Below are 71,585 nucleotides of genomic sequence, written 5' to 3'. Positions count from 1 at the left end.
CTTTGACTCTATGAAAAATCCTTGGTATTTAAAGTATTGATTCGCTTACAAGTGAATTGAAGATGGTGTGTTTGAAATAATATTGGTGGCGGCTTGCACACACATTACATGTGCCTCAGATATTGTCAAGGCAAACTGTTCCTGCAGGTGGTTTTTCTTGTGCATGGTGTTGTGAATAATAATAGCAATAGCAATTCTTTTATTTATTGATATAACACCACAAATCAGCAACAGATGGAGTAGTACGCTTGTCTTACCTTCTAAGTCCCCGACTGCAGAATCCGGGACCGGCAGCCGTGTGACACCGGAAGTTGCGTCGACGCAACTTCCGGTGTCGCTCTGCCCTTCTATGGGCACCAAAAATGGCCGCCGGCAGCTTCGAAAGTCGCTTCCACGCATGTCCAGAAGTTCGTCGACGCAACTTTCGGTGTCGCTCTGCCCATCTATGGGCACCAAAAATGGCCGCCGCCGACACTGAAGTCGCGTCTACGCACTTCCGGACATGCGTAGACGCGACTTTCGAAGCCGGCAGCGACATTTTTGGTTCCCAGAGAAGGGCAAATCAGAAAGAAAAAAATTGGCCGCCGGCAGGAGAAAATAATGGAGAAAAACGGGAGACGAAGTGATACGGGGGACCACCGGGAAAAGGTAAGTAAAAACGGGGGTTTCCTGTGGAAAATGGAGTACTTGGCAGCTATGACGCTTGTTCAAAGGCCAGAGGTTAAATATGACTACTTTGTCTTATGTTTTTTCTTTTTATTTCTTCTCTCACACAGATCACTTGGCTGAAGGAGGTATTTAAATTTGCTCTTACACTCCGGCCCATTGGCACGCAGAATAAATTGCACGTGTCTGCAGCAAAATATCTCTATATGCTTCTTCCCTTTCTGCTCATTTGACTTATTTCTCTTATAAGCCCCATCCCGTCCCCAATAAGCATGGGATCCCTTTGCCTGGCAGCGCTGTGGCCCATAAATTGCAACAAAGTCTTCTCTCTGTGATGCCAAGTTTGCATATAACCTAAACAAGCTATAGCTTAGGACCCCACTTTTGTGGGGCCTCCCAAAAAAACTGAAGGGAAAAAAAACTGGATGTACATTTCCAAAATATAACATAAAAACAAATTACATAAAACCTACATACAGCAACAGTGTTTTATGTTGTGTAGGCTCCATATTAGGTCCATAAATTACCATATAGTGTAACATATATTCAACACAAAAGACAGTGACAATTTGTTGTTGACAAAGGACAGCAGGACATATAAAGGGCCCCATTACCTTCAGTAGACTATGACCTCATGAAACTTAAATCCGGCCCTGTGCATGAGCTTCTGCTGTAGAGGGGAAGGGAGAACCTTTGTAAGGTTGCTTCCCCTGGAGCTCACAACCATTTTGCTTTGAGAACTTCCCTCTCGCCCACCCTTGGGTTAGAGCCTTTACTGAGCAATTCTGGCTTCTTGGTTGACAAGGCCAGAAATGATTTTTTTTCTCTAAAACAGAGAAACTTGGTGGTTGTTGTTGTTGTGTGGCAATGTCCCTCCTTCCCAGTGAGAATAAGTCACAAGACACACGTGATAAATTTAAATGGGCGAAAAGGACACAACTTTATTGGTTACAGATGTTGAGCAGTATTGGCTTACGCATTGGACCCTAACCGTCTATGTCCAGCTCCAACCCCTGTTTTGGACTTCCGGGAAGAGTTATCCACCAGTAAGGAGCCCCAGTGATGTACCTCAACCAAAACTCCTTTAATGGAATACTCCCCCATTTGCAGGGTTGGTGATGGTGCTACCTACCCTCCTCAGCTCTAATGCAATTTCCAATGCCTAACCACCAGAACCAAAAGTTGTGATGAATTGCTACGAGGTAGATGAAAAAAAAACCCTTGGCTAGTCCAAGTGGAAAAAAGTCCTACCAGGCCCCCTGGCCAACCAAGGCAACCAACCAAAGTCCATAGCAAGGTCAAAGCTAGCCTAAAGGGTGGGTGGGTGAACTGATGCAGCTGGAGCACGGGGAGAAAGAGACCGGGTTCCCACCCTTCTGCTGCTTAAATGAAGCTGGACATGCCCCCCCCCGGCTGGAATTTTCGACCCCGAAATGATGTGGGCGGGAACCCCCCAATCACGTAGGGGCTGAGCTCTGCACACATGTACGGGTTGTGACGCCCACAACTCCACCTCCAACGAAGGCACGGAAGTGGTTTTGTGTGGCAATGTCCCTCCCTCCCAGTGAGAATAAGACACAAGACACCAGTGATAAATTTAAATGGGTGAAAAGGACACAACTTTATTGATAACGGATGTTGAGCGGTATTGCCTTAGACAATGGACCCTAACCGTCTATGTCCGACACCAACCCGTGTGTTGGACATCGGGGAAGAGTTAACCACCAGTAAAGAGCTCCAGTGATGTACCTCAACCAAAACTCCTCCTGTGATCACCATTAGGGGCGTGCCTTACGGCCCTGACCTCCTCATGCTTTGGACCAAGCCCTGCCCTCAGATTCCTTTAACGGAATATTCCTCCATTTGCAGGACAGGTGATGGAGCTACCTACCCTCCTCAGCTCTAATGCAATTTCCAGTGCCTAACCGCCAATTGAGCCTCAAGGGCTCGCCACCAATACCCTCACACCTGCAACCAATGTCTTATCCTTATTTAATTATGTCATCCAACCAAATATAATTTCCCACAGCTGAAAGATGTAAAATGCTTCACTGCATTTTAAATTGGGGTGATGAATAACCTGACCATTCAGCGTTACCACCCTGCGTGCCACAACAGAGTCCAAGAATCTCCTTGCTTTGCTTAAGGTGCTGGGCAACGCCCATCACACCACGAGTGCCTCTGAAGCAAAGAAGACCACAAAAGCATCAGTCCCGGATAAGCAGCCAACAGTTCGTCAAAGTCCTCAAAAATTTTCCACTTCAATTCAATGGCTTTACAGTAAAACAAGCCATTTTCCCTGAGCTGCATGACCAACGTGTCAGGGGACCCCAGTGAAGCAGCCCTGGCCTGTATGGCTGGCAAGAGCTCATCCCAATGCATTCCCCTCCTTGCAATCCAGGGCACTCTGACATTTCCTGGGAGGCTGAGACCACACCCGAGGCCCGATTTGATCACCTGTGCCCAAGCCCAATGGACAATGCTGTGGCCGACTATCCAGACATGTCGGTGATGGTAACCTGGAAGAAAGGAGGACAGCCAGGGGTCAGCCAGAACACAATCAAAACTATTGTGAGGCCTGCACGTACCCCTTTGTAGGCGTTAGACTTCCACCGCCCAAGGTGTTGGATCCTTTCAGCCGACAACCCAAGGTGCATGGGGGTGGTGGCAGCACCGATTTTGAATGAGTGGGCAGAAAAATCGCTGGGTTTGAAGCCACATAAGGCAATAGCCTTACGCATTACATGCATGAATTGGTGGCGTGTGAGCCTGGAACCATCCTGTTGAATTTGCAGTGGGCCCGAGCCAGCTGGCCTCAGGTAGAGGAATCACTTAGTGTCCTTTCCTGGGCAAGGACCCCTACGACCAGTTGCCAAAAGGCAAATAGTGGTGCCTTTCCATTTTGGTCTGTCCTTGGAGTGGTGAACATGCACCAGAACTTGAGAACTGGACAATGTTACATCCTGAAGCATAATACCCAGGGTATTTGTCACGGTGGCCGGATTGGGCTACTTCAGAGTAACGACTCCACACAGCTCTGCATTTTATCTTTTATTGGTGCTGAGTATTTACAGTGCTGATGGCAGTGCTATTTACAAAGACACATCTGTTCAGCTTGAATCAGAACCTCCAAGTGGCTTTTGGCGCGTCTTGCGCCAGCATAACAACTTGGGGAGACCCATCCTCTTCTCTCGACGCTTTCTGCGCAGTTCCGGAGTTGGGGGGACTGGTCTCCCCCCTTCCTTCCCCCTTCCTGTCCCACCTGGGACGATGGCTCTCCTACCCTGCCAGAGCCATGTACACCACTTCATGTTTCCCCACTTGAGCTGGAGCTCTCCCTCTTTTCAGCCTCGCTCGGGGCTGGGCTGGAACTCAGGAGGGGAGGGGCTTCGCGATATCCCTTGCCCCTCACATCCACCCCCCTCCCAGACCCCCCTTATCCCCTCCCGAGAGGCTGCACGGGTGTCGGTGGTGACTGAAAGCCTAAAAACTCCGTGCTGTCCGAGCCGGTTGGTGTGAACACCTCCCCCCAGTCCCGTTGGCCCCCTCCTTCCTCCTGGGAAGAGGGAAAGCCCAAAAAGTCTGTGGCCTCAGAGCTGGTGGGGGTGAAAATCTGCTGCCAGTCCACCTCTTCTCCTGACTGAATGGACCTCGGAGATGCCCATATCTCCTCCTCCGTGTCCTCAAACTCTGCTTCCCATCTCCATGGTGAACTGCTTCCCCCCTCCTGTGCTTCCTCCTCCTCCCACTCCCTTTCCATGTGCCAGGGCTTGGGCCTGTGTGGGAAAAGGGCGTGGAATTCTTCCACTAAGAATTCCTCCTGTACCTGGGTGGCTGGGACCCACTCATTTTGGGATGGCGGGGCATCCTCCCATGCCATGAGGTACTCCAGGCCCCCCACCCCTCTCCTTGAATCCAGGATGGCCGTGGCCTCATTGAGTTGCTCCCTGCCTCCCCTCTCCCCCCCTCCCTCGGGGGTCTGTTCGCTGTCTCGGAGCCTGCTGCTTTCACTGTATGGCGACAGCAGCGATCTATGAAACACTGGATGCACCCTCATGTCCTCTGGCAGTGCCAATCTGAAGGCCACCGGGTTGACCTGTTGCGTGACCGTGAAGGGGCCCAGCCATCTAGGTGCCAGCTTTTTGCACCTCCCTCTGGTGGGAAGGCCCTCCGAGGACAACCAAACCTTGTCCCCCACCCTGATGACCTCCCCTTGTCGCCTGTGGCGATCTGCCCCCTTCTTGTACGCTTCCTTGGCTCTCTCCAAGTGTTCTCTGAGCTGCTGGTGCACCGTCTCCAGTTCCTCTGCCCAATCCTCAGCCTGTGGGCCCTCCTCCTCCTCCTCCCCCTCCCTCTCTGGGAAAGATCTGAGGTCGCACCCGTAATTGGCCTTAAAGGGCGACACCCCTGTGGAGACGTGCACTGCATTATTGTAGGCAAATTCTGCCAGTGGCAGGCGATCCACCCAGTCCGTTTGTCTCTGGCTGACGTAGCATCTCAGGTACTGCTGCAGAATGGCGTTGACCCTCTCCGCCCTTCCATTGGTCTGCGGGTGCCGAGCCGTCGACAAGCTGACCTCCACCTGCAGGAGGTTCATGAGCCGCCGCCAGAACCTGGAAACAAATTGGCGGCCTCGATCCGAAATAACCCTTAAAGGCAATCCATGCAGTCTGAATATGTGGTCAACAAACAGTTTGGCTGTCTCTTCTGCCGAGACTGCCCTGGCACACGGTATAAAATGGCACATTTTGGACATGAGGTCCACCACCACCAGCACTGCGGTCTTGCCCCTGGACGAAGGCAGGTCTGTGATGAAGTCCATGGACACTACTTCCCACGGCCTGTGCAGTGTGGCTAAGGGCTCCAGCAACCCTGCTGGTGGTGCTCTGACCACCTTTGCTCGCTGGCAGGTGTCACAGCCCCTTACATAGTCCCGAACATCTTCCCGCACCCCTGGCCACCAGAAGTGTCTCATGACTAGGTGAGTGGTTTTGTCCCTTCCAAAATGACCCGCAGTTGGGTTGTCGTGCATCTGCTTGAGGACCTTACCTCTGAGCTGGGTGGTGGGCAGGTACAGTGCACCCTTGTAGAAAAGCAGCCCCCTGCGTTCTGCAAAGTCCTTTGCCTGCTCCCTCCCCCCTCGCAGCTCTCTGAAGATGCGGGTGGCGAACTCATCTGCTGCCGTCAGTGCTGTGAGTTCTGCCTCGCTCACCACTGCTGCTCCGCAGGACCATGCCGATGGGGGGAAAATGTGTCGGGGTGCTGGTGGCAACTCCTCCTCCATGTACTCTGGCTTGCGGGAGAGGGCATCCACCCAGACATTCTGCTCCCCCGGTATGTAGTGGATGGAGAAGTTGAAGTGCGAGAAGAACTCTGCCCACCTTATCTGTCGCTGGTTGAGCACCCTGGCCGTTCTCCAGAACTCCAGGTTCTTGTGGTCCGTGCACACCTGGATGGGGTGCTTGGCGCCCACCAGGAAGTGTCTCCAGTGCTGGAACGCAGAGTGGATCGCGAGAAGTTCCTTATCAAACACCGTGTAGTTGCGCTCTGGCTGGGTCAGCTTTCTGGAGAAGAAGGCACAGGGTCTCCACTCTCTGTTGGCATCCAGTTGCAACAAAATGGCGCCCACAGCTCTATCTGAAGCATCTGTTTCCACGCGAAGGGGCGCATCCTGTACCACGTGGAACAGGTTCTGGTCGGAGGCGAACACCCTCTTGAGGCTTTCGAACGCTGCTTGCGCCTCTGGTGTCCACCTGAACTTCTGCTTGCCTCTCAGTGATGGGAGCCGTAACACGAGAGAAGTTCTTGATGAATTTCCTGTAGAAGTTGGCGAAGCCTAGTAGGCGTTGGGCATCTTTGCGCGTCCTGGGGCTGTGCCAGTCCAGGATGGCCTGCACCTTGTCCTTGTCCATCGCTAGCCCCTTGTCTGACAGCTTGTAGCCCAGGAAGTCCACCTCTTTGGTGTGAAACTTGCACTTCTCCAGCTTCACATACAGGTGGTTCTCCTTCAGGCGCTGCAACACCTCCCTGACATCCTTCACATGCTGCACTGGGTCATTGGAATAGATAAGGATGTCATCTAGGAAAACCAAGCAGTTCTTGAAGAGGAGGGACCCCAGGACGTGGTGCATGAAGGCCTGGAAGCATGCTGAGCCCCCTTGCAAACCGAAGGGCATCACCAGATATTCAAAAGAGCCCAGCGGCGTGAACATCGTGGTCTTCCACTCATCGCCTTCCCGGATCCTGATCAAGTTGTACGCCCCCCCTCAGGTCGAGCTTGGTGATGATCTTGCCCCTGCGTGCCGCTGTCAGGAGATTGTCCACTCTGGGCATTGGGAAAGCCACTGGCTCTGTCATGGAATTCAGGCGTCTAAAATCCACCACAAGACGGCGCTGTTGCGTGTCTTTCTTGTCCACCCAGAAGACCGGGCTGCCCCCTGCTGTCTTGCTTTCTCTGATGAACCCCCGCTTGAGGTTCTTGTCGATGAATGCACGCAGATCCTCCAGTTCCTGATCTGAAATGGCGTACAGCTTGGGTGGGGGTAGCGTTGCCCCTGGCACCAGGTTGATCTGGCAGTCAAAAGACCTGTGTGGGGGCAGGTGGTCGGACTCCGCTTCGCTGAAGAGCTCCTGCAGGTCCCAGTATGGTTTGGGTATCGCCTCACCACCCTTGACGTGCATGGTGGCCACCGTGGCTATCGGAGGCCCCTCCCCTGGTTGGCGCTGCATGCAATGTTCCAGACAAAAGTCCGATCCAAACGTGATGCATCTCTGGTGCCAACTGATGGAGGGGTCGTGGCGTGCCAGCCAGCTCATGCCCAAGACGATGGGGGGGTCTGAGATGGTGGTGACGTTGAATGCCAGTGTCTCTGAGTGCCTTCCCACCGTCATTCTCATGGGGGGGGTCTGGTGGGTGATGGCCCCTCCCAGCAACTCCCTGCCGGCTATGGTGGAGACATGCAGGGGAAAATCCAGCTGCAGAAGTTGGATCTGGTGCGCTTCTGCAAAGTTTCTCGAGAAGAAGTTGGCCGAGGCACCACTGTCGATTAACGCGAGTACCGTCAGGGGATAGCCATTAGGGAGCGTTAGCGTCACTTCTAGAACCACCCCTGCTCTGGGGGTGGGTGGGCTGGCGCTGCTCCTCGCTGTGCGGGTGGGCGGGTTGGGGCCGGTTTGTGCTAACTGTGCCTGGCTGCTGCCCCTTGTCTCCTGCAGCCAGGCTGTCTCGTTTCCCTGCTGTGGTGCTGCGTCAGTGGGGGAGGGCACAACCGTTCCCGCCTTTCCTTGCCACTCCCTGCGATGTGGGCAGTCTCTGACGCGATGCTGAGGGGAGTTGCAGAGAAAGCAGTTCCCGCCTCTTCCCTCCTTGCGTCTTGGCGCCGCTGGGGTTTGAAAAGCCCGCGCGCGCGCTCCTCCAATCTCCATCGGTTCCGGCTCTGGGGCTGGCATGGGCTGGGCATGGGGTGGGCCCTGGGGCGGGGCTGGAGGGTGGGATCTGTCTTGGGAGCGTGGGAACCAAGGTCTATTGGCGCGCGCTGTTTGTTTGTCGTTCCATCTGGATTCCTGCCTCACCCCCACCGCCAGCGCCGCTTTGCTCAGCTCATCCATAGTCTTAGGTTTAGGACCTCTCGCTAGTTCATCCTTCACGTCTGAGTGCAGCCCCAGATAGAAAGCTGACCGCACAGGATCGCTGTGCAGATCCCACCCCAATTTGTGCACCAGCATGGTGAATCTCGCCCAGTAGTCCCGAACTGTCGATTTTCCTTGTGTTAAGTTATGAAGCTCTTCTTTTGTGGTTTCCATTTCAGAGTCACTCGCATACATGAATTTAAAGCTTCTAAGAATAGTTTTGCGTTCTTCATGCAATCATTTTTTTGCGCGATGAGCGGTCTGACCCATTCTCTGGCGGCCCCCGTCAAATGCTCTATGATAAAGGAGACTCTGTGCGCGTCATCTGGGAATTCTGCTGCATGCAGTTCCAGCGCATAATTTATTTCTGTCTCAAAGCCTAGGTACTCTCTCGGGTCGCCGCTAAACTTGGTGACTAGGGACTGTCCCCTCCTCACTTGGACTAGCTGGGGTTGGGGCACCCCCCCGCCTCTCGCAGCTTTTTCCTCATCCAGCTTTTTTCTGTAACTCCACCACCATCACCCTTAGTTGCTTCTCAGTTTCATCTTTCGCTCTCACCTGCTCTGCCAGCTTGTTCAGCTCCTCCCGCGTTCCTCACGCTTCCTCCTGAGCGGCAAGTAATTGCTGGTGTGCCTGCGCTTTCAGGTTCTGCAATTTCCGTAATTCCAGTGCCGCGGCTTCGGCCTCCAGCCTCCACTGCTCAGCGTCTTGCGCGCTCATCGCGGCCGCTCCAAAGTAGCCAGAAAGACTTGGAGGTTGCTGTCACGGTGGCCGGATTGGGCTACTTCAGAGTAACGACTCCACACAGCTCTGCATTTTATCTTTTATTGGTGCTGAGTATTTACAGTGCTGATGGCAGTGCTATTTACAAAGACACATCTGTTCAGCTTGAATCAGAACCTCCAAGTGGCTTTTGGCGCGTCTTGCGCCAGCATAACAACTTGGGGAGACCCATCCTCTTCCCTCGACGCTTTCTGCGCAGTTCCGGAGTTGGGGGGACTGGTCTCCCCCCCTTCCTTCCCCCGTCCTGTCCCACCTGGGACGATGGCTCTCCTACCCTGCCAGAGCCATGTACACCACTTCCTGTTTCCCCACTTGAGCTGGAGCTCTCCCTCTTTTCAGCCTCGCTCGGGGCTGGGCTGGAACTCAGGAGGGGAGGGGCTTCGCGATATCCCTTGCCCCTCACAGTATTATTTCAGGATGGTCTTCACATATCACCTCACTAACCCTGAGCGCCCCAAGGTAGGCTATAGAATAGGCTGCGGAAAAGATTTGCGCCTCAAATTTGGTCTAACAAATGCTCCTCAGCTGTCTATGGATATGACATAACAAATCAAATGTTATGGGCCTCCTATGATCACTGGTTGGCGGCTGTAGCCTGTGCCAGCCCTCCAGAGTTCTATGCACTAAGAAATCTGCACAGGGGTTGATGGAATAAACCGCTTTGCAGAAAAAGGAAATAGCTGCAATATGCATATTGAGTGTCTTAGCAGCGCAACCCAACTCTCTTAAATGTACTAAATATTGTAAAAACCTTGTGCTTAGTGGGAGGCACCTCTGAGGGAGGCACGGAACATGTGGGACTAAATTGTGTAAAGTCCGCCCACACTCGTTTATAAGAGCCAAGCGTGGAGGGGGCCACCGACGCCAATACTCCCTTTAGGACTTCTCGCTCCCAAGGCTCCATAGGTGTTCCGGTGCTAACAAGCGGAAGCGGTCCATCTGGAAACGAGATAAAGCATCCACAATATCATTATTAATCCCTGGTACAAATTTTGCTGAGAAAGGGATGTTTAACTCCAAGCAAAGCAGCACAAAAGAGCGGAGCAGGGCAGACACCCTCGGGGAGTATGAAGATTGCCTTGATAGAACAGTGACCACCACTTGGTTGTCCATCCGGAAGCAGACCCGATGGTTCCTTAAGTCTTCGGCCCACAAGTGTACCACCACTACTATTCGGAAGAATTCTAAGGAAGTTAAATGGCGTGTGATGGCTGTGTCCTGCCAGCTGAGAGGCCAATATTGAGCACACCATTTTCCTCTGAAGTATACACCAAAACCTAAGGAACCTGCAGCGTCAGACTGGACCTAGGAGTCAGCCTGCAACTTAAGTTCATCCTGCCAGAGGGAAACCCCATTAAAACCGTCTAGGAACCTCAGCCAAACCTCCAGGTCCGCCTTGACACCTTTTGGCAAGCACGCCCTGTGATGCGGAAGCCACAGGCCTATAGTGAGTTTTGCTAGTCGTGTGCAGAATGGGCACCCTGGTGATATAACTTGACATGCAAAGTTGAGATGATGCAGCAGTGATTGAATCTGTCTAAGTTTGGCCTTTTTGAGTGGAAGAAGCTGATGGATTAATTCTTTGAGAGCCGTTAACTTTTATTTTTATATGCCTTTTGTCTTTGTCCATGGAGTATTCTTGGCAGGGATACTGGAGTGGCTTGCCAGTTCCTTCTCCAGGTGGATCACGTTTAGTCAAAACTCTCCACTATGACCTGTCCATCTTGGGTGGCCCTGCATGGCATAGCTCATAGCTTCTCTGAGTTATTCAAGCCCCTTCGCCACGACAAGGCATTGATCCCAGTAGTGATGTATGGAAGTGAGAGCTGGACCATGAAGAAGGCTGATCGTCGAAGAATTGATGCTTTTGAATTGTGGTGCTGGAGGAGACTCTTGAGAGTCCCATGGACTGCAAGAAGATCAAACCTATCCATTCTTAAGGAAATCAGCCCTGAGTGCTCCCTGGAAGGACAGATCGTGAAGCTGAGGCTCCAATACTTGGTCGGCTCCCGAATGATGCAGGTGGGAATCCCCCAATTGTGTAGGGGCTGAGCTCTCAGCCCCTGCGCGCGTGTTCGGGTCGTGACACCCACAACTCCACCTCCAACGCAGGCGCAAAAATGGTATTGTTGTTGTTCTTTTGCATTTCCCTCAGTGAAATTATGGCTTTCCTTTGTTAGGCGGAAGAACATTGTTTGTGTGAGAGCGGAAATGGTGTTGGGTAGGATCAACATAGTATGGGGGGGGGGAACCCATAAGGGCTCTGAAGGGTTGATTGACCACAGGAAACCCAAGCGAGGGTTTGGTATCTGCTTGCTTGAAGTCTGCACCCTGGTCTCCCAGTGAGACCTCGCTTGCTTGGCTTGCACCACAGCAAACCTCAACACTGGCCGACTCCCATTGTTCTGGTTTGGAGGGGTTCAAACCCAGCAGAAACATTCCATCAACATGGAGCTTGTGCAATGATATACTGAAAATGGAACTCAATGCCATGCCAACCCTTGCCCTGCCTGCTGCTTTCAAGAAATGTTTAGCCTGATTTTAATCCCATCACCGTTGTACGGTCTGGTTATTTTGCTGCTCTCATGGGTCACATCATGCTCTTGTCTGGGCAACTAACTATCTCTATGAGATAGGCAACTAACTATCTCTATGAGATCTCTATTTTTCTTTTTTTTTAATTGAGAACATTATAAGGTATAAGAAAAGATTGGATGGAGAATGGGCTCACCTGTTACTTAAATGATGCTGTGAAGCATATCAGCTGCATCAACTCAATCCATTCGCAATCAAAATATATGCAATGCTTGCAAACAGAACATGACGACAGAGACCCTTCTTGGAAGTAAGGAGGAAATCTTTTCTGAACAATAGTTATTCCCCTCCACACACACACCAAAAGTTATTACTGGTGACAGGGGCATACCCAGGATCAAAACTGGGGGGGGGGTAAGCCATGATCGTTCAGGTTGTGACATTTTAGCACGGAAAAGGCGAATGAAACCAAAATTTTAAGAAAATTATATATAATTATAGCAGTGCTTTATTACGGTAGTTATTACAATTATTTGCTTGAATTTTTTTTAATTTTTATTCTAGTTACATGTCTTATACTAATATCATTTTTCTTGGGTTTGAAGAAAACTTGTTCAAAACTTTCGTTTCAATCCTTGAAGATTTTCCTTGAAGAATTTCCGATGGACGCTCATCAAACACAACCCAGTCAGTCTGTCTTCTCCCATTGTACTTGTGAGCCAGGTTTTACCCTTTAAAATTAAATTTTCTACAGAAATTACTTAACTTATGTTTTTGGAACCAGTTTCTTATATCCATTTAGGCAGCCTCGATGTCTTCTAAATGTAAATAAGAAGGTAAACTAATAGTGGGTGGCTCAGTTTAGCAGCGGGCGGCTCAGTTTAGTGACACAGAACTCACTAGACCCCTCTAGAAGATTCCCTCTTCTCTCTGCTTGAGCCCTGCTAGAGACCTCTCCGTCCCTTGAATCCCAATGGCTGGCTGACATAGATTCCTCTACCTGTCACTAGGTGGCTCTAGATACCTCTCAGTTTTTACACCATTTCAGTGTGGTAAACAACTGATTATTCACCATCACCCTACCTAATTTTGTTTCGTTTCATCACTTTATAACCCTTTAATTATTTTTTTGCTTCGGGGGGGGGGCAGCTGCTCCCCGCCCCTCGCTGGGTACGCCCATGACTGGTGAAAGGATGGTGGAACCACCAAGGAGTCAACGCCCAAGAGTCCAAGATCAGGACAAGAGACTCAACCCTACATGGCAGCTACGACATAGCCCCAAGAAATGCTCACTCATGGGATACCTCAAGGTAAATTGACTAACGAAATTAATTGACCTTGACCTTCAACATGAAAGGTTGATGAAAAAAACCACCTGTGCCCCAAGGCCCTTCCGATTCCTACCCACAGTCTCATAGGCCCTTGCTATATGTTGCACACTGTGTCTGGCAGTGTTCATTTGTTCCTACACAAATCAGAAGGAGATTGTTTCTATGTTATCTCTGGGGTAGAATTAGAGAAACGTTCCCAGAGTTCTGGCAATGCTGATTTGAGAGTGCACTTTATGTTGAAGTATATGAAATCGAGAAGAGAGATTTTTAAAAATAGAATGGGGAAAAATTATTGATTTTTTGAAGATGCACTGCAAAGAAATGAAAACATTAGCAGGCCTTCTATATACATGTGCAGTAAGTGATAATTAATTGGAGGATAAGGGCAAATTAGTAAATAGATTTAAATTGGTTATGCAGTATTGAAAAGATATAAAAAAGTAACTGCAGAAAGGAGGGGAGAAGGTTTGTAAAGGTTTTTTGTTTCTTGTTTAAAATGTTTGTAAAAAGTGAAAATGAAAAATAAAAATGAGAGAGAGAGAGAGAGAGAGAGAGAGAGAGAGAGAGAGAGAGAGAGAGAGAGAGAGAGAGAGACTGCACTGTATATTTTGTACTATGCATTATCGCTGATGCAGTCCATTTGGGAGCAGCTGGGCCACAGGGGTTGCCAGAAAGAGTTTTATAAAGCACCATTTGACTGCCTTGGGACTCTTCTCTGGATATGTTCTGCAAGACAGAAGATATGGATTATTCCTTGGGGATTACTCCTGGAGCATTTCTCATGAATGAGTATAGCCACAAGGCAGTGAAGGTAGAAGATAAAAGTTTTTCTTCTCCTAGATGGGCTCCCATCTCAGGTTAATGAGCCGCACTTGCCCCTCATTTCCTCAAAATAATAATAATAATAATAATAATAATAATAATAATAATAATAATTTATACCCCGCCCATGTGGTTGGGTTTCGCCAACCACTCTGGGTGGCTCCCAACAGAATTAGTGATAATTGGGGAAAGTGTGTGTGGGACGGACGGACGGACAATAAAACACCCGACATTAAAAACTCCTCTAAACAGGGCTGCCTTTAGAGGTCTTCTAAAAATCAGATAGTTGTTTATTTCCTTGACATCTGATGGGAGGGCGTTCCACAGGGCAGGTGCCACATTAAGAACCCAACAATATTAGCCAATAAGTTTGGACTCTGGAGTCAAAATCCAAATGGTGATAATTGGAAAAATACTGTGTGTGGGTTCGCCCCCACCCCACTCTATGGTGGGTGGTTATGTTTCACCAGTGAAGAATGGCTTGAAAGAGGTTGTGATGGTTATTATTTAAACTGGATACTAATCAGGAAATGACTCAGAGCAGGTACTGTGCTGGGTTACTTAAGCATGACTGCTGAGAAAGTAAAATGATATCATCTTGGGGGAAAGGGGCAAAGATCAGTGATGCAGGACAAACTATGCACATCCAAGGTCACGGGTTCTAATCATAACAACTCTAAACAGGGTTGAGAAAGATGCCTGTCTCAAGACCCGGAAGGCCATTGCCAGACACTAAACGCCACACATTTTTCCCCCTCCAAAGGATCCTGGGAACTATGGTCTACTAAGCATGCTGAGAACTGCAGCTATGTGAGAGGTAAACTACAGTTCCCAGAATCCGTTGACACATGGGAAAATTTGCTTTAAATGTATGGCATGTATGTAACTTCAGCGTAGAATAGAAAATACTGAGCCGATTGTTCAACTCAGTACAGTGGAACCTCGGTTTATGAACAGCTCAGTTTACTAATTTTCGGTTTATGAACGCCGCGGACCCATCTGGAATGGATTAATTCACTTTCCATTACTTTCAATGGGAAAGTACGCTTCAGTTTATGAACGCTTCAGTTTACGAACAGACTTCCAGAACCAATTACACCCATGCTTCGGGTTAAGTACGCTTCAGGTTGAGTACTCCGTGGACCCGTCTGGAACGGATTAATCCACTTTCCATTACTTTCAATGGGAAAGTTCGCTTCAGTTTATGAACGATTCAGTTTATGAACAGACTTCTGGAACCAATTGTGTTCATAAACCGAGGTACCACTGTATTAAGCATCTCGCTTTATAACTCATTTGTACTTCTATTTCAGCAAAACCAACATTTTGCTTATTCTGATGAGTGATGACCAAGATTCCAGCCCCGATGGGAGCACTGTCTCGTCTCCCTCTGAAAACATATGGGATATTTTCAATATTCCTGCCAGACAGTCATAAACTTTGCTAAGTTTCTTTTATTTAAGAGAGGAGAGTTAGGTACAAATGAGTGAGGGAGAAACAAACTTCTTGCGTGTTTCTCCTATTTTCTTTTAAATAATAATACTAATAATGATGATGCAAGAATATAAATCCTTACTTCAAGAGAGAGGAATCTGTGTTCTGTAAACTAAATTCTGAGCCAGACTCAACAGAGTGACAAGAGGAGATGTCCTGTTTCCTTCGTATGTCCCCAGGTACTGAGCAGGTGGCAAAAGCCAAGTTTGTTTGGCAACTGTTCTGAAGTTATACAAATGTTTGCATAGAAATACAAAGAAAAAGAGAAAAACAGTGCATACTTTCGTGAAAATAGCATTGAAATGCATTTTAGTAGGGGAAATTGCTTGCAAAAATATGTACAAAATGGGTATGTTTGAAGAAATTCACCCTAAATTGCTGATGAATTTTCAGGAGGAGATTTTCAGATTGCTGCAGAAATGGCCAGAGCTGAATTTAAGATTAGAAAAATGAGAAAGTGAGAGATATCATATTGGTTCTCGGACACTATTGCCCAGAAACCTATGTCCCCACTGTGGAAGGACGTGAGGATCCAGAATTGGCCTCCACAGTCACTTATGGACTCACTGTTAAAACCATGTTTATGGAAGACAGTCTTCCTTGGCTATGGTAAAGGTAAAGGACCCCTGACAGTTAAGTCCAGTCGCAAATGACTCCGGGGTTGCAGCACTCATCTCGCTTTACTGGCCGAGGGAGCCGACGTTTGTTCACAGACAGTTTTTCCGGGACAAGTGGCCAGCATGACTAAGCCGCTTCTGGCAAAACCAGAGCAACACACGGAAATGCCGTTTGCCTTCCCATCGCAGTGGTACCTATTTATCTACTTGCACTTTGACGTGCTTTCGAACTGCTAGGTGGGCAGGAGCTGGGACCAAGCAACGGGAGCTCACCCCGTCACAGGGATTCGAACCGCCAACCTTCCGATCGGCAAGCCCTAGGCTCAGTGGTTTAGACCACAGCACCACCCATGTCCCTACTCAGCTATGAGTGATTACCAAGGAAGGAGGAGGAGGAGGAGGAGGAGGAGGAGGAGACCACCAGAATTACGCTTTCCATTTTTAAGTTCGGAATAGAGTAGTTGCTTTGGAAGACGATCATCAGGCATACGCACAACATGACCAGTCCAACGAAGTTGATGTTGAAGAATCATTGGTTCAACACTGGTGATCTTTGCTTCTTCCAGTACACTGATACTAGTTTGCCTGTCTTCCCAAGTGATGTGTAAAATTTTTCGGAGACACCGTTGATGGAATCTTTCGAGCATATACACTATGCTGGTCACCAGACAACAGTTTTGCTTGAACTCACAAACTCAGCATTGGATTTTAATTAATTATTGCAATTGTAGGAAATATCAGAATATTGCAGCTCTCTGGTTGTGTGAAAAATGATAAAGATATAAAGATATAATAAGACACTGAGATACAGAACTTGATTTTTCTGATAGATTGGTGGTGCTGTGTCAAAATGCAACAAGCTCTTCCCGAATAACTCACTCAATTTTTCCCATCTAAAAAAATGAAAATACTAGTTGCATTGGACCTGCTCATCTTTTTTGGGGGGGGGAATCCTTTTTGGGGGGAGCCCTCTTGTGCCTAGTTTTCCCACATTGCAGGTGTGTCTATTTTCCTCTTATTTCCTAATTAAATTTCTTTTCCTACAGGAACTAGAGGCCCTACAGTAAATATTGCATTGGGGAGAAACGTTGCTTTGTTGCTTGTCAGTAATTTGAATCCAGAGATCCCTTCAACTGTAGGTTTTCAGGGTTGAACAAGATGCTAAATTACCTGTAAAGCTGGAACTGTATGCCTGGAGTAAGTCAGAACTAAGAAGTTATTCATTGCAGTAAGAACAGCATGGGTTGTGCTGAGAGGGAGGGAGGGAGGATTGTTTTTTTGAATGCACTCATTGTAGTGCTGACATCATAAGTTGCATTAAGCACTTGGGTTTACTTATTAAAATTGCTATATAAATGGTTTGTGGTATGAACCCTGGGAGATAAATCCTCCCAGTGGAGATTTAATGGGAAGAATAACATGTATTCAAATGGTTGAATGAGCTGGCATGTAAGTATAACATTTGCCAGGCTATTAAATCCCAAGTTTAGAGAAGTTAAGGGTGACCCGATCAGTAGCAGAGAAAGAACTGAAATGTGTTTGTGGGTCGCAGTTCATTGAGTAGATCTCTCAGTTGGATCTGGTAGAATCTCAGTACCTGGACCAAATTAGGCTGATTGCAATTATTGTGAGCTGTTTTGAGCTCAACATTTGTTGTTGGAAAAGGAGAATTCAAATACAGTGGTACCTCGGTTTTTGAACGTCTCTGTTGATGAACGTTTAGGTTTTTGAATGCCATAAACACAGAAGTAAATGCTTCAGTTTTCAAACACTTTTGGGAAGTCAAACATGCCACACGGCTTACATATTGAGTTTTCCTTATTGAGGCTTTTGTATTGAGTTTTCAGTTTTTGAACGTCTCGGAACTTGAACAGTCTTCCGGAAAGGATTATGTTTGAAAACAGAGGTACCACTGTATTAAATGACCTCAACTCAGTTGTGGAATTCCCTCCTCACAGAGATGCATCTAATATCACAACTGTGCAGCTTTTGTTGCATGCAGAAGACACACACCTCTTTACCCCGGCCTTTAGCACTTCAGGTCATTTGTTTTCTCTGAATGGCCTTCCTTTGCTGTATCCATACTGCTCTGTTTCAGGATTCCTTAGCTGTGATTCCTGCATTGCAGGGGGGCCTAAATGACCCTCGGGGTCCTTTCCAACTCTACTACGGTTGAAACACTTTTTTATAACTGCACGATAATACTGCTGTAACCTGCCCCATGTCCTTAGAGAGAAGGTGGGCAAGAAATCTTATAAATAAAACAAGTGTCCTGTTTTCTTTTATGTTGGCAGTGCATTTGTTACCACAAACCAGAGCACCAGGAAATCAGCTCCCCTCCCCTGCCTCACTCGTAGGAAGTATACAAAGAAAGCATTCCCTCCAACATTCATCTGATGAAAATGTTGTTTAGTCGTTTAGTCGTGTCCGACTCTTCATGACCCCATGGACCAGAGCACGCCAGGCATTCCTGTCTTCCACTGCCTCCCGCAGTTTGGCCAGACTCATGTTAGTAGCTTCGAGAACACTGTCCAACCATCTCATCCTCTGTCATCCCCTTCTCCTTGTGCCCTCAATCTTTCCCAGCATCAGGGTCTTTTCCAGGGAGTCTTCTCTCCTCATGAGGTGGCCAAAGTATTGGAGCCTCAGCTTCAGGATCTGTCCTTCCAGTGAGCACTCAGGGCTGATTTCCTTCAGAATGGATAGGTTTGATCTTCTCACAGTCCATGGGACTCTCAAGAGTCTCCTCCAGCACCATAATTCAAAAGCATCAATTCTTCGACGATGAAAATGGGGGTGCCCTATTCAATTATTATTATTATTATTATTATCATTATTATTATTATTACCCTGCCCATCTGACTGGGTTGCCACAGCCACTCTAGGTGACTTTCAACATATAAATAATAATTTTAAAAAATTAAACATTAAAAAATTTCCCTATACAGGGCTGCCTTCAGATGTCTTCTAAAGGTTGTATAATTACTTATCTCCTTGGCTTGAGGGTCACATAACTCCATACCCTCCAACATTTCTCCAGTGAAAATAGGGATGTCCTAAGGAAAAGTGGGACATTCCGGGATCAAATCAGAAACTGGGACGGCTTCTGTAAATCTGGGGCTGTCTCTGGAAAACAGGGACACTTGGAGGGTCTGAGAAAGACAAACACAGGGACTCCTCTCTCCTCTAAAGTGAGAAAACTCTCCATGTTGTGACTAAAGTCTTAATCACAGAGATAAGAGCACAGCAAAATGGCACAGCATACACAAAGACCACATGTTTTCTAGAGATCAATAAGCCACAGGTGGGGGTGGAGAGACTCGGAGTAATCTCGATATCTGGATTCTGAATTGGTTTTTGTTTTATGTTTATGTTTTTGAAAATCAAAAATCAAATAAAAATCTATTATTATTAATAATAATAATAATAATTCAATCTGCAGGTAGGTTGATGGTGGCCGTCACTGTCTCCTGTGGAAGGGAGTTCCATAGTTTAACTGTGCGCTACATGAAGGACTATTGGGCCTGAATCTTCCAATGTTCAGCTTCATTGCATGTCCACACAAACATTGTGTGCCCCACGCTGACATGGGCAAAAGTGCAGTTTCCAGGCAGTGCTGGATTTAGGGCACTGTGGACACCGTGCGCCACAAAATTGAGAAGATCTGTAATTGAGAAGATCCATTTCGGTGTGCCAAATTTTGGCCTCGCACAGGGCACCATACTACGAAAGAAGGAATCCCATGTGTGCTTTGAACAATCCGTTACTACCCCACCCCCCCATTGCCTTTGGGGCAGTGTGCACTTTGTAGGCGGCTGACATAGGCCTGCAGAGAACTTTGTTCAGGTGCTCCAGGCTGACCTATCAGTTGCTATGCTGACAGGGACCAGATCTGGGAAAGGACATCCTTGAGGATTAAGTGACCCATGGCAAATGGGAATAGATGGTGGGCAGCCAGCCTTGTCACCTCCAGCTGTGAGCTTCTGATCTGTGACGGACATTGAGACAAGAATCAGCAGCCCATGTTGGCTAGCCTGATGCAACTAAGTTGGAAAGGATTTCATAGAATCATAGAGTTGGAAGAGACCACAAGGGCCATCCAGTCCAACCCCCTGCCGAGCAGGAAACACCATCAAAGCATTCTTGACATATGCCTGTCAAGCCTCTGCTTAAAGACCTCCAAAGAAGGAGACTCCACCACACTCCTTGGTAGCAAATTCCACTGCCGAACAGCTCTTACTGTCAGAAAATTCTTCCTAATGTTTAGGTGGAATCTTCTTTCTTGTAGCTTGAATCCATTGCCCCGTGTCCGCTTCTCTGGAGCAGCAGAAAACAACCTTTCTCCCTCCTCTATATGACATCCTTTTATATATTTGAACATGGCTATCATATCACCCCTTAACCTTCTCTTCTCCAAGCTAAACATACCCAGCTCTCTAAGCCGTTCCTCATAAGGCATCGTTTCCAGGCCTTTGACCATTTTGGTTGCCCTCCTCTGGACACGTTCCAGCTTGTCAGTATCCTTCTTGAACTGTGGTGCCCAGATTCCCTCTGATATGGTTCCAATTTGGAAACTCCAGTTGGCTTCATTATGTAAAAACATTCCTCTTCTCCCAGGTCTTTGGCTAATTAAGCAATCTATGATGTTTGGGGGGGTATTGTTTTGTTTGCTATTATATTATTTTTTAAAATACTGTAAATCACCCTGTGCTGCTCAGATAAAGGGCAACATATAACTTTAATGTCAACCAACCAACCTTTATGGGCATACAGGAATATATGGACCAAAACATAAAATTGGCAGGAGGAGATGCTTTGAGACAAAACTTTACAGGTGACAGATCTAATATATTTAATAAACAACAACAACAACAACTTAAAGAGCTTATCAGTGTTAAATAAGAATAATGATATTCTCCTTTCTTGTCTCTTCTTTCATTTGCCTGACCTCATCGGTGGTTTCCTCTAGAGGAGGTAGATCAGTGCCAAGAACATTACTTAGCTATAAGTTATTTACTAGATAGAGACCTGCTCAGATTTTCCCTCTTATCATCTGTGCAGATTGCCAGACTCCACTTTTGGTCGTTTAAGTGCATAGCCAGCCCAAGGCTTCCATCAATTGCGCAAATCAAGGCTTACATCCAGGGCCAAGTTCACAGCTTGGAACCTTTAGGTGTTAACAGCATTAAAGCCTCAGGACAAGGCCGGATAAATGATTTGCACATTATAGGTCATTTAAATAATAATAATAAGGTCAGGCAGTTTCGAGTAGTCAAGTTGAAGCTATGGAATTTTCCTGTTGCTTCACCCAGACTTTCCTCACATCCAGTATTTCATGCGCAGTTTGTGATTTCACCTTCTCCCCAAATGAATTTGTTTTTTTTAAAAAAAAAAAGCAACAGTGCTTACCCTCACCATTATCTTTTTCTTGTTTCTTATTTAAAAGAGACAAATTCAAGAGGAGAGGCTTATCAATGATTATTAGCTATGATGGCTATGCTCTGCCTCCTCAATTGGAGGCAGAAATGCTTGTGGAATATCAGTTGCTTGAAACCAAAGGAAGGAAGAAGGCTCTTGTGTTCAAATCCTGCTTACATATTTCCCACAGGAATCTGGTTGGCCGCTGTGAGAACAGGATGTTGGACTAGGTGGGCCATTGGCCTGATCCAGCATGCTCTTCTTATGTTCATTTCTCCGTTTCCAAGAGCCCCCAGGAGTTCCCTCCATCAATTAGGTCACAAGGAACTTAATGTGTTGTTGCTGAAGTTTCGTAAGAGTGCATCTTGCATCATTACTTAATTGTCACATCATTTGAAATGTGCAATTGCCTGCCAGCAGCTGACAAGTTTTCCAAACTGCTAAGGACAGTTACTTATTGACAAGTAACATAGCCACCTAGATTTCACAATCGTTTCAACCCTATAAATACGCAAGCAGTCTCTAGCTTCGACCTCCATAAAATCTCTGGCCTGAGAATTTGTGTGAATTTCTACTGCCCACCAGACTCGCAGAGCCCACCAGATCACCAGCCATGAGGATCCTTTACTTCTTCGTTGCTGTTGTCGTCCTCCTCTTCCAGATTTGCCCAGGTAAGTTGGAAAAGAACTTTGGCCTCATACACACACACCACACACAAACACATACCAACACCAAAAGAGATGCAAGGTTTTCAGTTTGGTGGGAGGGAGGGAGGGGCACAGTTTGTTTTTATTCTCAGTTTATTTGGCTTGCTTCATTCTAAAGGCTTAGAAAGCTTCCTCATCCATTTAGCTCAGTAATTTCTGTACTGAAGTAGCCAGTATGGTGTTCTTCAGATGTCCTGGGTGACAACTCACATGTGCCTCAGCCAGGATGGCCAATGTTCACAGCCATTTTGTCACCTGATGGGCTGCCCCTAATTATATGTTCTACGGAGAGATACCTGCTCACACTCCAAGCTAATGCTCACAACTGTGGGTTGTTTGTTGTATGTGAATGAATAAAAAGCTAAGAAACTAACACCCCGTCTCTTGTAACTAGGTTATGCTCAGGGTCCTCCTCCTGATCTCGGCGATACTCTTGCCTGCAGAGCAAAGGGGCAGAGTTACTGCATTTTTGGTCCATGTCCTCCAACTTTTAGTGTATCCGGAAATTGCCATGGAGGATTGAACTGCTGTACCAAGTAAGTACCAATATTTGCATGACTTCAAATATTAGTTCCATTCCGTTTTTCTGATTTGCTACTATGGGATAGCATTGTGATGAAAGAAAATCTGTGGCGGCATTCCTCTCAAAGGAGCAAAGGACGTTCCTCTTAGTTTTGTCCAGTAGACTACATTCCAGGCACAGAGAAATCTAAGATTTCTATACACAAATGCATACTTCTCCATTCACTCTCCATTCATGCAAGAGGCATTATCACAGTCCAATGACATATTCTAGCTAAACAAACACACTTGAGAAGGTTGTAGAGCAAGGCTGGTGGGGGGGGGGTCTCCTGGCGAAGAATCTAGAGCAGGGGTGGCCAACTCCCAAGAGACTGGGATCTACTTGCAGATTTGAAAACTGGCAGACATCTACCCCATTTTGGGAGGTTCAGGTTGAGCTTTTTTAAGGAAGGAGGAAGTCCCTGTTTTTTGGGGTTCAGGTCAAAGTTGTTGAGCTTCTTTGGGGGAACCAGGGATCTACCACAGACGTCCAGTGATCCACCGGTAGATTACGATCTACCTGTTGGATGTCCCTGCTCTAGAGAATTGGATAGGAAGGCCTGGGGGGTCTCATTTGAATGCCCCCCCTTTTGACCAGAGGTTCCCCCATCCTTGAGATAATGAGTGATATATAGGCCACATGAATGTGTGACTCAACCCACAGAGCAGAACTTCATTGTCATGATCAGAGCAGAATGACATACACTGTATTATAAAAACTTGGGTTGCATAGCATGGGCTGTGAGAGGTGTGGCCCGAAGGGAAAATTTCTAGGGCCAGATAGAGAGGCCTGGAGGACTGGCCCTGAGGCTCCCCACCCATGTCTTGTAAAATAACAGAATCATTGAGTTGGAAGGGTTCCCATGCCCTGCACTGCAGGAATGTCAACTAAAGCATCCCTAACAGATGACCATCCAATCTCTGTTCAAAAGCCTCGTGAAGCAGACTTGACTGTCTTCCTGATGATTCTATTGTTGTTGTTTAGTCATTTAGTCATGTTCGATGCTTCGTGACCCCATGGACCAGAGCACGCCAGGCACGCCTGTCTTCCACTGCCTCCCGCAGCTTGGTCAAACTCATGTTGCTCACTACTATAACACTGTGCAACCATCTCACCCTCTGTCGTCCCCTTCTCCTTGTGCCCTCAATCTTTCCCAACATCAGGGTCTTTTCCAGGGAGTCTTCTCTTCTCATGAGGTGGCCAAAGTATTGGAGCCTCAGTTCAGGATCTGTCCTTCCAGTGAGCACTCAGGGCTGATTTCCTTCAGAATTGATAGGTTTGATCTTCTTGCAGTCCATGGGACTCCAGCACCATATTTCAAAAGCATCAATTCTTCGGCCATCAGCCTTCTTTATGGTCCAACTCTCACTTCCATACATCACTACTGAGAAAACCATAGCTTTAACTATATGGACCTTTGTTGGCAAGGTGATGTTTCTGCTTTTTAAGATGCTGACTAGGTTTGTCATTGCTTTTCTCCCAAGAAGCAGGCGTCTTTTGATTTCGTGACTGCTGTCACCACCCGCAGTGATCATGGAAACCAAGAAAGTAAAATCTCCCACTGCCTCCTTTTCTTCCCCTTCTATTTGCCAGGAGGTGATGGGACCAGTGGCCATGATCTTAGTTTTTTTTTATGTTGATCTTCAGACCATCTTTTGCGCTCTCCTCTTTCACCCTCATTAAAAGGTTCTTTAATTCCTCCTCACTTTCTGCCATCAAGGCTGTGTCATCAGCATATCTGAGGTTGTTGATATTTCTTCCGGCAATCTTAATTCCGGCTTGGGATTCATCTAGTCCAGCCTTTCGCATGATGAATTCTGCATATAAGTTAAATAAGCAGGGAGACAATATACAACCTTGTCGTACTCCTTTCCCAATTTTGAACCAATCAGTTGTTCCATATCCAGTTCTAACTGTAGCTTCTTGTCCCACATAGAGATTTCTCAGGAGACAGATGAGGTGATCAGGCACTCCCATTTCTTTAAGAACTTGCCATAGTTTGCTGTGGTCGACACAGTCAAATGCTTTCACATATTCAATGAAGGAGAAGTAGATGTTTTTCTGGAACTCTCTAGCTTTCTCCATAATCCAGCGCATGTTTGCTATTTGGTCTCTGGTTCCTCTGCCCTTTCGAAATCCAGCTTGCACTTCTGGGAGTTCTCGGTCCACATACTGCCTAAGCCTGCCTTGTAGAATTTTAAGCATAACCTTACTAGCGTGTGAAATGAGCGCAATTGTGCGGTAGTTGGAGCATTCTTTGGCACTGCCCTTCTTTGGAATTGGGGTGTAGACTCATCTTCTCCAGTCCTCTGGCCACTGCTGAGTTTTCCAAACTTGCTGGCATATTGACTGTAGCACCTCAACAGCATCATCTTTTAAAATGTTAAATAGTTCAGCTGTAATATCATCCCTTCCACTGGCCTTGTTATTAGTAGTGCTTTCTAAGGCCCATTTGACTTCACTCTCCAAGCTGTCTGGCTCAAAGTCAGCAACCACACTACCTGGGGTATACGAGACCTCCATACCTTTGTGGTATAATTCCTCTGTGTATTCTTGTCACCCTGATGACTACTTGGAATCTCCTTTCTTGTAATTTGAAACTTGAATCCATTGATTCGGATCCTACCTTCCGGAGCAGGAGAAAACAAGCTTCTTCCATCTGCATGTAAGCCCTTCAGATGTCTGAAGATGGTGATCAGTCTTCTCTTCTCCAGGCTAAACATACCCAGCTTCCTGACGGATAGAGAGAGGAGATTGTTAATATTGGGATTGGAAAATTGTGAAGTAATAGAGAAGACAGCAGAAAGATAAATGATAGATTTTTGGCTTTTGAAATCCAGAACACGGGAAGTCCCACAAAAATTAAATAATTCGGATTATATAATTGACTATATTGCTTTTTTTTTTTGAATGTGGAAAGATTTGATTTGCTATTAATATGAATGTTTTTCAATTGGAAAATGAATAAAAATTATTTACAAAAAATAAAAATAAAATAAACATTCCCAACTTCCTCAACTGTTCCTCATAAGACTTGGTTTCTAGGCCCTGATGGTCCTACCATCAGTAGGCAGAAGACGTTCAGGAAGCTATTACCCATTTCTTTGGGGACTGTACCACATTGATCTAACCCATGGGTTCCCAAACCTACCGCACTTCGGGCCGGTTCCTGCAGCACCAATCACGCAGGGGCCAGAGGGCGGGGGATCGTGTGCCAATACTCATGCGCACACGCTATTTCCGGCGCTATTTCACAGGAGCACTGGAAATAGCTTGTGCGCATAAACAGGGGCCTCCTCCGTCCTGGAAGTGCGCTGGAAATGACGTTTGTGCATGTGCTCAAGCTATTTCCGGTGCTCTGCGACTCGGAAGTGAGCAGCCACACTGCGCCACGCCAGTAAGAGCAGGTGGTGGCAGAGGACGGTGGCAGCGGGGGGCGGGCGGAGAAATGAGCAATTCGGGGCCCCGGGCATACCTGCCAAGTTGCTGTCAGAGAAATAAGGGACCGGGCGGAAGTAGCAGACCGGAAGTAGCGCTGCCGCCATTTTGGAACTGGGTGGAGCATGCTCAGAAGTGACTTTTGATGCTGCTTTGCCAAGTTCCAAAATGGCCACCGCGCCAGAAGTCGCACTGCAGCCATTTTGGAACTGGGCAGAGCAGCATCAAAAGTCGCTTCTGAGCATGCTCCACCCAGTTCCAAAATGGCCGCTGAGCCAGAATAAACTGGGAAAAAACAAAAAAAATCCGTTTTTTTTCCAGCTAGGAACAGCTGGAAAAATGGGGATTTCCCGAGGAATACGGGAGACTTGGCAGCTATGGCTCCAGGCCATAGTCTGGGGCCCCCTGATCTAACCTTTCTACTTTTTAAACTTCATAGGATACTTGCCTGAGGACAACTCTGTGCTCTGATTTCTCCACTTCCATCAGAACCAGTTCTTTGCAAGAAGCAAGTCCACAGTACTCTTTTTCTCCTCACCACTGCAAGGATGTTCTGAAAATGTACCACAGTTGTGCACTGAAACTACAGCTCAATCACCACTCCTCTCTCTCTTGGCATTTCTCTACATTTCTGCCCACATTCTGTTCAGGGATTCAGTCATCAAATGTAGAATGTGCATGTTCTCCTCTTGTCACTTAAGGGGCATTACTTTCACCAAGAGCCAGTTTTCTGTCATTTTCTCTTCAGATTACGACTTAATAAAAAAATAATCAAATGAACAGCATGTCTGTGATCTCCCTCATTTTAAACAGAGCTGTGGAGTCAAACACCTGCAAGGTTAAACCCAGAGGTTCTGTAAAACCCAAGGTGAGTGAAGCCAGCCAGCATCACTATGCAAGAGTGAGGTCTGACCACGGAACTGCTAAGAACCAGTTCAGGAGAAAACTAACAGTTGAATGCTGGAGGGAAAAATAACTCCAGGTAAGGTCAAAACAAAATTTAAAAAAACCTTCCAGTAGCACCTTAGAGACCACTTCTTCAGAAAGCTCATACCTATGACAAACTTTGTTGGTCTCTAAGGTGCTACTGGAAGGATTTTTTAATTTTGTTTTGACTGCATCAGACCAACACGGCTACCTACCTGTTCCAGGTAAGGTGTAAGGAGAACTCTTCCCGTATTGTAAAAGAAAAGGGGGGGTTGAGTAAGTGCTTCAGCGCACTGTGGTTAGATTATAAATGGTGAAGTCGCAGAAGGTGGTTAGGATGAGGATAAAAGAACCCCATGTGACATAGGTTTATCCTCTTTAGAGTATCATAATAGAAATGGTCTTGCAGGCTCTTTTGGACTCTGTGGGGCAATGCATTACTGAATCTAGTCAGACTTGCTGGGATCTTGGTTATGAAACTTTGTTTTGAACCCCAAAAGGGAATGTTCTTTCCCACACACCCCAGAGATTCTCCACTTGGGAAAAATAACATTGTAAAACTTACTTTCAGTTAATTTCCTACTCCACCTGTCTCTATTAAGTTACTCCAGGGATTAAATCCTCAAAGTGCAACATTTTGCATTATTGGGTTGGGAGGGGAGATCCCCTTTGCATGGAGCAGCAGGACTCAAGACTGTCTCGCACAACACAGGGCACTCCGTCTGGCTAGACTAACTACTGGGCTCTGGGGTTGCTGTTGTTAAATTTATATTCCTCCTTTCTGCCAAATGTTTCTTGAGGCCTCTAAGATTAATGCAGATACGACGTTGTCTGCTCTATTACTTTCTTACTCTCCCTTTACCATAAGGTTCCAGGATGGGTTACAATAATAAAATATACAATTATATAAAAAGACAACTGTTAGCAGCAAAAAAGCTAAGAAAAAAGCACAAAACCATTTAGAAATCTATATCTAAAAAGAAGGCAAATATTTAAAAGCAATTTAACACATGACAATAATTAAAAAGGGGCCTAAATTCTTTCATTTATAAATGAATTCTAAATTAAATAATCAGCTTGTGTGATCTCTCCCCCTGCCCAGCAAACATTTGATGAAATGGTACTAGATAGTGTTTCTACCAGGTCAGACTATTTCCCTATGTAGCCCAATATTGCCTACTCTGTCTGGCAACAGCTCCCAATGATTTCAGGGGAGCTGCCATTCTCCTTGCTTTCTACTTGATCCTTGTTTTCAACTGGCGATGACCCTCCTTTATTCCTTTCCTTTCTTTTTTGTTTTTCCTTGGTGCTTAAATTTGTATAAATATAGAACAATAATGGTAAGACTTTAGGGGTAATGATGGTTAGCCAGATGGATCTTGGATTGGATCCTGCTGGGTTTTTGAAATATATGCAGCTTGCTTCCCTCCAGAGGAAGAATAGCATTTGTTCCACAAGCCAAGTACAATCAGCAAAGGTCAATCAACTTTACTGCACAGAGATCGTAAGGAAGTAAATAAATCAGGAAGGGTTCATTGATTAACTGACCCCTTCCTGTAAAAATGAGTGCTACATGCCAAGTTCATAAAGTTTGTGACTTTACAATACAGTGGAACCCCGGTTTACGAACACCTCGGTTTACGAATTTTCAGTTTACGAATTCCGCGAACCCATCTGGAACGGATTAATTCACTTTCCATTACTTTCAATGGGAAAGTTCGCTTCAGTTTATGAACACTTCAGTTTATGAACAGACCTCCGGAACCAATTACACCCATGCTTCGGGTTAAATACGCTTCAGGTTGAGTACTCCGCGGACCCGTCTGGAACGGATTAATCCACTTTCCATTACTTTCAATGGGAATGTTCGCTTCAGTTTATGAACACTTCAGTTTATGAACAGACTTCCGGAACCAATTGTGTTCATAAACCAAGGTACCACTGTTGAACAAATGAAATATGAAGGCTGCCAGAAGTTAACATGGTAGAGGTTATCTTGCTCTCATGGGATCGTGTTTAATCTGAAGGTTTGTCTGTTCTATAAATAGTGAAGCTGAGAAGTGACTGGGGGTAATTACAGTCAAACCTTGGTTCCCAAACGCCTCCATTTTGGAACGTTTTGGCTCCCAAATGCCGAAAACCTGGAAGTGTTCCGGTTTTAGAATCTTTTTCGGAAGCCGAACGTCCGATGCGACTTCCGCTTGAGAGCAGGAAGTTCCTGCAGCCAATTGGAAACTACGACTAAACATCAACAACATAGGGCCATCATGTGTAAGAGCAACTTCAGCACTTTGCACACATCTGCTGTTATTTATTTCAAGAAAAAGCTTGGTCAAGAAATCAGATCCAGGGATCAGATCCAGGGTCCATATTCTAGTCCACCATCACAATTCCACAAGATGGAATCCGAAATTATGTAGCTGAGAAGACCACAACCAGGGAGGAAGACAATGTCCACCATTAGCCAGCCCACAAGATATATTTGGGGACTGCATAAGACCATCATGTGTAAGAGCAACTTCGGCACTTTGCACACATCTGCTGTTATTTATTTCAAGATTTATATATCACTTGGTCAAAAAAAGCTTAGAGTTGCTTAGGGAAAACCAAGTCAGTTATTTGTAAGAAAAATACCAATAGAATCAAACTTTAAAACCAAAGAGACATGCAATTTATAAGTAAGACCAGCACTTCTAAACTCCCTTTAAAAATGGAAAACTATTAGTGATACCCCAAAACTTTTTTTTATATAGCAAAAGGCAATTTTTATCCCTCCAACCCCCCCCCCCCCACACACAACATGAGTAAGAAACTTGTGTGCACAATTCCCAGCTCTTGAGTTTCACCTAAGGCCACCTTGGCCACCCTGATCTGTCATGACATCCAGTCTGCCCAGGTGTTCCAACTCCAAAGAACAGGGTCTTCTTTCCATGTAAGAGTGTGGCACACTGCCTAATGGTTTTCTTGGGGGTTTTTGTGGTTGGTTTTTTCCCCTTTTTTGGGGGGGAGGAGGAAGTATTATTTCTAATTCAGTATTTATGCCCAAGAGCTGGAGGAGTTGCCCTCCCCAGAACAGTACAAAAGGCTTGCACAGACCACATTGCCTGCCAGTTCTCCTTTCCTTGTGCAGCAGACGTCCACCTTTACCTTCTCAAAGCTATGAAGGCCTGCTACTTTCTCTTTGCTGCCCTTGCTTTGGTGATCATTTCTAACCAATGTAAGCAATTATCTGAGACCCAGATAGGTTACCCTTTTAATACTATCAATGTGCAGGGCCAAATCTTATTCTGGACTGTTTATCCCACTCATGCTCTCCCCTTCGATGCTGACATATAGTACCACTGAGATAGTATCACTGTTCTTCCTATTAAAGAACCAAGGACACTACATGACATACAGCTTAAGGTGATGTAGTGGCAAACAATGCTAACTCCCAAATAAAAATGGAAGAAGAGCCAATGGCTCATCTAGTCCAGGCTTTCCCAAACTTGGGTCTCCAGCTGTTTTGGGACTGCAATTCCCATCATCCCTGACCGCTGGGTCCTGTCACCTAGAGATGATGGGAGTTGCAGTCAAAAAACAGCCGGAGACCTAAGTTTGGGGAACCCTGATCTAGTCCCTGTTCTTACAGTAGCCAGCCAGATGTCAATGATAAGCTCGCAGGCTGAATCTGGCCACACCTTTCAATTCAGCTACCGGTATGCATTTCGGGGGTGCTTCTTAGTCCCTGCCTGGCAAGTATATCATTGAACGTTTGCTGCCTGGGAGGGAGGGTTATGCCCGTCAAGGAAAAGAACAAAGAAGCATGATAGATAGATAGATAGATAGATGATAGATAGATAGATAGATAGATAGATAGATAGATAGATAGATAGATAGGATTGAGCACTCATGGTCTTTTTCGAAAATATATATGTTATAGGGATGGGTTATTCAATGTTTGCTGCCTGGGGGCGAGGGTTATGCCCATCAAGGAAAAGGACAAAGAAGCATAATAGGTAGGTAGGTAGGTAGGTAGGTAGGAAGGAAGGAAGGATTGAGTACTCATGGTCTTTTTTCAAAATATATATGTTATAGGGGTGGTTATTTTATTGGGGGGAACCCACATCCAAATATAAAGGTAGGTAGTTCATGCCCTCCTGAAGATATGTGGTGTCTCCAAACTGCAAACCTCCATGTGAAGAAAAATAAAAAAAGTTATAGTGGTTTTACTTAAAATGTAAACCCCCCATATGAAATTTGGGTTACTTCCACACTATAGGGGCAACAGTCTCTCCATATGCCATGCATGTGGGAATGTTCAGGGTGGCAGGAGAGGATATGTTGTTGTTGTGTAGTTGCTTAGTCGTGTCCGACTCTTTGTGACCCCATGGACCAAAGCACGCCAGGCACTCCTGTTTTCCACTGCCTCCTGCAGTTTGCTCAAACACATGTTGGTAGCTTCGAGAACACTGTCCAACCATCTCGCCCTCTGTCGTCCCCTTCTCCTTGTGCCCTCCATCTTTCCCAACATCAGGGTCTTTTCCAGGGAGTCTTCTCTTCTCATGAGGTGGCCAAAGTATTGGGGCCTCAGCTTCACGATCTGTCCTTCCAGTGAGTACTCAGGGCTGATTTCCTTCAGAATGGATAGGTTTGATCTTCTTGCAGTCCATGGGACTCTCAATAGTCTCCTCCAGCACCATAATTCAAAAGCATCAATTCTTCAGCGATCAGTCTTCTTTATGGTCCAGGTCTCACTTCCATACATTGCTACTGGGAAAATCATAGCTTTAGCTATACAGACCTTTGTTGGCAAGGTGATGTCTCTGCTTTTTAAGATGCTGTCTTTTAAAGATGTTTGTCATTGCTTTTCTCCCAAGAAGCAGGTGTCTTGAAATTTCGTGACTGCTGTCATCATCTGCAGTGATCATGGAACCCAAGAAAGTAAAATCTCTCACTGCCTCCTTTTCTTTCCCTTGTATTTGACAGGAGGTGGTGGCAGGAGAGTATATATTGTGTATTAAAATCCTTCCTAACTTGCGCTAGCAAGTTCCTTTACTTGGCAGAGTTTGCATTTCCCTTTTCATGCAGAGCAGAAATCTGGTTGCAGGCTCGTTAGAACCTCTTACTATTACGCAATTCTATTTCCCTCAGATTGAATTATATGTTCCTGGTAAGAATCCCCTTTTAAATCCCTCCTAAAAGAATAAAGACATCACAGTCTTATTCGTAAGCAATAAAAGGAAAGTTTACTCACAATCAGGCAGAGCACAGTGTGATCCCTGAAAGCAGGATTTAGGCTTAAAGGTACAAACTTACACTAACAGGTTTATCCCATATGGAAGCTGACCTGGGGAACTGCTTGGCTAGCAGCCAGCAGTTCAGTGCAGGAAGTTCGCAGGAGGAAACGAAGATGTAAAAGATAGAGAGTGGCAGCATGCCTTGGCCTTTTACCAGGTCTGGAAAGGTCATGCCCACCCACTAGTCACATGCAAGGACGGATGCTCCAGGCCAGGAGGAACAGGAAGTTTTGACTGGTTGGACCAAACATTCCCATGCATGTCCACTCTAGCAAAGGAAGGAAGGTGGTATTTGAGTGCTCCCAGTGGATTATATCCCACATTGCACCTATCTGAGAAAAGAAACAAAAACAATGAAGTTATAGCTGTTTAGCTTTCCCAATGCAAGTCAATGGGATTTTAAAAGATTTGGTTTTCAGGAGCATAATCTAGATTCTGGGGTTGGGTCAGGTCTGTTCCACTCTGGATCATCCCGGGTTGCAAAATCAGGCCCCCAATGAGATCAAGGGCATCCACAGCAATGGCCTGCAATTGCTCTGTGGTTTACCTGAGTTCTTCCTCCTTCTTAATTTCTCTTTATTTTATTGGTATTTTTTATTCAAATCTAATGTTTTTCTCTCTGGGCAATAAACATAGACTTCCTTCAATCTTTTTCCACAGGAATATATGCTGAGGCAAACAATGAGGCTGAGTGTATACAAGCTGGAGGTGTCTGCACAGATGGTTGCTTTGCCAGTGTGTATCACCACCTCGGATATTGCAGTCCGGAACAGTTTTGCTGCAGACGGTGAGGCAAGATTTTCCCATTTACCCTGTGTAGAGTTGGGAATGCTCACCATTTGATGTTAAATATTCTCACTGACTTTGGGCCGGGTGCCTGTCAGCCTGTGCAGGAATGGGGAAGAAGCGTCCACAATGTGCTGCGTTCAGGAGACAACGAATCAACTGGTCTCAGCTCCCCAACCCCTTCCTCTGCTTTTATGTTTCGAGAAGTCAATACCGTACTGGAGTTCGCTTCTTGGCGCAAACCACAGTTGCTCATGGCAGTGCTTAAAGCACTCAATAGCGGAAAGGCCCCAAAGAGCATAAAAACTGCTTCCTCCCCTACAGACCCTCTCAGGTGATAAGAACAGTAGCGGGAATCCCCTTGGCTTGCTCCACCAGCTTTAGAAGCTCAGGGGTGGTGGCCCAGGAGAAGACCTTCAATTTGGCAGCCCCTGGGTTGTCAAGCCCCTTCACTTCAGAGGTGCATATGGCAGTGGCTTGCGGTATTTTTTTTCCAAAGGGGAACAGGTAGGGCACAGGTGCCAGCTTGCGAGGGCGATGTGGGGGGCGGTGCCATGCGTGTTAACATCCCAAGCTGGTCAAAGCTTCCCAGGCTTTGGGAAGGAGGAACCAGGTTTTAATACTTCAATTTACCAGAAACATTTAGGGGTGTAGCCTTGTTTCCTGCTTGGCAGGGGGTTGGACTGGATGGCCCTTGTGGTCTCTTCCAACTCTTTGATTCTATGATTCTAGTCCTCCATACCCACTGACCTCACACCACTGGCATATGACACCTTCATAATATAGCTTCTGGAAGATGCTGGAATGCACCTCTTAATCCTAGCTTTTGAGATCGAAGGTATATATTTTTAGGAACCACCCTATTTCTGTGACAGTGAATGGTTTAAAACTGTTTTGAATGCTGTGTTTTAATTGGAACCTGTCCCGGGACCTTAGGGTGGAGAACAGGTAAATAATACAACTAGCGGTAGGAGTAATAAAAATATCCCTGACAAGGAGCTGTAAATTGACTTGTCACATTCTCCACACCTGTGTGAAGCATCCATCATCAGCCGAGGTCCAACAGACAACGTATTCACAAGCCATGCTTTGTTGGAGGAAGGGACAGATTAAATTAAAGCATTTTTTTTAATAAAAAATAAATAAAGTTTTAAGGAGCAACTTATATAAAAGAGATTTTATAGTCAGTAGCATTATGGTTTGGAAGGATTTGTCCTTTGGTTTGTGTTTAGAACAACAATTTATTTGCTCATGAAGGCCTGGCGATCTTACATTTTTGTGTTTCTTTGTTTTGCAGATAGTAATTGTGGAGTTGAAGTTCTGTTTCATCAGTCTTCCAGTGGACAAGGACTCAGCATGTAATCCAAAGGCAAAAATTCATATACTAAAGCACCCCACAGAACTTGGATCTTTTGCTTAGAATAAATACATGGGGTGTTATCCAACGAAAACTTACTCAGAGTAAACTCATTCAAATGAATTCCTTGATTCATTGATTTTAATGACTCTGTTCTGACTAATTATTCTGACTCATGTTGAATATCACCCATGTTGATTTCTTTTCTTTTCATGATTGATACCTCTTTTGATCTAAAATAGATATTTCCCTCTTACCATTGTGAAACTAATAATTTTAGTAGTGAATCATACATTTTTCCTCTTCAAAGGAGAGATTGGCAAAAATATAAACATCTGCTTGGTGCCACATTGGTCTTCTCTTTTTGAGAGACTCAGATTGCACCTCAGGTAGATAAGTATTTTTGCCTTAACGCTGCCATACAATCATATTTCCCACAGCCTTGTCAGAGAATATTTTCCATGTGTGATTGAACCACATGCTTTTCTCTTCTGTAATCATGAATGGTATTTCCTGCTTGGCAGGGGGTTGGACTGGATGGCCCTTGTGGTCTCTTCCAACTCTATGATTCTAAGTAAAGAAGTTTGTTGGCAAAAACGAGACGGCTGTGACTCTTCCCTGACACCTAAATCTTCTGTGTTCTGTGTAAAGGTGGCTGTTTCTTCTGGGCTTTAAAAAAATCGGAATGGGGTGAATGTGATAACATGCCAAGGTGGCTGCATAACAGGAGAGAGGGGAAGGCTTGGGAATGGTGTGTGTCTTATTTCTGTGCAAGATCAAGTTGAGGAATGGAGGAACAAAGGAAAAAGCTGTTGTAGATGAAAATGGGGGTATGAAGGGGATTGCAAAAACAAGTATCAACATGTGAAGCAGGGGAATAGAGGAGAAGATGAAAGAAAGATTAATGAAAGGAGCTCCATTGTAGGAGGTGATGGAGGGACACTTAGGGGTTGTTTTTTGTTTAAAAATTGATGCAACACAGAAGCTTTACAGAGATTTGTTGCTGTATTCAAACTTGGTGTTAAACCAAAGTTTAAATTAATGTGAATAAGGAATTCATTTTGTCTGCCATGAATCTCCCAAGGTTCATATTAATTCAGTGAGCCTGGGTTCTATATTCATGGTTGGAAGTGGTATACACAGTTGTTTAAAGATAATAATAATAATAATAATAATAATAATAATAATAATAATAATAATTTTTTATTATTTATACCCCACCCATCTGGCTGGGTTTCGCCAGCCACTCTTGGCGGCTTCCAACAGAAAAATAAAACACAGTGATCTATTAAAAATTAAAAGCCTCCCTAAACAGGGCTGCCTTCAGATGTCTTCTAAAAGTGTGGTAGTTGTTTGTTAAATAAAATAAAATAAAATAAATTTGTATACTCACTATTTATAAAACAGACATACCACCGGTATGCCCCACGAAGGACCTTCTGGTCTGCTAACAACAACACCAGAAAATCTGGAGCCCCAGGGAAATTAGACCAGCCTTGACTAGAGCCAGGGACCTTTCGGCCGTGGCCCCGGCCTGGTGGAACACTCTCCCACAAGAGACCAGGGCCCTGTGGGATTTAACATCTTTCCGCAGGGCTTTCAAGACGGAGCTGTTCCACCAGGCCTTGGGGCAGGATGCTGTTTGACTTACTTTCCTTTGTAGAAAACAACCCCAAAGGAGGCCCCCAACCTGCTCCTTAACCTGAGGTACTATTTCTGGGTTAGCGGAGTTTGTAACCTGAAGCATTTGTAACCCGAGGTACCACTGTATATCAATTTGGCCAGGACTTTGCATCTCTTCACCTGGTCTGATGAGGGCATAGGTGAAAAATATCCAGTTTAAATCCATCAAGCAGCCCTGTTCAGGGAGGCTCTTAACGTTTAATAGATTACTGTGTTTTACAGACTGGTAAGATGTAAGATTTAAGACTGTTTACACAAACTGGTAAGATTTCCTCTCGGGCTTCAGTGCTGAGCCTTTCACAACATTCCCGGGATCTTTGCGGGTCTTTAGGCTGATATCCATTCTTGTGTCCCATTCCATGCTGCAAACTGGCAGGAAGCTGGAAAGGTAGAAAAGAACAGAGGGCTAACATAAGATAAAGTTTGCAGGAATTTTCTCTAGCGTTGCGATTCTCCTCCTCTCCACACCTTCCAGCATCCACCTTGGTTCCCTCCTGCACTTGGAACAACCTCTCCATCTGTATTGGTCCAATTGTTTTCATGTTCACATGTTTTAACTCACAAATTGATACTCACTTTGTTGGCAAAACCCAATAGGAATCACTCATGGATCAGTTCTTACACAAAAGGGAGGCTGTGGGTCACCAATAATGCTTGTAACTGTGAGGGCAGTTGGGAAGGAATGAATAATGGGATTGCTCCCAATGACATTTGAATTGACCTTCATACGTGATCGTCTAATTTCAAATATGCTGAAGTGCTGTAAGATAAAGCTACCTGGGCACCACAACTATAATCCCGGAAGTGGTTGATGGGAAATTCCCTCTGATGTGTTTTGATGAGTTTTAATAATTTTTCTTCACTAAATAATTTATCATTTTTCTTCACTGAATGCACGCCTGTGTGTTGAATTATCAGGGTTTTCCCTCCCTTTGAGAGGATGGTGCAATGGGCAAGAGTGATTGGTTTCTTGTCCTTTTTCTGAGCTTCCCATTCATTTATGGCTGGCTGCTATGGAGGAAACTGAGTGCTGGGTTACATGGGCTCTGAATCTGATTCAGCAGAGTTCTTTAAAGATGCTTCTACATTTCCCAACTCCTCATGATTCAACAGGAAGAAGAAGAAGACTGTATGTACCGTATCCAGGCTATAATCTTGATAGAAATCAGCTGTGTGAAGAGGGAAGAACAAAACATTCACTGGTTTTCATGGTGGTTAAATGGTGTGTGCAGATGAGTCTCTGAAAGCAACAGGGTTTTAGAATGCCAAACTTGTGGCATGGGAACAGTGTGAGCAGGAATGAAAGATTAATGGTGGGAATGGTGTGCAGTGGTGCAGTCACTTTTTCTTTTTCTTTCTTACTTTGAACATTCCTCTTCACCTATATCCAATCTGCTTCCCAATAAAGTTGATAATGATCCCCAGTCTCACAAGCTACTCAACTAGTTTAGCTGCAAGAAGACCAAATTTTATGTTTCTTTCTACCCTGTCAAGTGATTGCCTAATATTGCCACATTGATCAAATCCAGGGGTTCCCAAACCTACCGCACTTCGGGCTGGTGCCTGCAGCCCCGATCGTGCGATGGGCCGAAGGGTGGGGGAGCATGCGCCAATACGCGTGTGCATGCACAATTTCTGGCACTATTCACAGGAGCACCGGAAATAGCTTGTGCGCAAAAACACGGGCCTCCTCCTACCTGGAAGTGCAGCGGAAATGACGTTTGCACATGCGCGCAAGCTATTTCTAATGCTCTGCAACTCGGAAGTGGGCAGCCACGCTGCGCTGCGCTGCACCGCACTGCACCAGTAAGAGCAGGCGGTGGCAGCGGGCGGTGGCAGCGGGGGATGGGCCGGATAAATGAGCAATTTGGGCCGTACCTGGCCCCCGGGCGGTAGTCTGGTGACCCCTGATCTAACCATTCCACTTTTTAAACTTTATAGGATACTTGCCTGAGGAGAACTCTGTGCTCTGATTTCTCCACTCCCATCAGAACCAGTAAGGGCCGAAGGAGCACAGGAGCACTGGAAATAGCTTTTGCGCATACACACGGGCCTCCTCCTACCTGAAAGTGCACCAGAAATGACTTTTGCACATGCGGGAAAGCTATTTCCAATGCTCTGCGACTCGGAAGTGGGCAGCCGCGCTGCGCCACACCGCACCGCACCAGTAAGAGCAGGCTTTGGCAGCGGGGGGTGGCAGCGGGGGGTGGGCCGGATAAATGAGCAATTCAGGCCGTATCTGGCCCCCGGGTGGTAGTCTGGGGCCCCCTGATCTAACCTTTCTACTTTTTAAACTTTATAGGATTTCTCCACTTCCATCAGAACCAGTTCTTTGCAAGAAGCAAGTCCACAATACTCTTTTTCTCCTCACCACTGCAAGGATGTTCTGAAAATGTACCACAGTTGTGCACTGAAACTACAGCTCAATCACCACTCCTCTCTCTCTTGGCATCTCTCTACATTTCTGCCCACATTCTGTTCAGGGATGCAGTCATCAAATGTAGAATGTGCATGTTCTCCTCTTGTCACTTTAGGGGCATTACTTTCACCAAGAGCCAGTTTTCTGTAATTTTCTCTTTAGATTACAACTTAATAAAAAAATAATCAAATGAACAGCATGTCTGTGATCTCCCTCATTTGAAACAGAGCTGTGGAGTCAAACACCTGCAAGGTTAAACCCAGAGTTTCTGTAAAACCCAAGGTGAGTGAAGCCAGCCAGCATCACTATGCAAGAGTGAGGTCTGACCACGGAACTGCTGAGAACCAGTTTAGGAGAAAACTAGCAGTAAGGTGTAAGGAGAACTCTTCCCATATTGTTAAAGAATAGATGGGTTGAGTAAGTGCTTCAGAGCACTATGGTTAGATTATAAATGGTGAAGTCGCAGAAGGTGGTTAGGATGAGGATAAAAGAACCCCATGTGACATAGGTTTATCCTCTTTAGAGATATGAAGATATGAAGTTGTCTGCTCTATTACTTTCTTACTCTCCCTTTACCATAAGGTTCCAGGATGGGTTACAATAATAAAATATGAAATTATATAAAAAGACAACTGTTAGCAGCAAAAAAACTAAGAAAAAAACACAAAACCATTTAGAAATCCATATCTAAAAAGAAGACAAACATTTAAAAGCAATTTAACACATGACAATAATAAAAAGGGGCCTAAATTCTTTCATTTATAAATGAATTCTAAATTAAATAATCAGCTTTTGTGATCTCTCCCCCTGCCCAGCAAACATTTGATGAAATGGTACTAGATAGTGTTTCTACCAGGTCAGACTATTTCCCTATCTAGCCCAATATTGCCTACTCTGTCTGGCAACAGCTCCCAATGATTTCAGGGGAGCTGCCATTCTCCTTGCTTTCTACTTGATCCTTGTTTTCAACTGGCGATGACCCTCCTTTCCTTTCTTTTTTGTTTTTCCTTGGTGCTTAAATTTGTATAAATATAGAGCAATAATGGTAAGACTTTAGGGGTAATGATGGTTAGCCAGATGGATCTTGGATTGGGTCCTGCTGGGTTTTTGAAATATATGCAGCTAGCTTCCCTCCAGAGGAAGAATAGCATTTGTTCCACAAGCCAAGTACAATCAGCAAAGGTCAGTCAACTTTACTGCACAGAGATTATAAGGAAGTAAATAAATCAGTGGATTGCATTATTTAACTGAACCCTTTCTGTATAAATGAGTACTACGTGCCAAGTTCATAAAGCTTGTGACATTACAATATAACAAATGAAATATGAAGGCTGCTAGAAGTTAACATGGTAGAGGTTATCTAGCTCTCCTTGGATCATGTTTAATCTGAAGGTTTGTCTGTTCTATAAATAGTGAAGCTGAGAAGTGGCTGGGGGTAATTACAGTCAAACCTTGGTTCCCAAATGCCTCCATTTTGGAACGTTCTGGCTCCCGAATGCCAAAAACCCGGAAGTAAGTGTTCCGGTTTTCAAATCTTTTTCGGAAGCTGAACGTCCGACGCAACTTACACTTGAGTGCAGGAAGCTCCTGCACTCAATCGGAAACTACGACTAAACAACAACAACATAGGGCAACTTCAGCACTTTGCACACATCTGCTGTTATTTATTTCAAGATTTATATATCACTTGGTCAAAAAAGCTTAGACCTGCTTAGGGAAAAGAAAGTAAGTTATTTGCAAGAAAAATACCAATAGAATCAAAGTTTAAAACCAAAGAGACATGCAATTTATAATTAAGACCAGCACTTCTAAACTCCCTTTAAAAATGGAAAACTATTAGTGATACCCCCAAACTTTTCTTTTTCTTAGCAAAAGGCTATTTTCACCCCCAAGCAACAACAACAACAACAACATGAATTCAATAAACTTGTGTGTACAATTCCCAGCTCTTGAGTGTCACCTAAGGCCACCTCGGCCACCCTGATCTGTCATGACATCCAGTCTGCCCAGGTGTTCCAACTCCAAAGAACAGGGTCTTCTTTCCATATAGAGTGTGGCACACTGCCTAATGGTTTGCTTGGGGTTTTTTGTGGTTGGTTCCCCCCCCCTTTTTGGGGGGAGGAGGCAGTATTATTTCTAATTCAGTATTCATGCCCGAGGGCTGGAGGAGTTGCCCTCCCCAGAACAGTACAAAAGGCTTGCACAGACCACATTGCCTGCCAGTTCTCCTTTCCTTGTGCAGCAGACGTCCACCTTTACCTTCTCAAAGCTATGAAGGCCTGCTACTTTCTCTTTGCTGCCCTTGCTTTGGTGATCATTTCTAACCAAGGTAAGCAATTATCTGAGACCCAGATAGGTTACCCTTTTAATAGTATCATTGCGCAGGGCCAAATCTTATTCTGGACTGTTTATCCCTCTCATGCTCTCCCCTTCGATGCTGACATATGGTACCACTGAGATAGCATCACTGTTCTTCCTATTAAAGAACCAAGGACACTACATGACATACAGCTTAAGGTGATGTAGTGGCAAACAATGCTAACTCCCAAATAAAAATGGAAGAAGAGCCAATGGCTCATCTAGTCCAGGCTTTCCCAAACTTGGGTCTCCAGCTGTTTTGGGACTGCAATTCCCATCATCCCTGACCCCTGGGTCCTGTCACCTAGAGATGATGGGAGTTGCAGTCAAAAAACAGCCGGAGACCTAAGTTTGGGAAACCCTGATCTAGTCCCTGTTCTTACATTAGCCAGCCAGATGTCAATGAGAAGCTCGCAGGCTGAATCTGGCCACACCTTTCAATTCAGCTATGCATTTCGGGGGTGCTTCTTTGTCCCTGCCTGGCAAGGATGTCATTGAACATTTGCTGCCTGGGAGGGAGGGTTATGCCCGTCAAGGAAAAGAACAAAGAAGCATGATAGATAGATGATAGATAGATAGATAGATAGATAGATAGATAGATAGATAGATAGATAGGATTGAGCACTCATGGTCTTTTTCGAAAATATATATGTTATAGGGATGGGTTATTCAATGTTTGCTGCCTGGGGGCGAGGGTTATGCCCATCAAGGAAAAGGACAAAGAAGCATAATAGGTAGGTAGGTAGGTAGGTAGGTAGGTAGGTAGGTAGGTAGGATTGAGTACTCATGGTCTTTTTTCAAAATATATATGTTATAGGGGTGGTTATTTTATTGGGGGGGAACCCACATCCAAATATAAAGGTAGGTAGTTCATGCCCTCCTGAAGATATGTGGTGTCTCCAAACTGCAAACCTCCATGTGAAGAAAAATAAAAAAAGTTATAGTGGTTTTACTTAAAATGTAAACCCCCCATATGAAATTTGGGTTACTTCCACACTATAGGGGCAACAGTCTCTCCATATGCCATGCATGTGGGAATGTTCAGGGTGGCAGGAGAGGATATGTTGTTGTTGTGTAGTTGCTTAGTCGTGTCCGACTCTTTGTGACCCCATGGACCAAAGCACGCCAGGCACTTCTGTTTTCCACTGCCTCCTGCAGTTTGCTCAAACACATGTTGGTAGCTTCGAGAACACTGTCCAACCATCTCGTCCTCTGTCGTCCCCTTCTCCTTGTGCCCTCCATCTTTCCCAACATCAGGGTCTTTTCCAGGGAGTCTTCTCTTCTCATGAGGTGGCCAAAGTATTGGGGCCTCAGCTTCACGATCTGTCCTTCCAGTGAGTACTCAGGGCTGATTTCCTTCAGAATGGATAGGTTTGATCTTCTTGCAGTCCATGGGACTCTCAATAGTCTCCTCCAGCACCATAATTCAAAAGCATCAATTCTTCAGCGATCAGTCTTCTTTATGGTCCAGGTCTCACTTCCATACATTGCTACTGGGAAAATCATAGCTTTAGCTATACAGACCTTTGTTGGCAAGGTGATGTCTCTGCTTTTTAAGATGCTGTCTTTTAAAGATGTTTGTCATTGCTTTTCTCCCAAGAAGCAGGTGTCTTGAAATTTCGTGACTGCTGTCACCATCTGCAGTGATCATGGAACCCAAGAAAGTAAAATTTCTCACTGCCTCCTTTTCTTTCCTTCGTATTTGGCAGGAGAGTATATATTGTTTATTAAAATCCTTCCTAACTTGCGCTAGCAAGTTCCTTTACTTGGCAGAGTTTACATTTCCCTTCTCAGGCAGAGCAGAAATCTGGTTGCAGGCTCGTTAGAACCTCTTACTATTACGCAATTCTATTTCCCTCAGATTGAATTGTATGTTCCTGGTAAGAATCCCCTTTTAAACCCCTCCTAAAAGAATAAAGACATCACAGTCTTATTCATAAGCAATAAAAGGAAAGTTTACTCACAATCAGGCAGAGCACAGTGTGATCCCTGAAAGCAGGATTTAGGTTTAAAGGTACAAACTTACACTAACAAGTTTATCCCATGAGGAAGCTGTCCTGGGGGACTGCTTGGCTAGCAGCCAGCAGTTCAGTCCAGGAAGTTTGCAGGAGGAAACGAAGATGGAAAAGATAGAGAGTGGCAGCATGCCTTGGCCTTTTACCAGGTCTGGAAAGGTCATGCCCACCCACTAGTCACATGCAAGGACGGATGCTCCAGGCCAGGAGGAACAGGAAGTTTTGACTGGTTGGACCAAACATTCCCTTGCATGTCCACTCTAGCAAAGGAAGGAAGATGAATTTTAACAAGGAAAAATGTAAAGTACTACACTTGGGCAAAATAAATAAATAAATAAATAAGATGAAAGGCACAAATACAGGATGGGAGACACCTGGCTTGAGATCAGTACATGTGAAAAGGATCTAGGAGTCTTGGTAGACCACAAACTTGACGTGAGTCAACAGTGTGATGCAGCAGCTAAAAAAGCCAATGCAATTCTGGGCTGCATCAATAGGAGTATAGCATCTAGATCAAAGGAAGTAATAATATCACTGTATTCCGCTCTGGTCAGACCTCACCTGGATTACTGTGTCCAGTTCCGGGCACCACAGTTCAAGAAGGATACTGATGAGCTGGAACGTGTCCAGAAGAGGGCAACCAAAATGGTCAAAGGCCTGGAAACGATGCCTTATGAGGAATGGCTTAGGGAGCTGGGTATGTTTAGCCTGGAGAAGAGAAGGTTAAGGGGTGATATGATAGCCATGTTCAAATATACAAAAGGATGTCATATGGAGGAGGGAGAAAGGTTGTTTTCTGCTGCTCCCGAGAAGCGGACACGGAGCAATGGATTCAAACTACAAAAAAGAAGATTCCACCTAAACATTAGAAAGAACTTCCTGACAGTAAGAGCTGTTTGGCAGTGTAATTTGCTACCAAGGAGTGTGGTGGAGTCTCCTTCTTTGGAGGTCTTTAAGCGGAAGCTTGACAGCCATATGTCAATAATGCTTTGATGGTGTTTCCTGCTTGGCAGGGGGTTGGACTGGATGGCCCTTGTGGTCTCTTCCAACTCTATGATTCTGTGATTCTGTGACTGCTCCCAGTGGATTATATCCCACATTGCACCTATCTGGGGAAAGAAACAAAATCAATGAAGTTATAACTGTTTAGCTTTCCCAATGCAAGTCAATGGGATTTTAAAACATTTGTTTTTCAGGAGCATAATCTAGATTCTGGGGTTGGGTCAGGTCTGTTCCACTCTGGATCATCCCGGGTTGCAAAATCAGGCCCCCAATGAGATCAAGGGCATCCACAGCCATGGTCTGCAAATGTTCTGAGGTTTACCTGAGTTCTTTCTCCTTCTTAATTTCTTTTATTTTATTGGTATTTTTTATTCAAATCTAATGTTTTTTTTCTCTGGGCAATAACCATAGACTTCCTTCATTCTTTTTCCACAGGAATATATGCTGAGGTAAAAAATGAGGCTGAGTGTATACAAGCTGGAGGTGTCTGCATAGGTGCTTGCAGTACTAAACCGTTTAAGATCCTCGGAAATTGCAGTTCGGAATTGTTTTGCTGCAAACGGTGAGGCAAGATTTTCCCATTTACCCTGTGTAGAGCTGGGAATGCTCACCATTTGATGTTAAATATTCTCATTGACTTTGGGCCGGGTGCCCGTCAGCATGTGCAGAAATGGGGAAGAAGCGTCCACAATGTGCTGCGTTCAGGAGACAACGAATCAGCTGGGCTCAGCTCCCAAACCCCTTCCTCTGCTATTATGTTTGGAGAAGTCAAAACCATACTGGAGTTTGCTTCTTGGCGCAAACCACAGTTTCTCATGGCAGTGTTTAAAGCACTCAATAGCTGAAAGGCCCCAAATAGCGGAAATACTGCTTCCTCCCCCACAGAACCTCTTGGGTGGTAAGAGCAGTAGAGGCAGTCCCCTTGGCTTGCTCCACCAGGGGTGGTAGCCCAGGAGAAGTCTTTCAATTTGGCAGCCCCTGGGTTGTCAAGCCCCTTCACTTCAGAGGTCCATATGGCAGTGGCGTGCGGAAATTTTTTTCCAAATGGGAACAGGTAGGGAACAGGTGCCAGCTTGCGAGGGCGATGTGGGGGGCAGTGCCATGCGTGTTAACATCCCAAGCTGGTCAAAAGCTTCCCAGGCTTTGGGAAGGAGGAACCAGGTTTTAATACTTCAATTTACCAGAAACATTTAGGGGAGTAGCCTTGTTTCCTGCTTGGCAAGGGGTTGGACTGGATGGCCCTTGTGGTCTCTTCCAACTCTATGATTCTATGATTCTAGTCCCCCATACCCACTGACCGCACACCACTGGCATATGACACCTTCATAATATAGCTTCTGGAAGATGCTGGAATGCACCTCTTAATCCTAGCCTTTGATATCGAAGGTATATATTTTTAGGAACCATCCTATTTCTGTGACAGTGAATGGTTTAAAACTGTTTTGAATGCTGTGTTTTAATTGGAACCTGTCCCGGGACCTTAGGGTGGAGAACAGGTAAATACTACTACTAGGGGTAGGAATAATAATAATATCATTGACAAGGAGCTGTAAATTGACTTGTCACATTCTCCACACCGTGTGAAGCATCCATCATCAGCCGAGGTCCAACAGACAACGAATTCACAAGCCATGCTTTGTTGGAGGAAGGGACAGATTAAATTAAAGCATTTTTTTTAATAAAAAAAATAAAGTTTTAAGGAGCAACTTCTATAAAAGAGATTTTATAGTCAGTAGCATTATGGTTTGGAAGGATTTGTCCTTTGGTTTGTGTTTAGAACAACAATTTATTTGCTCATGAAGGCCTGGCGATCTTACATTTTTGTTACAGGTAGGTTGCCGTGTTGGTCTGAGTCGAAGCAAAATAAAAAAATTCCTTCATTAGCACCTTAAAGACCAACTAAGTTTCTGAAGAAGTGTGCATGCACACGAAAGCTCATACCAAAATATAAACTTAGTTGTTCTTTAAGGTGCTACTGAAGGAATTTTTTTACATTTTTGTGTTTCTTTGTTTTGCAGATAGTAATTCTGGAGTTGAAGTTCTGTTTCATCAGTCTTCCAGTGGACAAGGACTCGGCATGTAATCCAAAGGCGAAAATTCATATACTAAAGCACCCCACAGAACTTGGATCTTTTCCTTAGAATAAATACATGGGGTGTTATCCAACGAAAACTTACTCAGAGTAAACTCATTCAAATGAATTCCTTGATTTTAATGACTCTGTTCTGACTAATTATTCTGACTGATGTTGAATATCACCCATGTTGATTTCTTTTCTTTTCATGATTGATACCTCTCCTTTGATCTAAAATAGATATTTCCCTCTCACCATTGTGAAACTAATAATTTTAGTTGTGAATCATACATTTTTCCTCTTCAAAGGAGAGATTGGCAAAAATATAAACATCTGCTTGGTGCCACATTGGTCTTCTCTTTTTGAGAGACTCAGATTGCACCTCAGGTAGATAAGTATTTTTGCCTCAACGCTGCCATGCAATCATATTTCCCACAGCCTTGTTAGATACAATTTTCCATGTGTGATTGAACCACATGCTTTTCTCTTCTGTAATCATGAATGGTATTTCCTTAAGTAAAGAAGTTTGTTGGCAAAAATGAAGATGCTGTGACTCTTCCCTGACAGCTAAATCTTTTGTGTGCTGTGTAAAGGTGGCTGTTTCTCCTGGGCTTTAAAAAAATCGGAATGGGGTGAATGGGATACCGGTAACATGCAAAGGTGGCTGCGGAATAGGAGAGAGGGGGAGGCTTGGGAATGGTGTGTGTCTTATTTCTGTGCAAGATCAAGTTGAGGAATGGAGGAACAAAGGGGGAAAAGCTGGTGTAGATGAAAATGGGGGTATGAAGGGGATTGCAAAAATAAGTATCAACATGTGAAGCAGGGGAATAGAGGAGAAGATGAAAGAAAGATTAATGAAAGGAGCTCCATTATAGGAGGTGATGGAGGAAAAAGAAGAAGAAGAGTTTGGATTTGATATCCCGCTTTATCACTACCCCAAGGAGTCTCAAAGCGGCTAACAATCTCCTTTCCCCTCCTCCCGCCCCAACAGACACCCTGTGAGGTGGGTGGGGCTGAGAGACTTCAGAGAAGTGTGACTAGCCCAAGGTCACCCAGCAGCTGCATGTGGAGGAGCGGAGAAGCGAACCTGGTTCCTCAGATTACGCGTCTACCGCTCTTAACCACTACACCACACTGTAGGGGTTGTTTTTTGTTTAAAAATTGAAACAAAAACCAAAGAAGTGGATGCAACACAGAAGCTAACATAACAGAGACTTGTTGCTGTATTCAAACTTTGTGTTGAATCAAAGTTTAAATTACTGTGAATAAGGAATTCATTTTGTCTGCCATAAATCTCCCAAGGTTCATATTCATTCAGTGACCCTGGGTTCTATATTCACGGCTGGAAGTGGTATACACAGTTAATTAATTAATTAATTAATTAATTAAATATTGAAAATAAAATAAATAATAAAAAACAAAACAAAATAAAATAAATTTGTATACCACACTTCATCCATTGGTCTCTGGGCCAACACAAGCCCCGCCGGCAGCGCCGCCCTCGCCCGCCTCTTTTTGGGCTGTGGGCGCCGTTGCAGCAAAGCCGGCCGTGAGCCTACTGTCGGTGCTGCACAGTGCTGCTCCAGGGAGGAGGGAGGCAGGGAGGAGGCTCCAGGCACAGCACGGCATGGCGGAGGTGCCCCCCAAAGCACCTCCAGAACTTGGCGCCTGGACGGCAGCGCCGCACAGCCACTTTAGCCAAGGTTGTGCAAGGAGGAGGAGCCGCAGGAGGCAGGAGCAACTGGGATCGGGCCTGCAACGTGCCAGGGAAAAGAGCCAGGAGCCGCACGGCGTCCCTGACCGGGAGGTGCTTTGTAGCGCTGCTGGCGAGGGTGCTTTGGCGGCGTTGGCGGATTGAGATGGCTGGAGGCGAGGTCAAGGCTCGCGGGCCACCTCTCAGTCACCAGGCCAGCATGGGCACCATCCGGCCGAGTGCTAGCTAGCTCCAGCGAGCAGCAGCGCTCCCTACTCAATCCTGCCCATCCCGCCACTGGCTTTCCCCGAAGGGCTCTAGGCTTGGCCAGCCGGCTGCCGTATAAGGGCGCTCTTGGGGAGCCCTCCACCATTGCCCTGCGCTTAGGCGCACAAGTGCTCCCACTGCACACATGCCCCGATCCACCTCGCCCTGCTCTGCCTCTAGCCCACTGGGAGGGAATTTGGGGGGGGGGGTGGAGGGATATTTGCACCACGGTGCCGTATAAACTTAAGACGGCCCTGACCAAACTACTTTAAAGGAATTCAAATATCCAGGTCCTGATGAGCTGCACCCAAGAGTACTAAAGGAGCTTGCAGATGTAATCACAAAACCTCTGTGTATCTTTGAGAATTCTTCGAGAACAGGTGAGGGGAGAGACTCCATCAGGCAAGGCCTCTTTCCACCTGCCTTGCCTTGCCCCCTCCAGCCCTGGGACTCCTCATAAGGAAGCTGTGCCTGGAGGAAGAACTGTGAGGGGAGAGACTCCATCAGGCAAGGCCTCTTTCCACCTGCCTTGCCCCATCTCCTCCAGCCCTGGGATTCCTCATAAGGAAGCTGTGCCTGGAGGAAGAACTGTGAGGGGAGAGACTCCATCAGGCAAGGCCTCTTTCCACCTGCCTTGCCTCGCCCCCTCCAGCCCTGGGACTCCTCATAAGGAAGCTGTGCCTGGAGGAAGAACTGTGAGGGGAGAGACTCCATCAGGCAAGGCCTCTTTCCACCTGCCTTGCCTCACCCCCTCCAGCCCTGGGACTCCTCATAAGGAAGCTGTGCCTGGAGGAAGAACTGTGAGGGGAGAGACTCCATCAGGCAAGGCCTCTTTCCACCTGCCTTGCCCCATCTCCTCCAGCCCTGGGACTCCTCATAAGGAAGCTGTGCCTGGAGGAAGAACTGTGAGGGGAGAGACTCCATCAGGCAAGGCCTCTTTCCACCTGCCTTGCCCCATCTCCTCCAGCCCTGGGACTCCTCATAAGGAAGCTGTGCCTGGAGGAAGAACTGTGAGGGGAGAGACTCCATCAGGCAAGGCCTCTTTCCACCTCCCTTGCCTCGCCCCCTCCAGCCCTGGGACTCCTCATAAGGAAGCTGTGCCTGGAGGAAGAACTGTGAGGGGAGAGACTCCATCAGGCAAGGCCTCCTTCCACCTGCCTTGCCTCACCCTCCAGTCTCTATTTTTCAATTTGTATTGTATTGTTTTATGCACTGTGGCTTGCTGTTGTTTTATTGATTATTGTTTTGAAATTATTTATTGTAAATGTTAAGAGTGGGTTTCTGTTTAATTTTCATATGCTGATATTATTCTATACTATTGTAATGATTGTTGAACGTTACATTTTTTGATTGCTTATTTTAAAGCTATGTTTTATTATCATATTTTTGTATTGCATTAGATAGTTATAAGGTTGTTTTGTATTTCATGAGATTCTGTTTCTTCAGCTTGTAAACCGCTTTGAGTATTGTATGATAGAAAGGCGGTATATAAATTAAAAGTGAAAGTGAAAGGTGAGGTGCCTGCAGACTGGAGGTGGGCAAATGCTTCCGCATCTTCAAAAAGGTGGAGAAAGGAGACCTGCGAATCTAATTCCCCTTGTAGTAGTGACAGAGCATACTCCCTAACCTAGAACAGATAAATAAACAGTTGGTCTGTAAGCACTTAGAAAGGGATGCTGTTATTACGAAGACCCAGCATGGGTTTCTCAAAAACTAATCATGCCGGATTAATCTCATCAATTTTCTTTATGGTGTTACAAACTGGGTGGGTCAGGGGGAATGCTGAGGACATAATGCTTCTTGATTTCACTTAACTTTTGACAAAGTCCACCTGAATATTCTTGTGGAGAAGTTGGTAAAATGTGGGCTGGATGAGGTAGCTGTTAGGTGGATTTGTAGCTGGTTGACTGACCCAACCCAAAGAGGGCTCGTTAAGGACTTCCGGTTGATCGCGCGGCCATTAGGACAGGAGATACTTCGGTTGAATAACTCCAGTGCTTTGAAGGCAGGGGGACATCGCAAAAGTGCTGAGGACCCCCCCAAAAAACCCCAAACCGTGCGACTTTGGGACCTGGGATCCGGCAGGTACCTTTGGTGACTCCCCCTCTCCCCAGTAAGCTCTCTTTGGAAGCCCCAAGAGTGAAGCTTTGAGTCCTGAGGAAGATAGAGATCAATTCTCCAATACCAATCAAAGATGGAAAGAACCATGAGTAATTAAGATTTGGCTTTAATTTGGACTGATTTCAGAAATGGAAAGGGAAAAAATTAAATGGAGGTCATTCCCTTCACACTGGAATGAAGTGAAAGCAGCTGCCGCTAAGCTGAAGGCATGGACAATTATCTGCGCTTTTAAAACTTCCCAAAGGTGTTGTTTAAGCCTCCCCTCTGGCAGAGTGGCAAAAGGTATTATCTAAATTTATCTGACGGGGGGGGGCCAAGAATTAAGTATAAATTACTAACGGACATGAAAGAAAGAGGTGGTTTCTCCCTGCCAGATTTAAAGATCCTATTTTGAGGCTGCAGCCTTTTGTTGGTTAAAAGAATAGTTTAAGTTTGAAAATGCTGTATGGTATGATAAGATAAAGGCCCATAGAGGTTTTAAAAATCATATAATTAGAAAATCATTGAATAATAATAATAATTTATTTGTATCCGCCCATCTGGCTGAGTCTCCCCGGCCACTCTGGGTGGCTCCCAATCAAGTATTAAGACAATACAGCATTAAACATTAAAAACTTCCCTAAACAGGGCTGCCTTCAGATGTCTTTTAAAAATAGGATAGCTGCTTATTTCCTTTACATCTGATATAATGTTTGGGTAAGATATAAAGATTGGTTAGAAAGGAAAACACCTAGGTGGATTTCACCATTGGAGGCTATAACTATTAAAAGAAAGTTAGAAACCATTAGTCAAGGTTGATGGAAGTCCTAGGCTGTGGTAGCCAAAGGTTTCTCTACTGTATAAGATGGGATGTTTTGTTTGTAAAAATCAAACTCTCTCTCTCTCTCTCTCTCTCTCTCTATATATATATATATATATATATGAAATTCCAGACAATTTGACAGAAAATTATCAAAATCAAAGTTGACATTTAACACAAACTGGTCAAAAACAGCAACAACAACATTTTTTCAACACCCCTACCACCCTACCCTCCACCCACCCTTTTGTGCTTCCAGCCAATCTTATCTTGCACCTTAATTTTTCTTAGTTCATATATATACCTGATTTTTTAAAAAGTTTTTGATATTCATTATTGTGAGCCTTCAAAAAACTTTTGAGAGGTCAGAGTTCTCCACCATATTTGCTATATAATTTTTAATTTTTTTTCCAATCCTTATCTCCCCCCCCTTCATTTTCCCCTTTAATTTCTGCTGTTTTTGTTGCCAAATTATAATAAGAAATCATTTTTATTTGCCAATCCTCTTTACTAGATACCTTTATACTCTTCCATTTTTTTCCTATTAATATTCTGGCTGCTGCAGTTGCATACATTAGGATGCTTCTGTCCTCTGGTAGAACCTCCTCATCTAACATTCCCAATAAGAATAACTCCGGTCTTTTCTTGAACGAGTACTTGAGTACTTGTTGTTGGAATGGGAAACCAAAGAGGAATTAACAAAAGGATCAATTATTCGGTGGGGACAAGATTTAGGGAAAATTATGCTAGAGAAATGGGAAAATATATGGAAAAGAGACATGAATTTTACTGCCAACTATGACATCAAAGGAAATCTATTAAAGATGAAGTACAGGTGGCACTTAACCCCAGACAAGCTCGCAAAAAATGTATAAGGGGAGTAGTGTTGAATGCTGGAGATGCCGTAAGGAAGCTGGTACTTACATACATATATGGTGAAAATGCAAGGAAATTAAGTTATTTTGGGAGATGATATATAAAGAACTGAATAAGATAAATAAAAATAAATTGGAAATCTCGGCCCAAACAAACAGACTGAAATTGAATAGGGACAAATGTAAGGTTCTATAATTGGGCAGGCATAATCAACTGCAAAAATATATGATGGAGGACACTGGCCTACCAGTAGTACATTTGAAAAGATTTTAGGGGTCTTAGTAGACCACAAGTTGAACAGGTGTCAACTGTGTGATGCAGCAGCAAACAAAAAGGCTAATTCTATTCTAGGAAGTCTAGGGTCCAGATCAAGGGAAGTAATAGTACCACTCTCTTCTGTCTTGGTCAGACCATGCCTGGAATTCTGTGTCCAACTCTTGGCTCCACAATTTAAGAAGGATAGTGACAACTTGGAACATGTTCAGTGGACAGCAACTAAGATGAATTAAGGGTCTGGAAACCAAGCCTTATGAGGAATAGTTGAAGGTGTTGTGTATGTTTAGCAAAGAGGAGACTGAGATGAGATACAATAGTCATATCACAAAATCTAAAGAGCTGTGGCATGGAGCAAGCTTGTTTACCCCTGCTCCAGAGAGTAGGACTCAAACAAATGGACTCAAGTTGCAAGAGAGAATATTCTGACTGAACATCAGAAAAAACTTTCAGACAGTAAGAGCTATTTGTGGACTCTCCTTATTTGGAGGTTTTAAAGCAGAGATTGGATGGCCATCAGTCATGGATGCTTTAGCTGAGATTCCTGCATTGCAGGGTGTTGAACTAGATAACCCATGTGGTCTATACAAACTCTACAATTCTATGATTCTATGAAATGAATATTTTAAATATTGTGAGTTTTTGTCTATGATCTTTATACTTACATGTGACGGCCCAGCATTTAACATGTTCAGCACATTTTCCAATAGAATGATTCAGGAATCTGCATTTGGAAGGTTCACAAAGCCCAAGGTTAATTGCAGGACCATGTGCTGTATACACACAAAATGAAAAAGAAATATTGCACATGTATCCATCCCCCCCCCCCGATCTCATTATACTTGATAGGTGAAAGCAAGTGAAATGCTATCTGAAAATTCATACTCATAACATTTTTATTTATTTATACCTGACCCATCTGGCTGGGTTGCCCCAGCCACTCTGGGAAGCTTCCAACATATATGTAAAAACACAATAAAACATTTTAAACAATAATAACAATCTGATCCTATATAAAAAGTCACAATAACTTTAAAATATCTGAAGAAGTGTGCATGCACACGAAAGCTCATACCAGTTGGTCTCTAAGGTGCTACTGGAAAGAATTTTTTTTATTTTGTTTAAAATAAACTAATAATAATAATAATCATTATAATTATAATTATAATTATAATATTACTTAGCTATGAGTGATTGCCAAAAAAGAAGATCCTCCATCAGCCGCCCCTCCTCCTGTTGGAATGACACCAAGGCTGGACCCTACTCCTTCACAGTGTCCGTGGGGACTCATGGGCAGTTTGCCCATCCCCCTCTGGAGCCATGTCTAAAGGCTGCAGTTCCTCTGAAGCCTCGACCCAGTATACCTGAAGGAGCGTCTCCCCTTCCATCGTTCTGCCTGGAGACTGAGGTCCAGCGCCAAGGGCCTTCTGGCGGTTCCCTCATTGCGAGAAGCCAAGTTGCAGGGAACTAGGCAGAGGGCCTTCTCAGTAGTTGCGTCCGCCCTGTGGAATGCCCTCCCCTGTGGAATGCCCTTCCATGTCAAAGAAATAAGCAACTACATGACATTTAGAAAACATCTGAAGGCAGTCCTGTTTAGGGAAGTTTTTAATTGTGTGACATTTCAATGTATTTAAATCTTTGTTGGAAGCCTCCCAGAGTGGCTGGGGAAACCCACTCAGATGAGCGGGGTACAAATAATAAATTATTATTATTATCATTGTTATTATTATTATTATTATTCCTCTCTCTGCCCTATGCTGTCTTGTAAATTTACAACCGGCATTTCAAGGCGGGAGGGGCTTGCATCACTCTCAGTCTGGGAAAGAAGCGAGCCTCTGTTTCCCCCAGCCTGCCACCCCTCCTCTTTGGAGTCCTCCCTGTCGCTTAGGGAAGGGATGTCCCTGACAGGGGAGTAGCTGGAATTGCTTGGATATATTTTATGGAAAGTGATCAGTAAATAGAATTTAAAGAATCAATTTCTAAAACTTGGTAGTCTTCATTCCCTCAGAAGGCATGGCCATTTATTTCAACTTGCATCAAGTTCCGGCAGAAAAATCAGAAAAATCATAGTCTTACACTTTAAAAACCACCACCACCACAAATTTAAAGTTGCCTTGCACTAAAAGCCTGTTATGAAAAAATGAACCCCTAAATGCGTTGCCTTTTAAGAAGGACAGGCGCTGATCGGAAGCTCTGGAATTCGCGCTAAGTTCAGCTCCGTCGGGAAATGACAGAGACCACACGATGCTGTCAGGTAAAACAAACTGATCCCTTTATTGCAGTACTCAAACCTACAGCTGTAGGGTCCCTGCCTCCAAGAATGTAGGAAGGAACCCCGAGAAAGGGTGCATCTCCCTCTTATACCCTCCCGTCCCCACGTGAAAATCCCTGGGTTGGGAGGGACAGGAAAGGCAAGGAGAATGGGTGTTGATGGGATTAACTGGGTACAGAGACGGCTAGTTCTTCTTCTTTTTTTATAATAAATTTTATTCCATTTTCCAATTTATCCAATTAAAATAATAAAAAAACAATCTTTTATACAAAACATCTTAAATTTTCATCTTACATCTTGCTCTGCCGAGCTACGACTTCCCCCCCTCCCTTCACGCGGGTTTCTTGTTGACTCCATTTTTGCAGTTCCTTTTTTACTTTTTTAATCAGTTCGTAGGATTTATTTCAATCCTGCAAGTGTTTTTAAAGATCTACAGTTTTTCGCCATATAATCCACATATTTACTCCAGTCTTTTTGAAACCTTGTCTCCCCTTGGTCGCGAATCTTGCAAGTCAACCTAGCGAGTTCAGCATAATCCATCATTTTAATCTGCCACTCCTCAATTGTTGGTAATTCCTGTAGTTTCCATTTTTGGGCTAACAAAGTCCTAGCCGACTGCTAGTTCTTCATATGGTGAGATGTCAATCGCTCTCCTCCCCTTGTTGATGGTGTTTCCCTTTGTTTGACAGGGGGGGGCAATCAGTCGAGATGGGAGCCGAGGTGGGGCAGTTCCTGACGATTTCCGAGGGGTTGGAGCTCATCCGGCAGGTGTTTTCCTCCAGGTCATGGAAGGATGGATTATGTTAAAGATGACATTTTATGGGAGTTTGAATAAAGTTGTTCCAGTTAATCCCTTATTGTCCGTGTGTGTCCTTGAATGGGTACAGGGTGGCGATGGGGCAAGGTTCAGGTGGGCTGGGGTCATGCAAGGTTCATACAGAAAACATATCCAATACAGAGGATTCTATGTAAAAAAAGCAGTCCTGATATATAAAGGTTCTAAGATATAAAATAGCAATTCTAATACAGAGAGATCCTAGCCTATATAAAACAGCAATCTAATACAGAGAGATCGGAGAGAACGTTAAAAGGCACATAATGAGGGAAACGTGTAGAGGGTACATTACGAGATACACATAAAGGTTTCATAATAAGAGGACATATAATAAAGGCAGAGTTCATGGTAAGAGAACATATAATAAAGGCTGCATTGTTAATTTGAGTAGAAAAGTGTCGCTTTGGATTTGGGCGGCTTTCCCCCCCTCCTCCTTCTGGAAACATTGTTTCGGAGGCTGCGGCAAAAGTATCCTTTGGCTGTCAGTGTTGTAGTGTTTACCCACACCTCATTGAGTCCTGTAAAAGGATTAGCAGGATATCGCTGACTTGAAATGTGAATCATTTTAGTTGTTTTGTTCTGGGAGGAGGGGAGGTGGAGAGGGGAAATGTGTGAGTTTATGGCATCGTTGGGAGATGTTTACATATGCTGATGTTTAGGGCAGGGTTGCATCCGAGTGGGAGGGGTGCGGGTCTCTGGAGTGGAGCAGAGGCGAAGAAAATGGCGTTGTGCGGGATTCTGGGTAACTGCAGCTGTCAGATTCAGTCACCCCTCTCTGTTCATTGGTAATGGTGTCCTGTAATCCCCCCCATATGATTTTTATAACAAGCCCTTGATATGAATGCCTGAAATTTGAGAGGGTAACTCTGCTATGGAAGAGCTCTTATGCCTGCAAACGTCAATCACTTCATCTTGCTCCTCGATGAGCTATATACCTTAGTTCTAGATCGTGTTGTGGACACATACAAAATTCCTTCCACCTCTTTCAAAGACATCAAGACACACAAATAATCTTTGGACACTACTTTTATTAAAATAATTGTTTTTTAACAAATAAATAAATAAATAAGGCAGATGCAATTTTGTGGGTCTTCCGCTGGTGAAAAGATCACAATGCACAGCTTGTAAGTGTGGTATCACAAGCAGGAGATTATGGTCCTTCAGAAAGAGATCCCAAAGAGTTGAGATGTCCTCCCACCACATGAACTGATATCTGTTTTCCCCATATCTGAAAATAATACCTGAAAATAATGCAATAGAAACATTTTTGCAGGCAACAAAACATTTCTCTCACGCACAAGACCATACACACATTGTGCCCCACTCACAGAGAGACATTCTTCCTATTTGTCCAAATGGACCTCTCTTACTCTGTTAGGGAAAAATTCTGAGTACGAGACTGCTCAGCCACTCAGCTCGTCAGGCACGGGCCTGCGGTTCACTGCGGACGTAAAGGAAGGAGTCCAGCCACTATCCGGAGCAAACAGCAAAGTTTATTACTGCACAGCAGGTTCAATGCAAGACTGAACCCCGAGAACAGGGTTACAAGGACTTTTAAAACTTCCCGCCTCGATCCCATAATGCATTACAAAAGTGTCATACATGCATCATCGTTACATAGGAAGACGTCAGGGAAAGGGGAGGTACAGGAGACATTTACATATAGGTAATAACAGGATTGACATAAGGCAATGACATATAACGACCCAAGGTATTGATAGGCAAGTACAGGTAAGTATTGGGAGGGGACCCTTGAGCACCCGGCAGGGGAAGAACAACGAGACCCAGGTGTTGACAGCTTATTGCTTGGGCGAGTCCGGAGGCAACTGGAAGACAGGGTATTCCGTCTGAATGGTTCAGTGATTATCTGCTGGGGCAACACCTTGTCTACATGACCCCTCGCTTATGGGATTATGGCTGGGTCCAGTGGCCCTGAGAGTCCTTGATCAGAGTTACAAAATGGTGTTGGAACGGTGAGGATCCATGAAGGGAAGAAATTTCTATGATTTATTAAGCTGTTCCTGTTTTCCTAATACAAACCGCTGTGTTCTAGTGCAGCCTGGGTGGCCTGGATACATTGTATCTATTTGTAATTGGATTAGACTTCAACACTGTCAGTGATTGTTCTCCTGTCAGCGCCCTCATCAGCGTTCACTGAAGCCTGCAGAGCTGAGCTGAACTGGGATCTGCCGAACTGATGCATTTACCTGATTGGTTAAGGCGCGTCACTATTAAAATAGAGTGTTCATTCAGAGATACGGATACACAGTATCGTTCATTCAGAAATATGGCTACACAGTCAAAGATAGCAGAGAGGGGAGGGAAAGGCAACTTTTATTAAGCGGGACTTGTTCTTGAGGGGTTCTAGGGTGCTTGCGTTCGTATAACTCCGGAATGAGGGTGCTGGGTTGGACGGGGTCCCCCGTGAGGGCATCATTACCATTCTTAATTCCTAAATGAAACCTAGTTTAGGTGCCCCCCCCCGTCCTATTCCTTATCAACTCCATCTCACAGACTACCTGGAGACTTTAGATGAGATGGTAAAATCAGCAAAAATAAAATGGGCTCAGGATGTTGGGCATAATATACAGTTGGAGGAATGGGAAAGATTATGGAAAACAAATTTAAAGTTTACAGATTGTATATTATTAAGAGAAAATTATTTGAAAATCATATATAGATAGTATATCACACCGGAAAAATTGCAAAAATGTATAAAACAGGATCTAAGATATGTTGGAGATGCAAAGAGAAAGATGGTACTTTTTCATGTATGGTGGGAATGCAAGAAGGTTAAAGAATATTGGGAAATGATATATAATGACTTGGAAAAAGCCTTTGTTAAAAAACTAGAATCTTTCCCGCTCAGATTTTTAGATTATGATATAAGAGAGGGAAAGTGTTTATGTATGCGACAACAGCAGCAAGAATTTCATTAGCACAAGTATGGAAAACAGAGAAAATGCCAACAAAGGAAGAATGGCAGGTCAAGCTTATGGATTACGCAGAACTGGCTAAGCTGACAGAGAGGATACATGAGAGAGAAAACATTGATTTAAAAAAGAAGTGTGAACCATTTATAAACTATATAAAAAGACAGTATAAAGATTTGGACTCATTGGCAGGTTTTGACTAAACTTTCACAACTATACAAGAGGTAAAACCAGCAGGGTATAGAAATTCTTTAATAAATCAATACGGAAATACGGGGGAAGCCAAAGAGGGTGGTGGTGGTGAAATATGGATATATAAATTGTTTACTTAAGACTCGTGGAATATTTGTTGATATAATTTGAAAATTCAATAACAATTTTTTTTTTTTAAAAAAGGTCATTCTACTCTACAGCAATTCAGATGTTCCCGTTGTTGTTGCATTCCGAGCTGTGGTGTCAGTGTTGCATCTGGTCTGGCTTTTGGAGATCAGTTTCAGTAAATGCACCCTGATGCTGTAAACAGGGTGTTTGCAGGGATGTGACTTGTGAAATAAAGTAGTTGACCAGGTGGGTCCAGGGCAAGGTTAATGCTTCCTTGCATGAAGGAGTGTTGACCAACCACTGCCTTATAGGACTAACTCTGTAGGGTGGGCAATGGTGCCTGTGAAGGGAACGGACTGTATAAAAGAAATAAGAACTTGAGTGATAATTATGCTGGGAATTATGGGGTTGATTTGCTTCCCGCAATGACTGACAAGTAAGTTATTTGGATGGTTGGCACTGACCCCCTTTTTCTTTAAATTTATCTTTAGAGTGATTAAAATGTTGCTTGATTGGGTGATGGTGGCGGCTCCTCTTTTTGTAACTTCTTTTGTGTTGTTTATTATTGTTATTTAAGTGCATAGGGAGCTGGGCATGTTTAGCCTGGAGAAGAGAAGCTTAAGGGGTGATATGATAGCCGTGTTCAAATATATAAAAGGATGTCATATAGAGGAGGGAGAAAGATTGTTTTCTGCTGCTCCCGAGAAGCGGAAGCGGAGCAATGGATTCAAACTACAAGAAAGAAGATTCCACCTAAACATTAGGAAGAACTTCCTGACAGTAAGAGCTGTTTAACAGTGGAATTCGCTGCCAAGGAGTGTGGTGGAGTCTCCTTCTTTGGAGGGCTTTAAGAAGAGGCTTGACAGGCATATGTCAAGAATGCTTTGATGGTGTTTCCTGCTTGGCAGGGGGTTGGACTGGCTGGCCCTTGTGGTCTCCTCCAACTCTATGATTCTATTATTCTATGTCCTGGTGGAAGCCATAAATATCATACAACGTGACAGTATAATAATTCTGCAAGGACTGGGGTAGGGGCGCATTGCAGCCAGCCTCCCTTGTACCTGCGTCCAGGCCACAAACTTCTACAACACACAGCAGTTATCACAATGTCAAAGTAATAAAAATCACAGGGAAAGCTAGGCAATATTTTTTGGAGAAGGAGAAGTAAACATTTGCATGAGTGAACATAGCTCAGTCTTGGTATAGGGCCATCATTCACACCATTGGAGTTGTCATTCTCATCCTGGCAATTGCAGAAGGCAGCATGGCAAAAATGTTGAACACTTTCCAATAGGGTTAAATGTCGCTGGGCACTTGAAAATGGCACACACACCGTTCAACTCGCGACATTGGTTTCGATTGTACACATTAGCAGGCGATCCTGTTTCCCCACCACAAAAAAAAAAGTTTACAAGGGGAAACAATAACAAATAATCAGAGCCCAACATTCCTACGTTTCATTACAATTGGCAACATTGTCATTTCACAGTGCAGTGCTGGGAGAGAGATTTCCCCAGGTCTGGGAAAATCATGTGGAGCAAAATTGGAACTACCAGGCCAGATGCAACGCTGGACATCCTTAGATCAAAGCAGCTTCATCTCTTCATTTAGTCAACACTCTTCTAGCCTCCATTCCCACAAGGAAGCCATATTTTGCTATTGGACTCAGGGCCGGCCCACCCATGAGGCAAGGTGAGACAATTGCCTCAGGCAGGATCCACAGTGGCAACAAATCTTGACATCTATCTTTATCCCCTCATTGTTCCTGATGTAGATCTTCACTCACCCCTTCTTCCCTGGTAGTAAGAGAGGCACCATTTTGTGGTTCACCCTGGGTGCCAAAATGTCTTGGGCCAGCCCTGATTGGGCTAGACAAAGGACTATCCCTTGACTTGAGAGTGTTTCCAGCTACCCCATTCCCTGCCCCTGGAACCCTTTCACGTTGCTTGAGCTGGAATTTCTGTTCCCCATTATCAGTGAGGCTCGGCTCACATACCCAAGAGTGTGACCTGAAAGCAGAACTGGTAAGAACCAGTAACTGGAGGACCACTTCTGTGCACATATGAGCGGCAAACCCACTTCGCAACCTGAAGATTACGTTACCTGAAGGTAATGTAACTCGAGGGTCCACTGTACTGATTCTTCGTACTTGAATCTCCAATGGGAATTTCTGTTATTATTGCAGTGGTACCTTGGTTTACGAACTTAATCTGTTACAGAAGTCCGTTCTTAAAGCAAAGTGTTCTTAAATCAAGGTGTGCTTTTGCATAGCCGCAGGGGACTCAATTTACAAATGGAACACACAAGGCAAAGTTCACAAACCAAAACACCTACTTCCAGTTTTGCAGCGTTTTTAATCCAAGTTGTCCATAAACTAAGCTGTTCTTAAACCAAGCTACCACTGTATTATTATTATTATTATTATTATTATTATTATTATTATTATTATGCCACCCAGCAGACAGGGTTGCCCCAGCCCCTCTGGGTGGCTTCCAGCAAATTAAAACATCAAACACAGTAAAACATCAAAAGTTAAAAACTTCCCTACACAGGGGTGCCTTCAGATGTCTTCTAAAAGTCAGATGGTTGCTTACTTCCTTGACATCTGACAACAACAACAACAACAACAACAACAACAACAACAACAACAACAACTTATTATTTATACTCCGTCCATCTGGCTGGGTTTCCCAATCTGGGCGGCTTCCAAGAAAATATTTAAAATACGATAAAACATCAAACGTTAAAAACTTCCCTAAACAAGGCTGCCTTCAGATGTCTTCTGAAAGTCAGATAGTTGTTTATTTCCTTGACATCTGACAGGAGGGCATTTCACACGGCAGATGCCACTACCAAGAAGGCCCTCTGCAGGAGAAGAACTGTGCATCCTTTGTGGGAGGGGAGTTTCTAGGACCAAGGTGAAATAGTCAACTCCCTTCTTATTTTTGCTAGGAGGCATGATATTGTTACCTTTATAGTACTGAAATGTTGGGGGATGGCTATGTTTCCTATTACAGTGTTTCATCATGTTGTTATGCAATGGTTCATGTGATGGTTGATTTTGTGTTATATCCCTTTTGTATCCCTTTCTTTATTACTGTAACCTGCCTTTGACCATGACTCCTTTTATGTGTTGCAAATAATAATAACAATAATTTTATTCTTTGCACCCTGTCTGGGTTGTCCCAGCTATTCTGGGAGGCTTCCAGCACATACAAAAACCTAATAAAACACCAAACATAGAAATTTCCCTATACAGGGCTGCCTTCAGACAACATATGCAGACATAGTTTTGATTTCTCAAATAATGACTAGCTGAGTTAAAACTATTTCAACGATGCATTATTACTGCACACACATTCAACTGTAAAGCATCAAGATAACTGACTGTATGAGACCCCTACAGGAATAATAATAATAATAATAATAATAATAATAATAATAATAATAACCATCATCAACAACAACAACAACAACAACAAATTAGGCCTTGAACTGGATAGGAGGAAGGAGCCTGTGCATGCCACCCCTGACCCCACCCCTCCCCACCCCTACTCCATTCAGAGTCTTTAAGAAAGTCGGAAGGGAGCTTCTGCATGTGTTTGGGTAATGACATTTGGAACCCCCTTGGTTAAGCCCAAGGGGACGCAGGTGGCTCTGTGGTATAAACCACTGAGCCTTGGGCTTGCCGCTCAGAAGGTCGGCGGTTCGAATCCCCGTGACGGGGTGAGCTCCTGTTGCTCAGTCCCAGCTCCTGCCAACCTAGCAGTTCGAAAGCACATCAAAGTGCAAGTAGATAAAGAGGTACCACTCCGGCGGGAAGGTAAACGGCGTTTCTGTGCGCTGCTCTGCTTTCGGCAGAATCATGCTGGCCACATGGCCCAGAAAAACTGTCTGCGGACAAATGCCAGCTCCCTCGGCCAGTAAAGCGAGATGAGCGCCGAAACCCCAGAGTCATTCGTGACTGGGCTTAATTGTCAGAGGTCCTTTACCTTTGCCTAATTAAGTCTAGAACTTAACTGCTGACTTACCTGGATGAAACAAAAAGCCAAGGGCAAGAAAGAGAAGGTAACAGGTCTTCATGACCATGAGAAGATGAAGACAGATGTTTGGATGGGAACTCTCTATCCCTAAAACAAGAGCCACAAAGAATGAAATATGGTGATGTCTCTCCAAAGCTGTTCATAAATTTAGTGGAACAATGGTAACTGGTGGGATTGGTAGAACAGATGGCAGGCATCTAAAAAGTAGATGGAACAGGCAGAATAAACGAATTCTCCATTTGTTCCCATTCTCCTCCCTGGTGAGTTCAACAAGTGCAACAATGAAACTGCCAACAGCCAGGGCCAACTCTGGATTTGTTGTAAGTCAGACTACAGTAAAGTATGGGCTGTCTGCAGGCAGATATGGAAGCTTTCCATGCACCAAATGGATGAATCTCCACTATAACCAATTATTGCATCTTGTGATGTTGAAGCTGCAGAATATTGAAGTTGCTTTGCAAGTGTGCCCTTTGAAAAGTTTGGACAACTTTGAGAAGCATGAGAAATTCCTCATATATTTTGGCACAGATGATTCATAACCATGGGAAGAGGACCAGAGCTTTAGCTAGAACTTTGGGGTGTTCTTGAAGCAGTCCTGATTGCTGTGCTGAATAGCTCTCATAACAGACCAAAGTGGGAGCCTTCCCAGTAAGACTGAAAAGCAGGCAGTCCTGCTGATAGTGAAATGCCAGTTGCATGGTTTTTCTGCCCAGAGACACATGTGATATAGCTTCATTTTTCGATTAGGATGTTCTGAGTGTCAGGGAAGAAGAGAAATATCTCTACACACCTCTGTAAGTTCAAGGTAGTATGAATGTGTATGGAACAGACAATAGTGTGTGGCTTTGAGACGGGGAGAGGGGGCTTCAAAAAAGCTTGGCATTTTCATTGGAAAGGTTATATTTAAGTAGCTCCAATGGCCGAGACTGCACTGCTTGTGGGGACATGTGCTGGCTGGCCTGGGTGTGTCCATTCATACATTGATCTAGGCAAACTTCTTAAAGGATCTTTTGATGTCAGGCATTAAGTGCTGCAGAGATCTGGCACCTTGTTAGAGAACTGAAGAGCTGTTTGTTTGTTTGCTGTCTGTCCAAAAGATTTGTTGGTTCCCAGGGGCGTAGGAAGATAGAGGCAGGGCACCCCAAGCGGTCCCAGGGGTGCCATCGCAGCTTCCCGCCCTGCCCCAGCGCATGGCATGCCCCGCCCCTGCACAAGGCGCGCCCCGCCCCCAAAACATGTGTCGCACCCCACCCCCAGAACGCACGCCATGTCCCTGGGGGCAGCGCACCTGCTCTCCGACCCAGTGGCGGAGCATGAAGCTCTGTCGCTGTTGGTGCCTGCAAGATTTTTCTTCTTCTTCCTGTCCTACCAAGGGATGCAAGTTGAGTCAGAGGACACCAACAGGTAAGAATTGGGTGAGCAATTGGAAAGTGCCCTTAAAATGAGAGTAGATTACAAAAACTTGCCTTTCAGAGCTGTGGGACCTGAGAGTTAGGGTATGTTTCCCATTTAGGGTCAACTTCAAACCCTACACAAAACTCTGGAGCCATGTGGCATGAAGCTCATGAAGGCTTACTTCAAATCTGTTCAGGTGTGCTAGGGCTAGATCATAGAATCACAAAATCTTACAGTTGGAAGAGTCCCCAAGAGTCATCTAGCAATGCAGTGTGGTCGATGAGTGAGTCCACATGTGTCACGGATCCTGTTCATCGCTGATCAGAGACATCGTTAATGGAATCTTTCGAGGAGTTGGAGATGGTGTTTATAAGTGGTTAATATTTGGCAAGTCTACAGTAAATGGGAGACAATCTTACTTGTCTATGAGTGATCGCCAAAGAAAGATCCTGTTGTGTTAATTATTCAATTTTGCACCTACTTCACTCAATGATCTTGCAGTATTTCATTATTCCAGGGTACTCTTGCAGACAGATTTGAAGGGGGGGGGAAGGTTTCCTTGCTTTTCCTGGAGGGATTTAAGAGAGTGAAGGACAGCAGAATTAAAACTGAGTTCAGGACTGAAGAGCTTCAAGATATGCACAAAATGCTAAAATTAAGAATGTTACAATGCTAAATGCTAAAAATCCAGAATGAACTTTTGCTACAAAGGAGGGGGTGGGAGAAGCAGCTCAGGTTGGTTTAGGAATCCATTAAGTGGGGAAGATAGGAGCCAGGTGAAAATATTACCTCTCCTTGTCTGTATAGCTTGCTGGTCTTTTGGCAGAGGCAATGGAGTGCCTCTTTAGCAACAGGAGGAAAGATAGAAAGAGAGGGGATGTGTGTGTGCTTCTAACTAACAGCGGCTCTGATCCACAGTACACAATGATATAGGTGGGCAGCCATGATTCAAAGCACACAGTAGTATTGGTGGGCATCAGAAAGGAACAGGGTAGGAGGAAGGATGAAAGAAGAAAGAGGTCTCAGTGTAATCATTTGCCCAAGGACCTAACTTTTCTAAGGTTGGTTTTGTGCATAGCTCATCTGACCAGTTATTTTAAAAGGGGAGCAGTAGCAAGGTAAAGGCATGAAAGCACAGGTTATATGGAATTCGAGATTATGAAGATTATGAAAAGGCAATGCAGATATTTGTGAACTTTATATCCCAATGAGAAGAAATAAAGGAAGAAAGCAGTAACATATTGTCAGTGGCGTAGCAAGAGGGTGCGTTGGGGCCAGTCCGCCCTGGGTGCCACCCTGGAGGTGGGTGACACTCGGTGACTCCCCTGCGACTCCCAAGCGAAGCCATGCTGCCCAGTAAAAAGCCTTGCTCAGCGCGGTGGCAGCCGGCTTGCTCTCTCACCTGCTCGGCCAGTACACGCTTTGCTTATTCCTTATTGCTGGATGGCCGCCATGTAAGCCGTAGCCCATACGGCCACCGCGCAAGAGTGGCATCCCGTACGGATTGCGCATGTGTGGCATCCTGTACGGTCACCACACAGGCACACTCCATACAGGATGCCGCTCATGTGGCAGCCCAGTCGCCGTTGCAAGTGGCAGCATTTATGGATGCTGTGCAAGCGACAGCCCGTACAGCCACCATGTGCGAGCTGCAGCTTGTACGGAATGTGCATTTGTGGCATGTCATATGGAGTGCGCATGTGCAGGATACGGCACATGCGCAGTCTATACGGCATATCGCACATGTGCAGTCTGTACGGGCTGCACCACCCCAGGTGCCAGAGAGGGTTTGTCTGCCACTGCATATTGTGCTGGCCACATGGCTACAATGTCCAAATCTCATGAACCAAGTTGCACGGAACCGGTAAGTGTGAGATCAAAATATTGGGGAATGCACTGCTGCAACAATGTATGTGCTTTTAAATTACTTTTAAATCAAATCATTGCTTTCATATCCCAATCTTCCTCTTTCTTACTCAAGAATGGGGACATGGTTCACCCATATAGTCTCTTTTTAAAGAGTTAAATTGACTTATTGGGGAGCAGGGTCTGGATACAAGTTTATTAATAACTTTTAAAAAATGGGATTTACTTTCCCCCACTAGTTGTCTGTATGCATATGTCACAGAGGAACCCCTGAATATGAAATTTAATATAGATTCCTTTAAGGAGGTATATAGGTATATATAGTGAATGAAAAGCAATTGCTCATAGGAATCCTAGAAGCACAGCAGGCAGACTGCATGGTCTCCTTACATGCAGATGCCAATATTGTCTTGTTGATTCCATATATGAACATGAGATACACTTTCATCCACATAGCCAAATGGGAATATGTCTCCTCCACTCGTGGCCTGTGTAGTGCTTCCATTGTCCAACAATTTGTATAGCAGAACTTTGGTGGCGTACAGAATTTCCATACAGACTGTCATACAATTTCACCCCATCAGTGTCAAACATAAAAGGAGACACAGTAAACTTTTGGACCATCTGCACTATAGTTTTTATTTTTTATTAACACATGGTCTTCGAAGGTTTTACACCAAACATGCTTTTATGGTCCTTCAGCTGGTGGTGGGGGAAAAAACCACGATTCCTGGATAACGCTGGTGTTCAGGTAGGAGCTAATGAATCTTCAGGCCAAGTGGCAGCAGAGACGGATCCCATCATTCAGATGCAAAGCTAAGAGGTTTGGAGATCATAAATTAATATTGACAAATTCACACATACCTTGATAATTTGTAGAATGTTGTTCCTGCTTCCCCCTTCTTCCTGCACTCAACCCCGCTTCTCTACAGATTTTGTGATGAACTTTTAATAATAAAATTATATTTATTTAAATAATTTAAACGTATCCCTATTGTGTTTCATGACTTCCCTGATTTTGTATGTGAACTGGAACTGGTCTGTGACCGAAATAATAAATTCATTCATTCATTCATATATTTATTTAAATATTCTCTTGAACCCGAAAAGAAATAATCGTGAACAAAATATTCATGAACACAATGAACAAAATCCTCATATGTCCTACTTGCTAAACAAGTAGAGAAATATATTTATACAAAGATCTTGACCCATCAGTTTTGGCAGTGGGAGCAAAACAAAAATTCAAGCATAGGCACAATACTATGCTTTAAGACCTATCTTCTGTGCTCAGTCTTCTGAGAGCGGGCAATAAATTCCTTACTCAACTGATCTACATACCACAGGTGCCCCAAAACTTCCTTGTTGCCATATTCTGCAGCACTTAAAGTTTCCAAAGTCTCTTCTGCGCTAGCCCCCTCTGGAGCAAGTGTACTATTCCACCCTGGATGTAATTAAGGCAGACCTGTGGCCAGATCTGATTTCTTCAGGGACAGGTGGAGATGGTGTACTGGCATAAACTTGAAAAATGTGCTCCTGGCAACCACCACCACTTTGGCATTTCCAACTAATTCACTCCTTTTGACATTTAACAAATGCACCTTGCTTGTTTTGTTGGTTGGTTGTGATATGACTCTCACCTTATGCAGCAACGTGTCGTACTGCATTCTCCAATGTCATCATAACCTGACTCACAGCTGTCTTTGCAGACGCCACCGAAGGAATTGCATTTTTCTTCACCTATTATCTGAGCAAAGACTGTTCCACCCAAAGAGAAGAAGAAGAAGAAGAAGAAGAAGAAGAAGAAGAAGAAGAAGAAGAAGAAGAAGAAGAAGAAGAAGAATAGGAGGAGGAGGAGGAGGAGGAGGAGGAGGAGGAGGAGGAGGAGGAGGAGGAGGTTACTAAGAATCCTTTTCTTTCCATTACAACTGGTGAACTTGATAACTGCATCTAGCTAGTTATCCAGTTGCTTTCTTTTCCTCTTGGCATCATTCCATCATTTGATTGCAAATTCTGTTTTCCCTAAAAACAGTATAAACAAGGGATAGAGAACCCCAAGGACTGTGGTACAGAACCAGCCATCATTACTTTTGGATCCAGCTCCTCCTCTTCCCTCCTTGGCTCCATGCACCCACAGCAATTAGGCTTGTGAAAAAAAGCTCCCATTGTTGCCAAGGGAAGTTGTTTCCCCATGTCTAGTCGTCATGCAGGGGCCATTATATGTTTTAAAGTGGGGGTCACAGTTGGGGAGACCAGCACATGGAGACATCCGCCCCCCCCAAGTTGCAGTCCATCCAGCTTCTGTTGGAGGCTTCCATTGTCACCAAAAGCAACATTTTCCCAAATTCAATTGCCGCACAGACACAATTTCTAAGTGGGGCAGTGGTGTTTCAACCTGTCATGGCTGGCCCAAGACATGTTGGCACTTGAGGAAAACCACGATACAGTACAATCACCCACTAGGGAAGAAGGGGTGAATGTAGATCACGAACGAGGGAGGAATGAAAATCTACATTGGGAAAAACTGGAACAAATACCTAGTTGTGTTTAGCCTTGTTATTTCAGTGTAAAAGTAGCAGTCAATGGCCCAACAACTAGCCATCTCCACAAAGGGAATCGTTTCCATGGAAGAAGCCTAGGAAGTTCTAGGAGAATATGAGGAAGACAGGGAAGTTAGATCCCCAGCAGTGAGCTGCCTGCAAAAACATTTGGAATACTGTGTACAGCTTTGGTTGCCTAACCTCACAAGGGAGCTGGACTAATAACTTACCTGGATCAGCTGAAAGGATTAAGGCAATGGCCAGAAGGAAATGGTAACAGGTCTTCATGGCTTTGGTTAGGCAAAGGTCAGTGTTTAGCTAGGAACTCTATATCCCTAAAAGAAGAGATGTCATGACAGAAACAGAATATTTATACCACTCTGAAAATTGCAAGGGATCCATCTATTCAAGCTGGGGGCCGAGGTCACATTTCACAATAAAGACTTTTCTGATGAGGGCGAATTAGCCTTCCAAGTCCCACCACCCATGAATTTTGGGGTGGAGTTGTGGCTCCAACTTGAATAGCATTTACTTTTATTGTACTCCATTCCTTGCCCATTGGAAATAGCCCCCCCCCATTTGAGGTTTCATCAGCAAAAATTGCATGACTGCACCCCCAATGCAGTAATGGACTTTGGGCTTTAAAGTTTCAGCAGCGCCCTGTGCAACACTCAAACACACACACACCCGCCGCCGCCACTTGCTTTCCATTGCCACTTGCTCATCATTGTTGCAGTGTCCCCTGTGGCACCCTCTTGGTTCGGGGCCCAGTGCAGGTAAACCAGTCACATGCCCCTAAATCTGCCTCTGCTCAATGAAGTGAAAATAGCCCAGACCCAAACCAGCCCATGAAATTATGGATGAAATTCTGCTGTTATAAAAGGAGAAGATCTACTCAAATCCCCTTCACTCACCAGTTTCACTACAATTCTTGATCCTCACAAGGTTAAATCAGTGTGACTCTTCCTAAGGTGCAAGGGGTCTTGGGGGGAAATGGCAATGAAGTCCTCACTCTTTGCTAAAAGCATATCCCTCTAGTGCATCCTTTTTATAGCTACTTCATAGCAGCTACAGCCTTCCCTCTGGAACCACATGATCCAAATCTCCAAAGAGGATTGGAACTCCCTGCCTCTAAGTACTGCCTCAGGCATAAAGATCAATTCTGAAGGTTTCACAAGCGCTCCAAGCAAGAATGACCCCTTCACAGGATGGTAGAACTGTAGCATTCTCTCATTTTGAAACTGACACCTCCTCAATCTCTGCAGAGAGCACATGAGACGCTATAAAACAGGCATGTCCAACTCCCAAGAGACTGTGATCTATTGACAGTACAATAGTAAAGAAACTGGCAGTGATCTATTTAGGGAGCTTAAGTTGTTGAGCTTCTTTTTTTTTGTGGGGGGGGGTTGTAGATCACAGAAGGTCCAAAGATCGAGCAGGATTGACCAGTAGATCGCGATCGACCTGTTGGGCATGCCTGCTATAACAGCTTGCATCAGGTTGTTATTGTATTCATCCCAATGTGAAGGATAAAGTTATGCTGATGGGTCCCAGAGATTGGTCTCAAAGTCTGTGATACTGTGGACTTGTAACAGCATAGGCTGTTCTCGGCTTGGATATTTCCTAGATGATAATATTATTGGAAGTCCTATGCACACAATGTCAAGCTTCCTGGAGAAACACACATTGGATTTAACATAAGATGTTCTAAGACGTTATTTCACTCAATTACAACCATTTTTTTACGAAGAGTCGGAAACGACTAAACGACTAAACAACAACAAATTCTGAGACTCACATTGCCTTCAGAGACCTATTCATTCCCCTCCCCTGCCCCTTCTTGAAGCAAAATGTCTTTCTTTGTAAAGATTATATCTTGGCTACAGTACATAGAATACAATCTTCTTCCTCTTGACTCCTGGGCAATTAAGAAAGCACAGCAGAGTATTTAATGGCCTTTCGTGAAGCTCAGACAAAGAGCAGAGAACCAGGATTCCATCGCTCTGTCCTCCCAAATATTTCACAGGCATACATTGGCTGTGTGTGTGTGTGCTTTAAGCTCTTCAGAACCCACGAGAGTTATTGGTGTATCAACCAAGCATTGAACAACAAACCAACCACACCAAAATTGGCTATGAATATAAAGGACAATTTTACTAGAACAAGTATATAAAGTCATAAACCTCCTGGACAATGAGCAAACTAAAGTGCAATGTGCATAACCAAGCCTGGAGAGACTCATAACCTTATAATGAACCAATGTCTCTCTCGTTGCTTGGAACAAACAAAATGTTCTTCAGATAGTCTTTCACTGGAAGCACAAAGCCATAAATGTAGGAACAGAGTAAAAACAAAACTGTGCTGTGATAACTCCCTGAAACGAGGTATAGGCAAAGTGAAAAAAAACTAATGATTCCTCAAAGACAAATGATAGATTTAAATATTCCAAAAGAAACTAGGTAAAGAAAAGAAATAAATATCCCCAAATCACCTCTAAATAAAAGAAACCTTGACAAGGTGCTGGCTAAGTTACTCGTTTCACTGGAAAATATCTTAAACTATCTTAGGTTTATAAGCCATCAAAGGTAAAATCTAAAAATCTACGTGTGAGGGACAAGGGATATCGCGAAGCCCCTCCCATCTTGAGGTCCAGCCCATCCCCAAGCACGGGGGAAAGCAGGGAGAGTTCCGACTCAAGTGGGGAAGCAGGAAGTGGTGTCCAAGGCTCAGGCAAGGTAGCGGAGCCATCGTCTCAGGTGGGGCAGGAAGGGGAAAGTAAGGGGGTAGACCGATCCCCCCAACTCCGGAATTGCGCAGGAAGCGTCGGGGGAAAAGGCTGGGTCTCCCCAAGTTGTTATGTTGGAGAAAGACGCGCCAAGCGCCATTCGGAGGTTCTGACTCAAGCGGTTAAGATGTGTCTCTGTAAATAGCACTGCCTTTAGCACTATAAATACGTAGCACCAAATAAAAGATAAAATGCAGAGCGGTGTGGCGTCGTTACTCTGAAGTAGCCCATCAACACCCCTGTGACAGCAACCTCCGAATCTTTTGGGGGGGGGCTACTTTGGAGTTGCCGGGATGAGCGCGCCAGAAGCGGAGAAGTGGCGGCAGATCGCGGAGCAAGCCAAGCAGGAGCTGGAGCAACTGGCGGTGCGGGCACAGGGTGAATTAAAGACGGCTAAAGAAGAAACGAGGAAGGTCCAGGAGGACAGGCAGAACCTCGTTGAACAGGTGAGAGCGCTACAGGAGAATGAGCAGCAGTTAAGGGCGGTAGCAGTGGACCTCTAGAACAAGTTGGATGCAGAGAAAAACAAGGGAGGAGGGGGCCCCCAACTCCAAGTGCTGCCAGGAAGGAGAGCGGGGACCCTAGTAAGCAAGTTCAACGGAGACCCCAGAGAATATCATGGCTTTGAGACGGAGATATTGTATGCCCTTGAGCTGCACCATGA

The 71,585-nt window shown here is 44.8% G+C and overlaps 1 protein-coding gene and 4 long non-coding RNA genes across 6 annotated transcripts; 3 read left to right on the top strand and 2 right to left on the bottom strand.

The window, feature by feature from the left end:
* Window positions 1–21,843: 21,843 nt before the first annotated feature.
* Window positions 21,844–26,782, top strand: LOC132591927 (gallinacin-10). The gene is made up of 3 exons (XM_060273150.2): window positions 21,844–21,966; window positions 22,397–22,538; window positions 26,442–26,782. The coding sequence occupies exons 1-3, from the start codon at window positions 21,909–21,911 to the stop codon at window positions 26,452–26,454; spliced, it is 213 nt and encodes a 70-aa protein (XP_060129133.1). The 5' UTR covers window positions 21,844–21,908; the 3' UTR covers window positions 26,455–26,782.
* Window positions 26,783–30,022: 3,240 nt separating this feature from the next.
* LOC148686436 (uncharacterized) lies at window positions 30,023–34,948 on the top strand. Its single transcript, XR_015949216.1, has 3 exons — window positions 30,023–30,146; window positions 32,869–32,995; window positions 34,292–34,948. It is a non-coding gene; the product is annotated as an uncharacterized LOC148686436 (long non-coding RNA).
* Window positions 34,949–40,658: 5,710 nt separating this feature from the next.
* On the top strand, window positions 40,659–46,445 carry LOC148686435 (uncharacterized). The gene is made up of 3 exons (XR_015949215.1): window positions 40,659–40,782; window positions 44,264–44,390; window positions 45,847–46,445. It is a non-coding gene; the product is annotated as an uncharacterized LOC148686435 (long non-coding RNA).
* Window positions 46,446–56,063: 9,618 nt separating this feature from the next.
* LOC148686434 (uncharacterized) lies at window positions 56,064–64,350 on the bottom strand. Its single transcript, XR_015949406.1, has 4 exons — window positions 63,965–64,350; window positions 62,324–62,422; window positions 59,514–59,673; window positions 56,064–56,279 (listed from the first exon to the last, which is right to left on the bottom strand). It is a non-coding gene; the product is annotated as an uncharacterized LOC148686434 (long non-coding RNA).
* A 1,859-nt stretch (window positions 64,351–66,209) lies between these two features.
* LOC118081948 (uncharacterized) lies at window positions 66,210–69,207 on the bottom strand. 2 transcript variants are annotated; one of them, XR_015949214.1, is made up of 5 exons: window positions 69,051–69,207; window positions 68,367–68,471; window positions 68,134–68,241; window positions 67,237–67,354; window positions 66,210–66,412 (listed from the first exon to the last, which is right to left on the bottom strand). It is a non-coding gene; the product is annotated as an uncharacterized LOC118081948 (long non-coding RNA). The 2 variants fall into 2 exon arrangements; XR_004692150.3 differs by lacking the exon at window positions 68,134–68,241.
* Between the last annotated feature and the right edge of the window lie 2,378 nt (window positions 69,208–71,585).

Source organism: Zootoca vivipara, chromosome 3 (genome assembly GCF_965207765.1).
Source record: "Zootoca vivipara chromosome 3, rZooViv2.hap1.1, whole genome shotgun sequence".
Taxonomy (NCBI): Eukaryota; Metazoa; Chordata; class Lepidosauria; order Squamata; family Lacertidae; genus Zootoca; species Zootoca vivipara.
This window is presented reverse-complemented; position numbering and strand designations above follow the sequence as displayed.

Excerpts from the sequence above, each read along its gene's own strand:
- LOC132591927 (XM_060273150.2), top strand. The coding sequence starts at position 21,909 with ATGAGGATCCTTTACTTCTTCGTTGCTGTTGTCGTCCTCCTCTTCCAG. Across the intron at positions 21,967-22,396 it reads CCTCTTCCAGATTTGCCCAG|GTTATGCTCAGGGTCCTCCT; the intron begins GTAAGTTGGAAA and ends TCTTGTAACTAG.